Below are 59,838 nucleotides of genomic sequence, written 5' to 3'. Positions count from 1 at the left end.
GGATTCTACTTGAAGGCATAAATCACGAGCCTTTGATCTGTGAAGATAACGAACTCCCTGACTTCGAGCATGTTCTTGAATTTTTTAATAGATGAATAAATTGAAAACAGTTCTCGGTCGTAAGCGGACCATTTGTTTTCACTTTTGGACAACTTTATAGAGAAAAATGACGAGCTGTGTAATGCCATAAGTAAAACAAAAAATGGGAAGACTCATGGGAATGACTTGGTATTGAATGAATTCTTGTGGCATCTTACACGGAAACCAAGGGAGGTCTTGTTGAAAATGTTTAATGATATTTTTCATAGTTGCGATGTTCCCAAGGAATGGATTAGAAGTGATTGTATGCCCTATATACAGGGTGTTCTGTTAATGGACCGACAAACTCCGAGGGTTGTTAGTAGACATCAAGAGGAACAAAAATCGCAATGGAACATTGGTGTCGCAAACCACGTTGAGAGGGTGAAAATCGCGAAAAACGCATGCAGGTTTTGCCGTCACGCTTGAACGACAAAAAGTACAATAATAACTACAAAAAAATTCATTTGGTTAATAATAAATCAAGAGTTGTTGGAAGTGGCGGCCGCTGACGTCATTTCACAGTCTACAACGACGTAAAAACGATTCCGAGACGCGCTCGAAGGTACAAGGTATGCTTTTGATGTCTGCCGCAGCGACGACAATCCGCGCAAGTTGACGGGTGCGTATATTGCGCGGTCTCCCTGCATCACGCAGTGCTGGGTGGAAGGTCCCCGTCTCCCGTAGTAGTCGATCGATCGTGGCGAAGGTAGTATGGTGCGGAAAATGCCTCATCGGATATTGATGTTGCTACATCCGGTGTGCTAAGCGCCCATTGCCGTCTGCTCGACCGTAAATCACATGCATATCAGCGTCTTCGATGTTCGTGTAGTCAGCCGCATCCCGATAGTCATTGAAAGAGACAACTAACTGCTACACGTGCTTACTACCGCAATAGCACTAATTTACGTCATCCGCGGTGCGTTATCCTACCCCAGCGCATGCGTTTCGCGACACCAAATATGGTGAGTGAGCCCACGAACGCATTCAGCGATCAACTGACATCCACCTTCCGTCTCCTCTGGACTCAAAGCCTGCATGCGTTTTTGGCGATTTTCACCCTCTCAACGTGGTTTGCGACACCATGTTTCACTGCAATTTTAGTTCCTCTTGATGCCTACTAACAACCTTCTGAGTTTTTCGGTCCATTCACAGAACACCCTGTATAAGAAGGGTGATCCCACAACACAAGGGAATTTTCGCTCGCAATTATTTTGCTCAAAAATTATTTCTTTCATTAATTTTGAGTTTTCTCACAATTTGTTCCGGAATTATGTTTTTTTATTTATTCTAGAAAATTATTTCTTTCATTTATTTCCGAATTATTTCTTTCATTTATTTCCGAATTATTTCTTTCATTTATTTCCGAATTATTTCTTTCATTTATTTCCGAATTATTTCTTTCATTTATTTCCGAATTATTTCTTTCATCAATTCTGACATTATTTCTTTCAAATACAAATACAAGACCACAACAGGCAAAATGCCAAATGAAGTGGCAGAGAAAAAGATGCCCTTTCTCAGAATTTCTCTTGAATTAATCGTTTTTCAATGTTTTCAACCACGACAAAAAAGCTCCGCATGTAAAATGTGGCCCGCGGGCAGACCCATGTCCTATGTAGAAATATCACGAAAAAATCTTCGTTACCCGAAAAAATTCGTAATCTGAGGCAGAACCTTTTCCTCATAAGTTCGGGCTCTGAGAAGATATGAACTTTTGAGGAGGGGGTCCCTTATACAGAGCCGTAACCAGATTATTTTTACCACCCGGTGCAAACATGATTCAGCCGCCCAGGGCAAACATTATTGAAATTTAAAAAAAAACAACTTTAAAATTCGATAATATTGTAACGGTGTTCTTTGTTCCCACCTAAAACTGCCGCCCCCCTAAATTTTGCCGCCCGGAGCAGTTGCCCCCTTCTAGTTCCGGCCCTGCCTTATATATAGTCTTCTTTGCAGAAGCAGAGGCGTACGCAAGCTAAAGGGCATACGCGCCGTAAAATACAAAAGGCAATATTAGGGCCCTGAAAATTTTGCGAGTGTGTTTATTTATTTATTTATACACACATATCTTAACAGGCAAGCATTGCTCAATAATAGAGATGGTCAAGAGAAGAGAAATACAATAAAATACGAATTACATAAACAAACGGAATGACAAACATTGAATAATCACATATCACAACTTTTGAGAAATTCTCTTACACTTGAATTAAACACACCGGATCCTGTTTCACAGGGCATTGATTATACATTACACATCTTAAAAAATAAGGGACCATCACAAAATACTTGTTCGAGGTTTAGGCAGGCGAAAAGTTCACCACAATACGCATCCAGGTCGTAATTCACGCATTAAAATTAAATTTCGCAACCTCCGAGGTGCGGAGTTTTTTTTCACCATGTTATAAATGGTAACAGACCCCCTTAAAGGGATTTAATGCTTTTAACATCGTGAAACAGTGTGCTCTAATAGGAATATCATTAAAAATAGTATTTAACCTATTGATTTATTTTAAATGTTTCACACATGTTCTTGATTGTATGTTCTACCCTATGCTTGTATTAAGTTTCACATATCTCTGATACTTAATTTTTTTGTGAATTTTCGAAAAAAAAAAAAATTCATTAAAACATAGGATAAAAAATGCCACACGACATCAATTTAATTCGAATAAAAATTGATAATCAATGGTTAAATATAGGCGGAGATAAACTTGAAAGTCGGGGTGGGAGGGCATGATGATGATGATGATGATGGTGTCGATTCATATATACGCAAATACTTAAAAACAGGAGGCTTTAACCTTTGACACTGGAGGGAGGGGGGGCCATGATAATTTTTAGTGTCATTTCTATCAGAGCACGGTGTTTCACTATGTGTTAAGGCAGAGGCCTTCAACCTTTTTCTAGTCGCGAGCACTGCCTGTACCCATCATCAAAAAGAAGACCACCTTTACGGCATGTTTGATATACTAATGCATGAAATCAGGATAATTTCAATCCTTGAATGCAATTTGTACAAGGTGTTTAATTGGAACGGTGCTCGCGAGCACCAAATCGGACACGAGCACTCTGAGTGCTTCGAGCAACGGGATACCTGGTTTAAGGTATCGCAAGTCCCCTTACATAAAGAAGAAAAAAAAAAAACGATCCGCCCGGACAGGGGCTCGAACCCTGGACCGTTAGGTTAAAAGCCTAACGCTCTACCGACTGAGCTATCCGGGCTCGAGAAAAGTTGTCTAAATATAATATATAAACATTTGTAATAACACAGTAAGTTGGATTTTTTATTCATTTATTTCCCAAGAAATTTGTCAAATCAATTAGAATTCCAAAAAAAAAAAACAATTCTAAGGTAAATATATAAATACTGAATGTGTCTTCATTGTTAAGGAAACAACAAACTGGTTTTCAAGTCCGGTTACGGTTGACCAAAATTTGAAGCCAAAACGGGACATTTCAACCACGGATAACTGGCGTTAATTGATAAATTCAGGATTGAAAAAATTTCGTAATGAGCTTCCTTAGTGTACTTAACAAAGTGAGCATTTTTAAAAACAATGATCAAGCCAAATACTATGAAAAAAATTATTTTTTTTTCACTGGGAATTACAGGACTTATGGTCATAGTGAGTCCAGTATGTATTTATGTTTTGAATTTATGAACGTAATGGGTCATGGTCGTCTGTATTTAACCTAAATAAGTGTCGTCTGAAAAATCGCTGAAGTTCAAGCCCAGTAGGTATAGAGGACACTAATCATTCAAGTTAAGTCAAGCTGAAGTTCAAGGCAGGCGGAAAGGACGTTAATTTGTATCAATTTTTTTGCATTAGTCTTTCTATAGAGTCTGGGGCTGTTTACGGGTTGCTTCATTAAGGCAGACGGAAAGGACGTCAATTAATGCTGTTTTTTCCGCATTAGTCGGTGACTTTTTAAGCTTTTATTCATCCGTCGTCCTGGCTGAGTCAAGTGTTATTTAGATTAGTGTTGTGATAATGTCCATGGCTTTGGAGCCGGAAAACAGCGGCGATCCGGCTAGTAAGAAGAGAAAAAGAAAAACCATCGATTTAGAGCAAAAGCTGGCCATCGTGAGGCATCATCAAGCCGGACAAATGGTGTCCTCTTTGGCACGGACATTCAACCTGTCAAAATCCACGGTGAGCACCATCGTGAAAGACAGTGCCCGCATTATGGATGCCGTCAAGGGTACAACACCGTTGAAAGCGACTGTGATAACTCAAAAAAGGAAAGGGCCTATACAAGAAATGGAGAAGCTGCTCTCGATTTGGATGGAGGATCACATTCGTAAACGAATTCCCTTGAGTCTGTCGGTGATCCAGGCCAAAGCACGCAGTCTCTTCGAGGATCTGAGAAAAAAAGAGGGCGAGAACTATGAACAGAACTTCACCGCCAGCAACGGCTGGTTCAATCGGTTCAAAAAGCGGGTGCGCTTCCATAATGTCGAAATAAGTGGGGAGGTTTCCTGTGCTGACAAGGTGGATGCAGAGAAGTTTCGGGAGGAACTGGAGGAGCTGATAGTCCAAGAGAATTTCTTGCCACAGCAAATATTTAACGTCGATGAGACGAGTCTATTGTGGAGGAAATTGCCGGATCGTACCAACCTTCGTATCAAAACCGGAAGCATGCATGGGTCGAAAGAAGATAAAGTAACGCTATTGTTGGGAGGAAACGCTGTGGGCCATAAACTGAAACCTTTTCTTGTTTGTCATAGTGATAACCAAAGTACTTTTGAGAATGTCAATAAGGCGAGTCTACCAGTGCATTTTCGGTTGAATAGCAGATCGTTGGTGACCTATACTATATTTGAGGACTGGTTTATTAGCTGTTTTATCCCGGAAGTGGAGACATATTGTTCATTAGAGGGCATTCCCTTTAATATTTTGTTAATCCTGGATGATGCTCCCAGCCATCTGCACTATTTGAACAATCTCCATCCAAGTGTTGGAGTCGTTTTCATGCCTCCCAATACCACGTCCCTCATACAGCCGATGGAACAAGGAGCAATCACGTATTTCAAGGCACGTTACATTCAAAAAGTCTTTGAAATGGCTATAGTGGCGACAGGAAATGATAAACAAACCTTGAGAGAATTTCAGGAAGGATACAGTTTAATGCACGCCATTTGTAACATAGGTGCAGGATGGGAAGAAGTAAGCAAGCAGTGTGTGAAATGTGTCTGGAAGAAACTACTTACAAGGTATGTGAACGATTTCCGAGGATTTGAAGAAGAGAAAGAATTAGAAGACATTTGTGAAGAACTCGTCTTCATGGCCAAAGATTTAAATTTAGAAGCTGAGAATGAAGATATAGTTCAACTTATCGAAGCCGGTGAAGAAGAATTAACAAATGAAGACTTGATAGAACTCGAAGCTGCTAAAGTAGCTGAAGAGGAAAAACTAAAAGAAGAGAACCAGGGAGTTCCTCCAGTTTCGAAACAACCGAGAACTTTTTCCACAAAAAAATTAGCTCTTGCTTTCAGTAAAATCAATGAAGGCTTGCAGATGATTGAAAGTATGGACGCAAATGTAACGAGATATAAGGGAGTGGAGAAAAAAATCCATGATGCTCTCGCTTGTTACAAGTGACATTTAGCTATTATAACTGGCTATTTCAGCAGGTCATACACGCGTCTTGTGTTATGAAAGCAGGGATTCTTAACTGAGGGTCTTTGGCAGGGCTGAAGAAATCTATTTGCCTAAAGCATGCAAAACTGTTTACTGGACATGTATGTTTGCCAACTCCATGCCTGACACTAAAGTGCATAAAATAAGTTAATTCACAATACTTTTGTAAAGGTGTCTGTTGGCTTCAGTTTATTTACACAAAAGATTAAGAATCCCTGTTACGAAGCAATTTGTGCCAAAAACAGAAAATCTCCTGTACCACAGTTTAAGACAAGTAACTGTTGAAATTTATGGTGAATAAATTGATAGTGAGGTCGTGGATCTTTATCCTATTGAAGGTGCCACACAAAAGTAAAGGGTGAGACGTTCGTATTATAAATGTTATACAGTTATGTAGAGCGTTTAGTAGTGGAAATATTTGATCAAATATCTCTGTGCTTGTTGTAAAATCTGCAGGAATGTTCGGAATAAACAAAAAATAGGCACCTGTAAAGGAGCCTGGAAATTGTCCTCCATTTTTAAACAAAAAAACTGGTTTGCCACTCTATGCAAGGTTGTCTCAGAAGCATCACAGGATATATAATGATATATCTTCTGTACTACAATATTTTTTCGTCTTGCTTACAAATGCCTATAGTCTAATGCTGAACTGCTGTCTCTCATATATCACGATAATTCATCTACAGTATTTTTTTATTCTTGGTCCACAGAGTATTGTTATATCAAGATTTTACTGTAGAACAGTGAATTGTTTTCTTATTTGAGCCCCTTAAATCTCTCCAAGGATCCTCAAAGAGTTTGTGAACACCTGGTCAATGCTTTGCACTGGGAAAGCATTACCCATTTGTGCCCCACCTCCAGGCAGATTAATATTCTTGGGACCTACCAACATCCCATTTCAGATTCCTTTTCAAAACAGGACTATATCTCGTTATCGTGGAGCCTCCATATGCACTCAAGATCCCTGTTCCATTCATGTTAACATATCTTGAGTGGGGGTTACCTTTTTGTTCTTCCATTCAGGATTTTGAAACCCTAATTTAGAGATTTTGTGTTTGTTGTGTATTATGTAATATTGATACATTTTCTCATATATCCTCAATATATTCATATTGTTAAAGTTGTTAAGCCTGGGTGGCGAATCTTAAAGCCTAACTTCCTCTAAGAGTGTCTCATTTCCCACTACCTATTTGACGACTTTTTTGAGATTTCTTTCGAAATCGATGGTTTTGTTCATTTTGGAGACAGCGATTGCCATGTTTTCACGTATTTCGGTATTTGAGTTTCAGTATATATATATATCTCCGTGCAAAATATATTATTCCATCAGTTGGATATTAATGGAAGTGGAAATACACTGCAGCTTTTGCTGCCATCTATACAGTAATTTAAGAACTATTATGGTGGTTAATAAACAGAAATATGACTTGTGCTGCTATCTATCATTAAGAAAGCAAACAAAAAAAATCTTAATTAGTACTTTTTTCTCAACTATAGATGGCAGCAAAATTTGTTATATGGGATATTTTTTGCTGGTCAAAGCCTGAATTTTTACATATCTACAAACATGGCGACCCCATTGCTTTGACATCAAACGTCCTTTACACCAGCGAGGGCCCTTAAGATGAATAAAACGCAATGGCATCGGAGCCGGGGTGCTTGAGCCCCACGGTAATTGTGACGTGTTGCGGCATCCCCAGAAAAGATTCATAAAGAAAAATTTTGTATGTTCCCAAAACCCACGGATATATTCCGATACCCTCAGTGGCGGATTACCGCACAGGCGCATGAGGCGCGCGCCTGGGGCCTCGGCAGAGCGGGGGGGCCTCAAAATAGTTGTGTGCTTCTTCCTACATATGAATTTACATGCGCATCAACAAATCTCTTGAACTAAGTACAGTATCTGCTCTCCCTATTTTTTTTTTAACCGCAATTTTTTTTTTTTATGTATACTGTACGTATAAGAGTTATGGAAGAAAAACGGGAACTGAAAGAAAAGAACAATTTACAAGACGCAGCTCTCAAGGGCCAGTTCTTCCCCGACAAAGAAAGAAGAGACATTGTAAAGCGATCATTCAGGGAGGGTCATTTTCAAACAGTATTTCCCTAAGGGCACAAGCAGGAGGAGGGGTGAGAACAGCAGGTCCTAATGTCTGTCCGAAATGCAAATTGGAGTGAAGGCATAAACAGATGTCTCATTCCACAGTATTAAATGCTTTTATGGGCGCCGATAATATGACAGCTTTGGTGTAAGCTTTTGTATACAGTATAATGGATGGCAAGATCGGCAAGCGGCGACATCGACAGGAAGAGACACTCGTACTAATTAAAATGAATGTAGTAGAGCTCTTATTGTGATTTTGTCTCCCACTTGTTTGAATGAAATACTATAAGCTGGTTCAAACAACATATACATTTGCAATCTATGACTGGAACCATAAGACCATATGACAAAAAAAAAGTGGGGTTTGAAATGAATGCTGAATGACATGCATTCTGAATCACGTGATTTTTCTGTTTCTCTTTTAACACTCCCTCCCCGGCTGAAAAAAATCAAGGGGGTTTCTTTTCCTTCTTTCTAAAAAAAAAAACTACATTTTTGAATTGGTCAAGGAGGCTTGGGTAGACAACATCTTTGTGTCAGACCGAAAAGTGTTTATTGTTAATGTAATTGTAATGTGTGTTATTGTAATGAAAAAAAATTTCATGCCGATCCTCAAGATTTCCTTTAGGATTTAGATTGCAGAATCTCCAAAAATAACGGTAAGCAAAACTAAAAATATATAAATTATCTGATAAATTTTTATTTGAGCATTTCAATTCAACTACAGTAGTCTCTCGAGAATTCGGGCGTGCTCTAATCCAGCACGTCCAGTAGTCCAGGATATTTAGGTGGTGTGGTGTCACTTTTCTCCTGATGCCCTAACCCCTTAACACGTTCTAATATTTCTTAATTGCTGATCAAGTCCTGACTATGTCTTTGCACGAAATTTCATATATTATTTCAATGGGTTTCTTCAAAGTATATCCAGCAATTTCGGTAAAATCTGGCACACCGTGGTCTAATACGTACCGGATTAGCGAGAGTCTACTGCAGTGGTCTTCAACCTTTGAGGCATAGCAGGCCATATTGAAACATTTTATAAAGTACGCGGGCCACAATGTTATACTGTGGCATTTTTCGTTATTAAACGAAACGGGGGGGGGGGCATAATATAGAAGATTTTTATTCACTCTGAATACAAATAATACAAAGGCAAAGGCCACAACAGGCAGAGTGCCCAACGAGGTGGCTGAAAGAAATAATAATAATAATTCATATAATAATAGTAAAAATAAAATAGAATAAACAAATAAAAAATAATAATTTAAAAAAAAAAATTTTTAAATAATTTCTTTCATTGACAATAATTTTAATTCATTATGAAATAATTTCTTTCATTAAATTTTATTCATTCTGAAATAATTTCTTTCATTAAATTTTATTCATTCTGAAATAATTTCTTTCATTAAATTTTATTCATTCTGAAATAATTTCTTTCATTAAATTTTATTCATTCTGACCTAATTTCTTTCATTAAATTTTATTCATTCTGACCTAATTTCTTTCATTAAATTTTATTCATTCTGACCTAATTTCTTCCATTAAAAATATAATTCTTATATTTACTCTGATATAATTTCTTCCCTCTATTGAAGAAATGTTTTTCTATTAAATATTATCAGTATCTTTATATCAAATCAAATATATTATATTTGAGATATTATCAAATCTTTATTAATCAGTAATATTAAATTACTAAAACTATGACGGATCTCCATTTTTGCCGTGTGGCTGAAGGCACCAGGACGGACATTTTAGATTACTAAAAATATGATGCAGAATTTTACTGCGATTTTTTTTTTTTTTAATGGGAGTGTGATTATTTTTCATCTAGTACCAGAGAATATCATTATATTTCCTTATCTTATTTTTGTGTTTATGGTTTTGGTGATGCAAAAATAAAAAAAAGTTATGATTTTCATAATATTGTTCATTTTAGTGAACCACCTCGTTCTTATTAGGGCCAAAAGGGTGCAGTGGTGGATAAACGCAAATTTGTGGGTGGGGGCGGTGGTTGTGACCATGTGTTCAATTTTTCAGGACGGTTCTGATTTTTTTTGGAAAAAATTCTGAATTTTCCCCCTTTTTTAAGCAAATTTATTTTCTTGGTTTGTTATTCAGTCGAAAACGTAGAAAAAATATTTTTTTTCCATTTAATTTTTCTGCTCTCGGGGGGGGGGGGGGGGGTGACAGCCCGTACCTTTAATCCGCCCCTGATAGGGGGGCCTCCAGATTAGGTTGTGCCTGGGGCCTCCCAAAATCATGATCCGCCACTGGATACCCTTGCATATGAATGACCAAACGAACCACAGTGGCTACGACGACGTAATTTATGGCATGGGTCTGGATTGATTCAGAAGTCAAAATTTCTTATATAAAGATCAAGACGAGAAAAAGTTTCAAACACTTTCGACGCCCCTGATAAAACGTGCTACCCGGTGGGGAATCGAATGACAGGAGACCAAGGTTCAATTTCCCTCCGGGTAGCACTTATTTTATTCGTCCTAAAGCCGGGGTTTCTGTGCCGCTTGCAACGTGAATCGTCCAGCGCAACACGCCTCACGACAGCGCTTTACGTCAGGCGTGATTGGCCGACTGCTTCTGGAGAGGAGTCAAATGCGTCTCTCGTGCGCTTCGCCGATCTTCTCTATATGTTTTCTCTCCCTTCTCTTCAAACTATAGTATGCAGACGACAGCTGAAGCCAGGGCCATATAGTACAATATAGGCGCCCTTGATCTGATGCGCCCCGCTAAAAAGCCGGGTTTTCCTAGGAGCAGGTTTTTGCAGCGTGAAAACGCTGATTGGTCAAAAACCTTGAATTTCAGGTTTTTAAGCAATCAGCGTTTTCACGCAGCACACGGCGCAGAAATTCTACTCCTAGGAATAAGTTTGTTGCGCAGCGTGAACCGAATTAGACTATTTCGCTCCGACAGAAACGAGTTACATAATCACGCTACGCGTTTATGTTTTCTTAGCGAGGCGCATCAGATCAGGGCGGCTATATAAAGTGTATGGCTTTGGCATCAGTTACTCTGTCGTCTGTATGCTCCGGTTTGAAGGGAAATAAAACACACAAGAGTGAAGAGAATATCGGCAAAACCGTGGCGCACGACGCATTTGACTTCTCCCGAAGGAGTCAGCCAATAACGCCCACCGTAAAGCGCTGTCGTGAGCCGTATTGCGCTCTGTAGGAAAACAGTCGTGCTGGCTTTTCTTACTGGTGAGGGGACGGAGTGTCACGCTGGGCGAATCACCTTGCGCGCGGCACAGGAAATCTGCTCCTAGGAAAACCCGGCTTAAGAAAGCACAGACGCTTAAGCCGGGTTTTCCTAGGAGTAGAATTTCAGCGTCGTGTGCAGCGTGAAAACTCTGATTGGTTAAAAACTTGAAATTTAGGTTTGTTTGGCCAATCAAGAGTTTGCACGCGCTGTAGAAACCTGCTTCTAGGAAAACCTGGCTTTAGCGCGATTATGTAACACGTTGATGCCGACGTAAAATTATACTGTTCGGTTCACGCGGCGCAAAACATTTATATACGCGGGAGAAAAATGTCAATGGCAACCCGCATGTTGATTTGGAGACGGGCCCTGAAGGAATGTTCCTGACGTTATTGTGATAAAAGGCTACCATCTCGATACAACAAACTCTTTCCCGAAAAATCAAGTAAAAAATTTAAATATATTACTCATAAATATGGTCGGTGTTGACGTGGGTAAATTCTTCCATGTAAGGCTTTGATTTACTGTATAGAATTTCATAGTGAAAAAAAAAAAACTCCCAGATGGGTTTACGGCAATCTAGTTTTCTCTCAATGTTAAATTTTTTCCTCAAAAATATCAGATGGTTGCAGTTGCAAGCACCTTAAATTTATACTCCAGAACAGAGTGAAAATAAATTGGTACAGGGCCTCAAATTTAAACAGCCTATATTTTCAAGGGTGACTAAATCTCAATTCCTATCATTGGTGGGGGTGGTTCACATCCTTTCTTTGCTTGAGAAGATTTTCAAAGGATTCTTAAAATTAAGTAAAAGAAAACTACTTTCTGAATTATTGAAAGCAATTTCAGAATGAATACAAATTTTGAATTTTAGTGGCCACATAATTCTTACAATTATAAATACAGCAATGACTTGGTATAGTGGCCCACACACTTCACGGGAAGTCTGAATCTGGCCCACAATGAGTAAAAGCTTATAGAATCCTGGCATCTGCCATACTCAAACTAAAGCAAGATAACATTGTGACTAGTTTTGACATGAATACACCTTATAAATCAGCATTATTTACAGAGCCTGGGTGTCTCGCGGTTTCTCCAGCATTATTTTCAAGTGTCACAAAAATAATTTAGACTTTGAATCTAAAGTTATGGACACGTATGAAGACTGATATCTTGTTGGAAAGATTAATTTAAAAAAAAGTTTCTAGTGTGATTGAGTTTGATCTTAGCACAATGTCGTATCATAAATATGAAATAAGAAACTTCTTGGGTCACATGAAAAATTGGTTCAGCGTGCCCCCTCCCAGTGCGTTTTCACCTAATGCGAGGTGTCATTGGATTACAGAGGCAAGTTTTACAAGAACGCAATGGAACAGAAGCCATTTACAAAAAAAGGAAAGTCTAAAAATTGTGAAATTTTTTCCTTATAACAAGAGATGTGAATTGTATTTGAAACATCAAAAACTGAGAATAGAGCGAGTTGTTTATGATAAAATCTTGTAGCCGTGTCACGACACAGCCTACCAGAATTTTTAATAAGTTCAATTTCATAAAAAATAAACCAAAACAACGAATGTTGCGCCAATCGAGTATCTACATTAAATACAATTATTTATTTTGAAGAATGTACATATTACAAGGAGAAAAAAATGCATCAAGTGTTAGCCTTACAATTGTCATTCAGAAACATTTCCCGGAAACTTCTAAAACGTTTCCTCCCTTTATAACAAAGCATATAAAGTAAATAATGTGGAATGTCAAAGATTGAACAATAGAGTTCTGGAAGAAAATATGGAAGATCTGTTAATATTTTCATGGTACCCAAAACCTAAGTTAATCAAGGCTAATAATACTTAAGAAAAAAAATAAAAAATTGTTGCAACGAGATCTCAAGCCGATACAGACTCTGCGTGTGGCAAAAGGCAGAGATTCGGAGATGGCAGATTCTCGTGGTCCTCCTTGAAATTTGCGTGGCGCAGCTCAGCATCAAAGATCTTCACAAGTTGTGACCAAGTTGGCAGTTTCTGGAGATATGGTCTAAGGATTAGAAAAAGAAAAATTTTAAAACAATATGCATACAACATAAAAATATACCACCACTAACAGCTTCTAGTAACAAGAATTTTATTGTGGCGGTAACAAAACATTTGAAAAAAAACTCAATTGAAGGGTGCGAGGGGAAAAGAACTGTCCTTAAAACAAAATTTTAGAAATCTGGTACCGTTTCGTGCACATGTCACCAGATTTGTGATGGACTGTTTTTTCCATTTGCGCACGGTGACTAAGATAATTGCTCCCCTATGCCGTATCGTTCTTTTATTACAGTGGGGTGAAAGCATTTTTGCCTCTGGTGTTTTACTTAGTCGAAAGAGATGTTACTGAACTATAGAAAACCGCAAAAACATTAATTTCGATTTTTTTTCTGGACTGAAAGCATTTCTTCCTACCCACCCTTCAATTGATAACAATGGAATTGATTGGAAACACAGTGAAACTTCAGTTTATGAGCATAATTCATTCTGTGAATGAACTTGCAATTTGAAACACTCGTTCGTATATGGAAACAGTTCTTCCCATAGGAAATAATGGAAACTCAAATGTGATTTGTTCTTCGACTGTTTCTCTCATGTCAGTCATGATTCTTTTTAAAGATGGCAAAAAGTTTATTATTTTATATCGAAGACTAGTAATTATAGAATGGTATAAAATGGGCAGGGGGATTCACTTAGAAATTCCTGCTTGCATTAATACACCAGAGGATGAGCCAGTCTAAAGGCACGTATACATCATCGAGCAGAACATGTAAGGTGAGACCCACTGGAGTGGCTCTAAATTTGTTCTTGGGTATACAAACTTCCTTTGTATTTCCTTCGTGTTCGTAGGAAAAAATGACTCCCTGATGGTTCGAACAACTAAAAAAAGGATTAGTTCGTCATTGATAACACTGTACAAATTACCAAATAACAAATTGGAAATATTTATATTACACGATTTGCTTGCTAATGTATGCGCGCCTCTATTTAGTCTTGTGCTATGAATACCAATTCTGAGGTCAGTGACACCCTAACAAATAGGTCCAAATCAAACAAGAAAAGCCATTACACTATCGAAGGGTTCCAAGTATATACAATACATATTTTCCCATTTAAACTTCCATTAAATGAATCAAAAGGGGACTTGAAAAATGCTTGAACCGGACCCCCCCCCCCTAACTAAATACAATGTATTAAATACCATAACGTCACTAAAAGCAATTTGTAGCAAGAATTTTGTAACATGTTATATATACGCTTTTGTGATCAGCTGTATGCCTCTAGGGGCAGGACAGCAATATATATGATTGATTGATTGATATGCTTTTGTGACAGCAATGGATAATTTAGAATCAATCAGATTTAATTGCTTCAAATGTTTATATGAGATATTGTGTTGACTTACATGACATGAGAGGGTAGAATACACTTTATCATAGGCTTCTGGAATCCATTGAAAGTGGACGCTGCAGCAACCGTGTAGGCTCCCATGTTCTCAAAAACCAGCCATTCACCAACATTCATTGATGGAAGGTAACATGTTTCCATAATGCGATCCAAACTGTCACAGGTTGGGCCCCACAAGCTGCTTCTCAGCACTGGGCGATTCTCCAAGTTCTGAAATAGATGAATTTACAACATTAACAGCCAATACACACCAATAATCGCTTATGCACATTTTGAACATTTCCAGACAGAACTTCTAATGAGTAACTACATGCATCATAAACCATTACGAGTACAAGTCTAGATTATGTTTTGTATGTTGGAAGTATTGCCACCAATCTTTTGCATTGATGAATCAGCAAAGTTTTCACGTAGCTATTAAACATTAACAAAAAAATGTTTTCTTACATTATAAACTTGATTAATCAAGCCACGAGGCCAAACCAAGGTCAACTGGACTGAATTTTACCGTGAAGCCTTACTTCAAATATTACATAAACAGTATTCTGACCATTTTTGAGAACTCTCACAATTAGCAAAATTAAGCTAGGCCAAAGCTTCCTAGACTGGTGCTTGTCTTTTATCCAGGAGATTTCACTGCCCCCCCCCCCCACAGAGCTCTTGTTCTATAAAAGAAAATATTCTTGTAAAAAAAAAAATTGAAGAAAAAATGCCTTTATATAAATTGTTTAAACAAATATCTGTTAATTTAAAATATTTGTGAACTTCTCTGGAAGGTTTGCCCTACCACTCAAGAGCTTTGATTCACCAGTGTGGTCCTCAAAGAAAAAAACTTGAACACAGCCGTTCCCTCAAATTTAATCAGTCCCTTCAAGGTTGTCACCCACAACATGTAACCTTCATTGTCCCAGTATAGCACCAATCTTGCTATATCACATCAGTAAAACTTGACAGCATCATGGGAGGGGGCGCTACCTGATCTTATGTTCCAGAAAGATAAGACCTTCTAGTTTACATACTTTTGGAAATCGCCGATCTCATTTCCCCAATTTCATATTTCCATACCCTATCGCTTATGTAATTACAATCCGAACCCCCCCCCCAATCAAAAGTTAGCAAATGCAAGGCCCCCCCCCATCCATGGGTGCTTAAGTAATACTTGAATGTCCCCCCCTCCCAGGAAAGTGGTAGTAATGTGCATAAAAACCTCAACTGATAGGAAAAATTAACAAGGCCAAACTTTGAAGTATGTCATAATTACATGTCACGGGCCCATCAACGACGACAGCCTAAACTTTCTATAGACATAAATGAAGGCAAGAAATTTGTGATATAAGTGGTTGTGTAAAGACCATGCCACCCGTAGAAAAAATATTTATGGGACAAAAGCTTTGCCAGAAAAAACAACTTCTCATCCATTGGAAGAAGCATGTTCCTCCAGAGCTATCTACAAACCACTGAAAACAAGAGCATGGTCTCTATAAACGGAAGTGACACCAAACCAATTCTTCCCAGCTATATAATTGAGATTTTTATTATATTATATAGTAAAAGCAAAAAATAATTACCACAAGAGGCAGTGGCTGAACTTCAGCATGATCAAAGATGAGGCAGTTGAATGAGCCATAAACACCATCGTTAACATAATACATGCAGCACGCCTCTCCACCTGGATGAAATTTTAAAAAACATTTAGATTTCTCAAGTGCAAAACATAGACCATATTACGAAGCAAACTTCAACTTAGAAACAAGCCTACAAATCAAATCTGGGACCCTTAACAATTTCATTCAATAAAACTGACGAAAATTATTAAGCACAAGGCTGAGGAAATTACAAATAAACACATGATAGATTGAAAAGACATTAATCAATTAGGATTAAACTGTGATTAAAGGTAAAATGTATTTTGAATAGATCAAAACTTTTCATATTCTTTTAAGATACTTTCTCTAATTTGGTTTTTTAAAGTTTTATACCTGAAAACTAGTCAAAACTCTATTTGACAAAATGGGTACAGCTAACTGTTAAACCAAGGAATATCATATCGTGTTGAGATTATATATTTGTATTATCAGGAACTTCTAAAAAATTCTTCAAATCTGAGCTCATTACATTAGGCGGCTTTAATAAGAAATATAAATTTTAGGTGTAGACTGTATCAAATAATTTAATTTATCCTTGTCATTTTTCATTTATGATTTTATAAAATTCATGAAATATGCAGATATTTGAACAAAAGTTAATGCATCACATCTTCCATATATTTCAATCATTAGTACCCATTTTGTTATTTTCCATTTGGTGATGTAATTGCAGTATTGTTTCAACTTGGGACCAAAAGTTTATCTTTAAAAGATAAGACACCTGCACAGAAAAGGAATATAGTAAGACCTTAATTATCCGAGTTACTTTTCATAATTAAAAAAAAATTAGATTTAGTAAAATTGAGCCAAGTGACTAGCGTAGTGACAAACTTGCCACAGAATGCTGCAGCGTGCAAAAGAGCTCCATGGGTTGTGAAAGTCACACTTAAAAAGGGAGGTATTGCCCTTCAAGAAAGGTGCTGGAATGACCGAGGAGGGGGTAGAAACTAGATTTTATGGGTTGGCTTAGCCAGGGGTGATGAGAATTTAGTTTTTCCAAGTGGGTCGATTAAAAAATTAATTCAGAACACTCTTGACTAGACGAACATCCAAAGCTTACAGCTCCTGGGCACCCTGGTGTCCCCAAAATGCTTGCCTGATCATCATATAATCGGGGTCTACTGCACTAAGAAGATGATTGAGACATTTTATTCATGTTTCATAGGCTTTGGTCCTGGCTCAGCCAGGATAACACTTTTCATAAGGGAAATTTCAACCCAAAAATTACACTATCAAGAATTTCAAAAACGGATAAGGGGAAAAAAATACTAACCATCTTCCAAAACTTCTCGTTTTGCTATGATATTAGTGCATAGAGTGAAAGCAGACGCCACAAAGTATCGACCAGGTTCAGCAATGATACGAACTCCCATCTCTGGCGGGAACAGGTCCTCCAAAGTTTCATTCACTACGTTAGAAATCTAAAAAATAACAAATACACGTTAAATTACACATATAAGTTACACATTAAAAAAAAGATGTTTCAGTGTCATTTAATAAAACACTAATAATCAATGAAGAAGTTCTGAAATTAAATATTGAGTCATAATTACTTCATCAAATGAGATGTAGGGTCCTTTTGTACCGGGGAAACCACCACCAATATCCAGAAGTTCCATGTGGTAACCGACCTCTGCTGCAATGTCAAATGCTTGTCTCGCTGCAACGATGGCCTTGTTGAAAGCATTGGCATCCTGACAACCACTTCCGACGTGAAAGCTACAAGTTAAAATCACGAGTTAAACACTATCACGAAGCAACAAGAGTGAATATAAAAAAGTCGTACTCAAATGCCATATGCATAGGTGCCGATTCCCAGACTGGAAAAATCTAGTTTGTCAGGCAGCCAAAAATTTTGTTGCAGAAGAAAATATGTCAAAAATAAAAGGGGAAATTTTTCTGATTGACCATGTGACCAGTTTTCTTAGGACATTCCCATAAAACAGACTATTTTAAAAAGTGAAAAATAAAAACTGTACTGCTTCTTCCCGTATTTTCAACGAAGTCTATTTGAGTTTTTATTCACTGAAATCTAGCCGATTATTATGACTATGAATATTCATCTCGCACATTTGTCACGTTGAATACTTTCCTTTTTTTTGTGAAATTCATTTTCATCCACAATGGTACTTCACTTCTCGTCATTGACAATATGATATTAATTGGAAACTACTCAATTTTGATATCATATTTGACAATTTTCCATACTTTCATTGAGAATAGATGATCACTGAGATTGCAAGGACTAAGAGATTTTGCTTGATTTTTAATTTCTGTGCAACAAAATTTGAGGATTTTTTTCAAAAAAATCAGAAGAATCTGGTTTATGATCAAAAGATTTTGAAAAGGCTAAAAAATCGAAGGGCTCACAGGTAAATCGTAAACCTTGGCACTTAAGCATATGCCTATAATTCATTTGTCTTACCTGACACCCACTACATCGAGATTAAGATCTTTAGCAGTTTCAAGAAGGCCGGGCACATCTTCCATATCACAACCAAACTTCAATCCCAAGCGGCAAAGTGAGCTACTGTCGTCAACTCGGATACGAATCACCAACCTTAAAATACAAGATGGAATAATTCAATATTACAATGGCAATTCCACACAATTTTTACGAAAGCTGAAAAAGAACTGAAATCATCGATTCCCTGACTCTCATGTTAAGATGGTCCTGGTTAAACAGAATTATATCTTTTACAATAGTCTAACACACCACACGGCATAGATCCCGATTCTCAGGCTTGAAAAATCTACAATGCATCATATGATGAAATATTTCACACCGAAGAAAACATGTCATGCAAATAAAATGGGAAACTAGGGATTTTTTTAGATTGCACTGGATAAAGCCATGGCCACACTAGTGTCAAAGCTGGCCCATTATGTTCCATAGGCAAGTAGCATGGCCACTCCACCATTGGAAATGATAGTCAAATGCTAGAGGCTGGAAGGTATTGAAAGGCTGGTTGAGTACCTTCCACCTTACAAGCCAGTTCAAAAGTGCCACCTTCCTTCTCGATCTTCCAATCTATCTGGCCACACATTGGTCAAATAATGCCAACATTATAGTCACAACATGAAGAGTGTTCTGGAAAAACCGGCTCTGTTCTTGTTAAATATTTGAAATGGAAAACATTGGGCCAGTGTGTAGCCAGCCTATGCTGCTGCTGCTTTGCATCAGGGAAAGGTAAATATTTGAGAATGACTATTAGGCCAGCCTTGACACGAGTGTGGGTCTGCCTTAGCCATATGACCCATTTTCCCAGATTTTTTACTGTTCTAATTCCATTAAAGTGATAATTGGCAACTTTGCTTACTTTCCGCATCATATTTGGTGACAATTAGATTGTCTGTACTCGAAATCCTAATTTCTCATACTTTCCTGAGAAAATGTGGTCAGAGCCTGGAATTACAAGGGCTCAAAGATCATTTTCCTTCAGGAATTTTTCATTCTACCAAAGCATAATTTGGGGATTTTAAAGGATTTTTCTATGTAAACACGAAAAATCAGAAGAATGTGATTTCCAATCGGAAGATTTTAACCAGGCTGAAAAATTGGAAGTTAACATGAATGACATGGTGATACCCACTGATGTAACTTAAGCAAACTGGGAATAAGTTTAAAGCTCATAGACATAAGATCGACAAAAAACTCTTCAAACTTACTTAGCCTCAGGATAGATAGCTTTCACCTTGTGCAGCTCCATGGCATTATCGAAAGTCATAAGATCCACACCAGTAGAAGCTGCGTGTTTGATAAACGACTTGGTCTTGCACGGATTGGCGTAAATTATGCGTGATGGTTCAACTCCCATGTCAAGTACGCTGTCTATCTCGACCTTAGTAAAATAAACAAAATAAGGCATTTTATCACATTTCAGGTCTACCGTACAAGCAAAGAAATATTAACATCTGATCCTGAATACACTTATCAGATATAAAAAATGAGGGAAAAAACGAATTATAAAATTTATAATCAATAAAATAATCGCTTTAATGAGCAGAATATAACATTCAGTAGCTCATGATAAATAGAATATAACAGGATTTCAGTACCTGGTAAGATTGAATCAAGCCAAAGCAAAATGGCAGAAATGACTTAAATATAAAAACAATTTTTGGCCAAAACAGTGTACTAGCAACCAGAGATAAATCTTTTGTCTCTCCTCACAATATATATTACATTCTATTTTTTGGAGTCTTCCAAAGTGCAGAGTCTGTAAATTCTCTTCAACAATGCACAGCAAATTATGAAGACCTGCAAGTTTTTTTAAGAATGATGCTCCTTCGAGACCACTTTCAAAAACACTGTGCAAAATTTGTAAATTACAAGGTCCAATGTAAATAAGTCAAGATGAATCAGATGGTTTTTACTACATTTTCCATCCTTTTTTAAAGGGTTTTTTTTTTTTACACTTTACTGTTCAGTGCCAGTGTAATTGTTTATGACACAAATGAAGCAATTTCATTTCTAGCCCTTTACTGAGCATTGTAAATATTGTTTATGCCTCTGCATGCCATAAAACTACAAAAGAAAATTGAATGCTATTGGATAGCATCGGAATCACCAAACCTAGATGTACCACCAATGTATCCAATTGCTTTGTTATGCAAACTGTTGTTTCAACTATACACAAAATGTGCACCATAATTTTGAATGATAAATGTTACTGTCTAAGACCACATGAAGTAGTAAACGGAAAATTATATTTTTCATTCACACAAAAGTTTTTAATGAATTCTCTATGTCTAATCCTCAAATTAAATAAATGAAAAATTAATAAACCAAATGATACACATACCCCCCCCCCCCCAATAACCTAAAAACAATGCAATTACAATTTCTGCTTTGGCAGAATCATTAATCTATATATGTAATATTTGGCAATACATCAATGATTTCTCTTTTCAATTAAAATCAATTACATGAAAAGTAGGACAAAACCAAGAAAGGAGGACATTTTACCAAAAGTAGGACAAGTGGGAACCCTTAAGTGGATAAAGGCTCCTCAAATATGAGGGAAAAATCACAAAAAGTGTGTTGCGAAAGGGTGGGGGTATACCCTGCATCCGTCTATGATTCTAATCTCCCATATTTTTACTCGATAAAATATTTCCATCCTAAGGACAAAATTCTGAGAAACATTCAATGTAGTTATAATAGTTTGACTATGAACAGTAAATAGAAAAAAGCCTTTCGACCCAGACAGTTATGACTATCAGGTGTTTCTCCAGCCGAAATTTTGACTCCATCCAGACCCTTAATGAAATACAAAATAAAAGCATAAATTTGAAATTTCATTTTCCTGCAGAATTAATTGGATTGTTTCGCTTCCCACAAAGTCAGTTACTTTTCAGAAAAACGGAAATCTATAAAAAAGGGTTTAGACAGACTAGCTATGTTATTTAGATAAACATGTGCTGTATTTGAGAAAAAGCCCTATGTATATACTACTCACCTTGCTTGCACAATCAAAACCTGTGCCAAGACCAGCCAAAAGACTGAGGATAGCGGGACAGTCGTTGCATTTCACAGCTGAAATTACAAACATAATAAACATTAATAAAATATATACAGGTTATAATAAAAAAAAATAGAAAGATTTTAACCGAGAATATCTGTGACCAGTTCAGGAAATACATTCCTCCAATCACAAGATGAGACTTGACTAAGACATTTAACACGTCTGACAATTCTATTTTTTTATTCTAAGAGAACAAGCCACATGCGTAAAAGCCTGGTCACTTACGAGCTACTCTTGATACACAATCATTTTACCTAAAAGAAATGAATAAAATAACCCGAAGTGAAATGCCATGACGTATCCTCGTCTCATTTCATGGTTGGAGGACTTTTATATTAGGACATTTATTCTTTCTAAATGCCATTTTGTTTGTGTACTAAATTTAAAAGACCCTACAAATACATCTAACTTTTAAACCATACTTGGTTGCGCTAGAACAGTAACCCGAAATATTATTTCTTTGTCAAGCACAAGCAAACTGTCTACTCTCATTTGAGCAGTATAAATAATATACAGTATGATTATGTAGACGGAAACGCACAGCACAATTTGCATATCATTAATACAGCTGGGAGTCAAAATTTTAAACTTGTTAATCAAAAATTTTTTAATTAGATTAAATTAAAAGAAGTGACCCACAGGTCACTTCGGGGTGTGAGAGTTGATACTACTCGAATACTGAAACAGCTGTTCACAATGGAGACAATCAATTTTTGTCGCATCTTTCCAAACTGATTTTGAAACTGAAATGACCGGTTTTCATTAAATCAACTTGTATTTCTCCCCCTCCCCCCCCCACAACTTGCTGAAAAACTTGATAATGTTGATTTAAATATATTTTAAATGTGATCACTTATCCAGAAGTCGTCAAAGCAAACTCCTAAGACTTTTATCAAATTTCAAATAGATGAATCAAATTGATTAACTAAACTAAAAATTTTAATTATGATTGATCGATTAACCAACCTAATTAATCAAACAGGCCCTAATCACTAATAATGACTATAAATAATACATTAGTCAAAGACTCGACAAATTGCAAAAAAATAAATAAAAAGTCATTCAGCACATGCACACAAGGATAACGTAAGAAAGTGACTTACCATAATAAGGTTGGACCCTGGGCATTTTCAACTTCCACATTTTATACTTGTAGATCACATCAGCAAGATCAACGATGAAGAAAGGCTCTTCCTGATCCTGAAAATGCAAATGAATAAATTTTGAGTGTCGTGCAATAACATTTACAGGTATACCAATACGGAGGAAGATATCCAATAAATGGACCAAAATAATACAAAAAATAATTATTATTGTTACAGAAATTTTAAAAATTCAGTGAAACATGTCGAATCAATCATTGAAAATTTGTTAAAAACTGACTACAAAAACTACATGAATAGGTAAAGCTTGACCATGGTGGCACCAATAGGGGTGGGGGTCTGTACAGCTGTATTTGTGAAGGGACCCAAATTTCAAATTAATGAAACAAATTTGAAATTTCATTTCTGTCATACAAAATTAATTATTAAAAATAATTTTGTTTTATTAAAAATGGATTGTTTCGCTTTCCACAAAACCCATGACTGTGAAAATAAGTTAATTTTCACAAAAAAGTCTAGACAGACCCCTGATTAAATTACCGCAACTGAAATAATACTGAGGGAACCATTGGCGTGTGCAAAGAAAGCAGCGTAACTTATAAGTTACTAATATTCTTACGAAACAAGTAACAATACAAAACGTAATAAAATTTAATAAATCAAAACCACTGATGAATATAAAAATAAAGATTGCCCAATAAAGAGTTTAAAAATGTTAATTTTGACGAAATGAAAATGCACCATTCACATAAAATAGTATTTCATGTTTACGTGGTTCAACTTCATGGGTTAACTTGAAACAGATTTATTCTGCATCAAAAACAGATGCAATATCGAAATTTTTTCCTCATATGTATAGCAGCAAACTAAAATAATCACAAATACTAAGTGAGCAAAAAAACTTGATTACTCACCGAACATTTCGCAATGTCGTTGACCACATTGGAAACGGTCTTGTCAGCAACAACTTCCACAGAAATGTTTCCCACAAAGGACTTCATGTTTTATATAAGCAACGTAAGGTTCTAGTTCTTTACCGAATACAGGAGAAACTATAATAAAAGATCAATCAGAAGCTTCCAGGAAATGCTCCTAGCAATAGTGACTAACACTTGGCAGATTTATTAGACTAGTCAGCTGGTGTCCCAAGGCGGGCCTCCCTCGCACTCGTAGGTTAGCAAGAAGATTGAGTCAAATGCAACGGTTCTATCGTCGAAGGCAAGCCCTCCCTGCGTAAAAAACAAAACAGTGAAATTAACCTCATGACTAACACATTTAATTCTACACACAAACAAAATTGAAACACAAACTAACACCATAAGTTATATGAATGGGTTAAAGTTACATTGGTGTAAATGTCATATTTTCAACAATTTTGAATAGGTCCAGAAATGCAATTGAGAAGTGCTAAGAAAAACGAACCACGTCACAACTTCAACAGTTCGCCTCTAAATTGTGAAATCCAAAATTTTTAACGTGGAAACCTATGACAATTTTAGTAGAACCTTATTCTCAAAATAAGGATTATTGACTTGCACCACTGCAACTTTAACCCATCAATATATTTGTAGAAATCCTTTTCTTCCTATCCAGATTCATTCCCCATCGCCCGCTTCGAGAAATACTACTCAATATCCCCAACGCAGAATGTATAGCTGACTGGAAATGTTTTGCGGTAAAAATCCCCATACATGTAATGGTGTTTTTTTTTTTAAATTCTTCCAAATTGTTCTGCAGCAGCGCTAATTCTTCTGCGACATACGTCACAGATTTTGGCACATTCTACTTTGGGGCTCTATACATTGTTCCTTCTAACTTTGGTCCGAATGCAAACAAAAGCACGTGTGGAATACTCAAGATGGTTGGTTGAAGAACATTTCATTTCTCCTACGGTACAACACTGTCAATGTTTGCCCCTTGTATCATAAAATACCCCATAATTTTTATTATTTTTTATTTATTTGGTATCAAAGTTATTTGAAAGATGAAATTTTTTTTCTTTAAAAGATCGGTCAAAAAATTCTTGCTGTTATGTCTTTAGGGTGGTGTTGACAGAGAGGATACGTCTTCCTCACTCAAAGCATTACTTCCCTCTTTTAACAGAAGTATCATGGGTTTTTATATTATTCCTATTCAGATTTAATATACGCTTGTATCGGCTTCTTCAAGAATTCTTGCTAAAAAAGGGAGCTTTCTTTATGGTTTGATGACAAATGAAATGCGTCTGTCTATCTTGTATGGCATTTACATACAGTGGACGGGGAGGAAGATCACTTATCCTGTTGAATACACACATTTCTGTTTAAGCAGCATGTTGGTAGGCAGTGATATTGGTTTCGTGGAAAGAAGAGTCCAGAAAGTCTGAAGATTATCATGAAGCCACGAAAGTAAAGTTTTGAAAGCATACCGCTCATTCTTCATGCAGTTAGCCTCATTGCAACAGAATATAGATCCACTATGGAGTGGTCCCACTAACGATCCCAGTCCAAGAGCCCTGCTGCTGGATGTTGTGGCCATGGGTCGCAACGTACAGATAAAAAAACCGAAATTGTCTCTGCAGAAACAGGATATCAACAACAGGTTGAAGTAAAGAAACAAAGTACTGGACAGCTCCCTCATAAAATTGGAATTGCGACAGCCCGTGAAAAATTACAAAATATTTAAATAAACACGCCAAGAAAAATAAACAGCAACTTAATGGTAAGCTATTCATAATTTGTTTTATGTTATAATTGGAAACATTCAGCCCAGGAAAATCAAACGGTGTAAATTAGCTCAAAAACTAAATTGTAGAATCTTAAGAAAAAAAAAAATTAATAATCAGTATCTGCCGTAAATTAAGATCTTGCAAGCTTTTGTAACAACCATGGACCCCACATCGTGCAGCAAGGCCCCCCCAAGCTAGGATCTTTTGCAGTCCCTCAGATCAACCTTTCAAGGGCCATTCTACAGTAAACTTGTAATGTGGAAAAAATAAAAAAAAATCCAAGAATTGTCCCAGGCCCCTGGCTGAAGCCCTGTCATCCTAACTCTTAAGGAGCTTGCCACGATAATGACAGAATACCTAATTGAATGGTTTTTTAAAGATATGTACCTCTTCCTATTTTAGTGTTATCAATTGTCTTTATTTCAACAAAATTTAAAAAACTGAAAAATTTATTTTTTTTATCTCAGAGATTCTTTTTTATAACAAATTTACAATCTCACCTTTGAGGAAAACACTCAAGTATTCCTTAACACCTAATAAAGGGGCGGGTAAAATCACAAACAATAGAGATAAAGGATGAAGAGATTGATATCAAAAAATTGGTACAGTAGTTTGTTTACATTAGGACCCAAGATATCGGAAAGGGACTTTAGATGGATTCAATCATCAGCAGCTTCTTTGACATTGTCTCCCAGTTGAAAAAAAGTCTCTCGGCAGAGAACAGGCAGACCCACAACACGATACTGACATACCATGAAAATTCCCACATTTCCATCTTTACTTCAGAAAATGGAAGACAGATAGCAGCACGAACACGAAACAAGTGCTGCTGTTTTGATTCTTATAAGCAATGGGAAATGCATTTATTATATACAGTGAAACCCGTCAGTTTGAGCACCTGTGTATCCCGGATTCCTCTTTAATTTTGAAGGCTTTGAATGGAACCGCCAAAATCTTATAACCAATATTGTATCTATATCTTTGACGCTTCTCCAACAGATTTTAATGGAACTGTAGGTGTTCAACTTACAGGTTTTACTGAATTAGGAACTGCAGGCTGCATAAGAGCTAGGCTCGATAGACTGCTTAACCACATATACCCAGATCTTGTAAATATTCCTCTGGGGAATTTCTAGTGAATTTGCATAAGCTAGAATGAGTGTTCCGAGTGTATGTGCGGCCTCAATGTACATATGTTAACTATGCTTGTTTTGTGTTCGCAAAAAATTACTTCACAGAAGTGCCATAAAAAAAAAGAAAAACTTATTAAATCAATGCCATCGTACTTGTTTTGACTGGCGCGCACACACTGGCCTCTTCCACATATATAATTACCATTAATTATCATACACCTACACATTTCAAAGTAGGTTATTTAATTGCTCCAAGGACTGTATAACATTCTCAAAAAGGCCTGATTTGCCAGCTTTTTAGTCACGAATAAGAAATGCCCCAGCTGGCAAGTTTGAAAGAAACAGCAAATTTGAGAAATGAATATGAAGAAAACAAAACGAGAGAAAGGCAGTTTTTTTAATCAACAAGGGAAAAGGTTTGTGAGTGACAAATATTATCTCTATTGTAAGACAATGAATGACCAGAAGTGTCCAAGCACATGCGTGACCAGAACAGTGTCCAAGCACATGCAAGTGACCCAAAGAGCATGCGACTTGGTTGAGTGATCAAAAGAGTGGCTCAGATGGTTTGCAAGCATATAAATGATCAAAACTGTGTGCAGGCATGTGAATGATGAAAAAATCGCGTACCCGAAAGTGGCCAGGTCAGTAAGAAATGAAAAGAACGACTAAAAAATTGTGCAAGCATATGAGTGACCAAAAGAGTGACTTAGAAACAGAGCTACATTCGCAAGGTGAGGCTAAGCTGACTATAGCCTCGAGCGGGGCCCCTAGGATGGGATCTTTGACAGGCCCCAGACAAACCAACAACTAAATCTACAAATCCTTGTCCGGTGTGAAAAAACAAAAATTATGAGAGTATTCCTAGGCTGGAGCCCTGTCAGCCTCTCCCTTGTGGGAGCCATGGCCTCGAGCATCAAATTTAAGAAATGAATGATCAAGAAAATTAGCCCAGGGCAAAGACCATAGGCGAAGATAGACTTGAAAGTCTGGGGGGGCATGATGATGCCAATTCATATATACATCAGTCGACTCCACCTTTGACGTTGGGGAGGAAGGGGGCAGATACCCCCACGCCTCCCCATATCTCCACCCTTGGCAAAGACTGCAGTGAAAACATTCATCTGCCTCCACAGTCAAATATTAGCTAATAAACTTTTATTTTAAAACACAATATCTTGGAAATGTCAAGAGAAGCGTAACACAAAGAATAATCACATTTTGAATTAATTATAAATGACACCATCCTAATGGCCTTGTAATTTCAATTGCACAACAATATCATTCCTGATCCCCCCTTTTAAAAGAAAAATATGTATTAAAAAAAACAACCCTTGAAAATACAGTGAAACCTCGATATAACGATAAATCCCCCTCTACAACAATATTTAAAGTCTTGTTTGGATGTTAAACTGCTGCCTCTCGATATAGTATAACAATTCCTTCATAGCGATATTTTTATTCTCTTGTGGTCCACAGGGTATCGTTATAACGAGGTTTCACTGTACAATGATGAAACACGCTCTTATCAATTCAACCTGTGACTTTATCAGCTGGAGTCACGTTGCTCACCATACTGTGTCAACGTGATCTTTTACATTTGATGATGAGAGAGAGAGAGAAAATGGCTCATTGGTTTTTTTCACTCACCTGATGAGAAACTTCCCACCCGGTGATGGCTGAATTTATTAATCGCGGAATTGTGAAAGGTTTAGGTAACAACACTAAAATCAAAAATACGATCCAGGGCGAAAATTTTAACTGATTGCTCGTTGCTCGGGGACGACGTAGGGACAAACACCATCCAATCGCTGGGACGAGGATCGAAGAAAGAAACGCCGACGCTCGCGCACCACAGATAAATATAAAATGTGACGGAAGCACCACCGTTGCCAACAATAATGAAACGGAACAAAATAAATAACTCTACGGACTTTGCTACCGCGCTCCTGTGATTGGCTGTCGAGAACTATTGCGATTGAACCAACGAATCAACAGAAACCTTGAACCTTGGTGTGCGATATCTTTCTCTTCCCCCCCTTTCTTCACGAATCCCAGGAAAAGACGGTGGTTGGAGGGGGAAGGGGAAGCTGAATCTTTCATTTTATTGCGAGTTATGCATTTTACCTCCTAGATACATCTGTATCTCTAGGACGTAGTTTCCCATACTGTTATTAAATCGCCCCCTTCATCAGAAAGTTTTTCTCTCATCGCCCCCTCCAACTATGGGTAGGCGCAAAAAAGGGGGGGGGCCGTGCCCCCCAGCGTCAAAGGTGGTGTCGACTGATCTAATGTATATACGAATTGACATCATCATCATCGTGCCTCCCAGCAATAATGACCACGCCCTCCCCCCCAGACTTCCAAGTCTATCGCCTACGTCTCCAACTCAATTGAACTCATAAAATGCTGAGTTAAATCCGTAGCTCCTATATCCCCCCCCCTCCCGAACCATTTCATCCATAGACGGAATTGACTTGAAAGTCTGGGGGGTAGGAGCATGGTCATTGTTGCTGGGGGCACGATGTATATCCCGGAAGGGACAGATCCTGGGTCGTGTCTGGTTTGACGGGGGGCACGATGGAGGATGTCAATTCATATTAGATCAGTCGACTCCACCTCTGACGCTGGGGGGGGGGGGGGCATCCCCCCGTAACTCCGCCCATCGGGGAGAGGGAGGCGATATTGCCTACTTTGGGAAACACTGTAACATACCTCCACCACACTGTAACAGGGCCGCAACTGATTCTTCGTCAGCCGGGGGTGCCATTGGTGCCTTCCCCGAAATGTTGAAACAGAGGTTGAAGGGTGAAATTTGCGCCCCCTCTGGTTCTGTGCTCGATGTACCAGACCCACCTGCTCCCAAGGCCGCAACTAGATGCTTGGTCAGCCCATCTCTAGGAGCTTTGAATCTCTAGGAGGTAATGGTCAGCCCGTGGGCGGAAGTACGGGGGGGGCGCGCGTGGGGGGCTTGAAGTTTGTTTTTGTGTAATGCTTGTTATGTGCAGTGGCGCCATTTGCCACAGTTTTTTTAACTATGAGTGAAGTGTAATGATTGAATAATTGTATCGCTGTAGGCTTGTTGCTGTCTGTGACGAGCATGGGCGGAGATATGAGGGAGGGGTAGGGGGGGGCATTGCTCCCCAGAGTCTAAGGTGGAGTCGACTGATCTAATGTATATATGCATATACGAATTGACATCATCATCATCATCTCGCCCCCCCCCCAGAATTCCAAGTCTATCTCCGCCTATAGGTCAGCCGGGGCAAGCACGCATTTTGGAGCGCCCTTGTAATGTTTAAAAGTGAAATTAGCACCCTCTGGTGCGGTATCCGGGGCACCAGACCTACCTGCTTAATCCGATTGTATCAATTTCCATTGATAGGGCTCTAGCCTTGGGTGATCGTTAACTGTGTGGTGGATTACACTCAGGTGATCTGCAAATATGCCACGGCTTACTTAAACGAGCTGTCAATGAGCTACGGGCAGCTTGTGTGATTTTCGACTACTATTTAACCGTACATGCACCTCGTACACATTCCTTTACGAAGTTTCTAACGAATTGATGCATGTCGAAATGTGCATGTAGATCTACATGTTGTGAACCTAACGTGAATTTTGTTTCTGTGTAATGCTTGTTATGTGTAGTGCCGCCATCTGCGATAAATTTGTCCAGCTATGAGTGAAGTGTAATAATTGAATAAGTTTACCGTTATAGGCCTATTGCTATCGGTGGTGAGACTTTTTAACGGGGAGATCGGCTTTCTCATTTGCGCCTTGAAGTTGGGAGCCACAGAAAACAAGTGATCTGTAAATACGACGAGGATTCTCTTTACCCTTTTCGCGGCATAGCAAATATCCCTGACCCCCCCCCCCGAATTTTAAAAAAAAGATCAACCCCCCCCCTCCCCCCGAAGAAAGTTCTTCCGATTTTCTGCAGGCGTAAAGTAAGGGTATAAGAAAAATCGCTCTATTTAAAAAGTAATACTGTGGCTTGTCAATGCTAAAATGTTCATTTTAGGCCGAGCAGCGAGCCGCTTATATAAGGAGACGAGATATTTCGTGAATGCCGCTTAAAAAGAAACTGCACATTCTCCTATAGCACTTATCTGGGAATGTGCAGTTTATATAGTTCATTTTTACAAAATTGGGTCTGGGATCGCGGGCCACATTTGGGCTGCCCCTTGACCGCAAACAAAGGGTTAAGTACTTATGGTTTATTGTTTCTCTGCTCACTATCATAATAAATACCCAAACACAAAAAATCCAAAAGAAAACCACCCAATAAAATCATCATAGAAAACGTATCATATCAAGTCGCAGTGCAAAGTTCAGTTGTCATTTTTTTTATGGTAAAATACGTCAAAATTAATCATAAAAATTATGATAAATATATTGATCCCACGCGTCAAAAAAAAGAAAACCCTCCTCTCATCAAAACGCGCTCAATACAGCACACGTATCTCAACGGCAAGAGCTTGTCTTCGCTTTCTTTTCTTGGAGATATTTTTCAGACTCATTTTCATTACTTTCAATGATGAAATGATGTCAACTCGAGTCAACTAACCTGCTTCTTTGCTGGTGATAGTAGTAGTAGTAGTAATAGAGCTGGTATCCGAAAGAGGTATTCGAGAACACGAAGACCTTGAACTGTTTCCCTCTCAGACGCATTTCACTTCTCTATTCATTTCTATTTAATTTTTAATCTTTTTTACTGTTCCTGAATGGAATTTTAAAACGAGAAAAAAAATTCTTGAGATCAAACAGGAAATTCTTTCAACTCAGGGTCGTACGAGATTTCTCTTTTTTTCATATCTCCTTTTCTCTATTCATTTTTTAATATTATTGACTTTGAAATGATTAACATGAGTATATGAAAAATTGGCTTCGACACCAGTATTGTGATATGAAACCGATTTGTAGTCTTTAAATACACAAGTTAACCTTCAGTCTCAATGATGAATTTTTGAATCGAATATGCATACAACTTTAATTGTTTTTCGTTTTTCTTTCCACCCTTGTATCTCCAGAACACACGCCTAATATATTATCATACTCATTACCAGTGAAATTTTATTGTTGAAATTTGAGTTATCTTGGCCTTGAAATATCGCCAATATTCATGAAAAATGATCAATTCTGATACGGACTACACGGACAACGCTTTCCTTTTTCCTACCTGTTTGAAGGTATCGAAAAGAAGTGATAATAAATTCCGGGAGCTTTTAATTTTTCATTTATTAATTTGTTTCTGACGTCATTAGAATCGGGAAGTGTGGGAGGGGGAAGGGGGAATATCCCATCTGTCCTTGATAACCGTTTTTTTCTTTTGCTGGTAATAGTGTGGCCAGCCACCGCCCACTTAAACAAGACAGGTACCACAGATGTGTGAGGTAATCCGTAACTAACTAAGAAGCTCTGATACAAAAAAGAAATAACTGTTCTCAATACATGTATAATATTGCATTTTATTACTATATTTTTTCCCCCTTCTTCTTTGAAGTATAATAATCAATAGGGTTTTCCAACTCGTGGCTGAATGGAATTTCATGGAGTTTTCATTCGTAAAATAAAAATTCGTTTTTAAAATAAAGAAAAAACATTTTGTTTGTATCAAAATTAAAATTAGCTCTCAAACAATTGTGATCATATGACCCGTATTTCCTGGACATTCCCGTATTTTCCCGTAATTTTAGTGAGGAAAGTCAGGCCGTCCTGACTTTTTCATAAAAAACGGCTCGTTTTTCACTGTATTTTCAACATGAATTTTCATTTTCTACTGAAACTCAGGGAATAAAATTATTTTCTAAAAACTTTGTAAATAAAATTATGATTATATTATATTATTTGACTATCCATTTCATATTTTTTTTTTATGTCAAACTGCTTTTTCCGATATTAAAATTCCCACCTGCATTTGCATAACTGCAATTTTTTTTTTTTTTTTTTGCAGTAATGCTTCATTTCCAGCTATAGGTGATTTTTCGGATATTCTAGCAATGATTATCATTTTTGTTTACTTTTGACATGATTCGTGAGTAGTAACTGGCGATTTTTTTCCTGCAAGTTTCCGTATTTGGTATCCTAAGTTTTTCACAGTTTTCCCGTGGAAATATGATCAGCGCCCACTCCCTCTTAAAATAATTTTTCCCATCCAGTTCGATTATCAGTAGTCTGACCAGATTTTAATAAGACTATACAGGGACATTCATTTGATTTTCTACAAATATCGTTGATTTTTGCCAAATATTGCCTATGCAAGGAAACGACATGAAGCCAGGACGCTGCTGCTACCGGACTTGCCATAAATTCTCTTTTAGCCATATTTTTTTTAATTCCAAAGCCAGAGAAACCTATGTGAGTTCAGCAGTGCGATCGAATTGTATAACATGACATTAACATCGTATAACATGACATTAACATCGTATAACATGACATTAACATTGCATAACATGACATTAACATCGTATAACATGGCATGTTATGCTAAAAAATCGAGATACACCGGTCGAAAATCGGCCGGGACATACAGAGGCGGATTTATGAATTCGCCGCCCTCGGGCCACAAAAATTTTGCCGTCCTTCTCCCATTCTAGTCTAATTTTCTTGACCACTTATTCCTCAAATTCGCCACCCTCAGGTAAGCCCGACTTTGCTTTAGGACATTCATATGCTTGCACACTCTCTAGGTTACTCTTTTGGCGCTCATTGAGGTAGTCCCTCGCTTTCTAAGTCACTCCCATGCTCAAACATCAAACACTCTTTTTTTTCTTTTGGTCGCTCTTACCTGTGTGTGTGTGTGTGATGCATACTTCGTTGGTTGCTCTTTTGTTTGTTCACCGACTTGTTCTTTCACTCTCTAGGTCACTTTTGATCATTTCACACATGCTTGAGAACCCTCTAGATCACTCGTTTCGTCACTCACTGCCTAGTCCATCGACAGAAGTGGATTTATGGTTTTAGCGCCTTCGAGAGCCGCAAACTAGCGGGGAGCAGACGGGTCTTGTGCCCCGGGCGCTGGATCCGAGGGGGCGCAAATTTCATTATGAAACCTCTCCTTCAACATTACAAGGGGGTCGTCAAAATGCGCGCTTGCCCCGGGTGACCAAGCATTTAGTTTGTGCCCTGGCGCCTTCTCTATTTTCTTGACCTCTCATTCTTCAGATTTACCACCCTGGAGGGGGGGCTCCACTCCGCCTTCCATCGTAAATTCAATTCTTGGGGGTGGGACACCATGACAGGATAGGAAATACTGACCAAAAAGATCATTATCTCAAGCTCTCCATTACTTAGAGCTGTATTACAAATAGCAATTCATAATCCTCGGTGCACCGTGACAGGTCCTTCATACCGGGACGTCATGTCCCGTTTGAGAGATTGAATTGATAACCTATCACGATGGGAATATCAACGATAACGTTATGATCACGCAGCGTCTTATCATTATAAGGGGATAAACATTTCGCTAATCATTTTACTAATATTTATTTTTGACATACGGAATAGGTCAGTAAATATGACACCATCAAGAATTAAACGTTGTATAATAGAGAGATGTATATGATGTCACTCTCCAGTACTCATAGAAGCTGTAGACAACTGGATATGTACAATGAAGGAGATTACGAAGGAATGATACAGACCTCTGCGGGGGATCGAACACCGTCTCACACGCAATTCAGTCATTGTATCTCCACGTTATATCCAGTTTCCTACACTTTCTATAAATGGTGGAGAGTGACATCATCGCTCTGTACTTCACGAGCGGACAGCACAAGCTTTTGAATAACTGTACATACGTAATATCACCGTTAAAATCGCTCTTAACACTACGGTATATCTGTGTTTCGCAATCTTTTTTAGCCCATGCCCCCCTTTGAACAATATTTTCTTCTCGTGAGTCCCCCCCCCCCCCCTCTCTTATCCAGGACCCCTACCCCTTAGCCAAGAGCGAGACCTTTTCTACTTATTGAATTGCATCTTAACAAATCTAAATCAAAAATTTTACGAATAAGTTCAATTTCTGGAACTCTGGGCCAAGCACAGATCCAGAAAGTTGGTGATCCTCCTTCCCGATATCCGAGTAATATGGGGAAAAATAGGTCTGTGGTGAAATACGGGACGAACCTACACAATAAATTGAACCTCCAACCTGGGCCCACGCCTACCCTGGGTTAGCGTTCAGTGAGTTCCTTCTTGTGGGGGGGGGGGGATATTATGTGCAAGGCCATATCCCAACGTGATTGGTTCTCGGACAAACTGATGTTCTGGGGGGGGGGAGCATACTTAGCTGGAAGTAACAACTTACATATTTACGTTCGAAAATCATAGTACCGGATCTCATTGCGTAGGCGCTGATATGAGGCCCGGGCATCCCTATGCCCATATGAGCACCATGGGAAAAGGTAGCCCTGGTTCCATGAACAGCTCTGCTGCCTTGTTAAAGTAGTCGAATGCCCCCCCCCCCATCCGCCCCACCACTATACTTCACTTGAAAGCTTTATTTCTTCACATCTCTCTATCTGGCCTCCTACACCGCTTGTCGTGGCTCCCCTTTCATTTGATTTTCACCCGTAGCTACCTCCCAGGACCAGAAGCGCGGGGGTGGGGGGGGGGCATATGGCTCCAGGTTGAGAACCACTGCGCTATATTATTTATTTTTCCATCTGCAATACGGAAACAAATTATTTCTCGATGATTCATAATTATATCCGATTATAAATTCTCCTAGAGGAGAAAATATTAATCCCTCTTTCATCGACCTTGCAGTTGGTGCAAGTCGCAATCAGCCCAACACCCTAATTCCACAATCTCCAACTACAAGTAAGCTTTATGCCAAAAAAAAAATTAGCAAGGAACGCTCGCACAATTAAAATTGTTATTATACCTAGCGGTAAAATTATAAATTTGTGTTATACCGCGGGAGAGATTCAGTGGCACGGATCGTTACACACCATTACCTCTTTCTTCAAACTAGGCATTTGATCATACTTAACGAGTACATGATGAAAAATGAGAGAAAATTGAATCCTCAGTTAAAGAAATTGAGAAACACATTTTGTCTTTTTTTTTCTCTCTTCGTCTCCATTAATAAGAGATATACTATGTATCCTAACCTTGGCGGTTAACCGTATCACCGGCGAGGAATTCACCACCAAATCAATCCAAGGTTACGCTGCTGATTGAGATTTTGTCTTTGGCGAGTCATTAAGCCAATGTCATCTTGAATAAGGCAGCCATGAGACTGACTATAAGGTTCCCCTCCCCCCCCCCCACCTCTTTCTAAATGGACCATTATCATGGGAGATGTTTGATGTTGAAATCTCCTACTGGATATTGAAGCGTTGACTACAAAATATTTTGAAAGAGATCCCGACTCTCTATAAGGGCCACACAATAATACGCAATCCTCAATACCAATTCACAATATCTTCTTTCAATAACAAGCTGGGGGGGGGGGGGTGAGAAAAAAAATCCAGCCCAATCACTAAAATCCTCAATCAAGATATGATACTAAACCAGTCGTTCTCGAACTTTTGTCAAGCGCGGCTCCCTTGTCCAATTCAAGATTAACTGCTGCTGTTCCCAAGAATAGTTTAATTACTAAACTTCGGTACATACAGTGGAAACTCCCATAACGGACACTTGTTTTTTTTTTAATTTCGTCAACGGACTTCCACCCATTAACGGGCACTTCCCTTTAACGGACAAAATTTCCAGATCACTTAAGTGTGACTCCGGCCAATTTACAGATCACTCAAGTGACCTGCGACATATTTACAGATCATTAGTGATTCGTCACATAGCTCCAAAACACTTGAGCGTTTCGTGGTACAGTCCGGTGGTACATCCCTCAAGTGGCTCACGACACATTTTCAGATGACTTAAATGACTCGCGGCACATTTGCATATCATTGAGTGACCATCGAAGCAGTTTCAGACAACTTTAGCTGCCAATGGTACAGTTCTACATCACTCAAGTGGCCCACGGCATTCTCAGATCACTGAAGCGACCCGCGGAATATTTATAGATCACTTTAGTGTCCCGCGACACGTTTTCATACCGATGAAGTGGCTTGCACTCTCGTAAAAGGTGTTGAGCACCATTGGTTTATTTTTCCTTATAAAAAAGAACCAGTTCAAAAATAAACACACAAATCAATATTTCCAGCTCACCACGTCATCCTCGAAAAAGGTTGTGACGCCGCCTTGGAGCCGTGACGCACACTTTGAGAAACGCTGCCATCATCCATCATCTATACACTATGTACGAGCAGAATCGCGGCTGGAAACGAAAATTTACTTCTTACTTATTTTAAGGGGCGACGTTCCCGTTCCCTTATAGTTTTGAACGGGAAAAAGAGCAAACTCAGTGTCCTTCCTGATCCAGCGCCCAGGGCAGCAGACATCCATCCCTTCTATTCGCGACTCGTATACGACCCGTACATACAGGGTGGCCATAAAAGAACATTGCCGATACACGAGCCCCAGCTGCCGCAAAAAATCAACGAATGCGAGTGCAATTCGAGTTATTGATGTTTTAAAGTATACTTTCGAGAAGGAATAGGGGAGAAACAACCCCCTATCTCTCACGGCTACGGTCACAGCAACAAAGTTTCGAAAAATTCAAATGGCAACACTCTCATGACATGACATGACACTTTTTTTTACGTCCTTTATACCTACAAGGGCTTTAGGACCGCTTTAAAACAAAAATTTACACTACGTAATATACATGTAAATATGTGAGTACATATACGTAATGTGAATACATGAATGCAAAATTTACATTAAAGATAGTAGAATTTGCGCAAATCTTACATGATAGGGATGGGGGAAAATCACGCTTGGAAATTCTAACCAAAAAAGCAACACTCTCTTTTATGCATTGCAAAGTGATCGGCGCAGTGAAAAACCACGAATGGCGTCGTAGCGGTAAACACAGCACCATAAACGTCGGCGCTAGACGCAGACAATGAAAGAAGATCTCATCAAGGTGCAAGGGGTTGGTGAGCTAACCTCTCGAAGGGGAACTTCCGGCGGTAGTAATGTAATCTGCATTGGTTGTTTCACAGAGTAATAATACTATAGAGTGCGCGCGAGGGGTTACAATGTGAAGCAAAGATCCGGAGTCACGTGACTCCGGTCGAAATTCTGGTCAGGGAATCTCGCTGGCAATGCTTTCCTTATGGCTACTCGTATGACGATCTACACGTGCTGTCTTATTTTTGATTAGAATGGTCACCACGTGTGCAGCTTTCGGATGTTCTGAACGGTTTAGGAAAGGGGGACCAGTGTCCTTTCACAAGGGAATACTTTTTTGCTTATTCCCCTTCTTATAAATTAAAAATTGGAATATTAAATTGACGATGCAATGGATTTCTGACGTAATCTCAGTTTTTAACGACTCCATTTTGGATTTAATTCAATTAAAGTTCCAAGTTTTGGTAAAATTCAAATGTCATGAGTCATTATTAAATGTTTTAATACAATTTTTGGCAATAAATGATTGAAATTGTGAGTTTTATGAAGTTTTAACTGAAATATACGTCTCCGCAAGATTTGGCGAGATTTGGCGAGCTAGTGAGTTCATTCGAGTTTTGCTCAACTTATAAGAAAATATGCTTTTCAGAAGGAGAAATTTATGAAAAATATTCTATTTAAATAGAATGTGAGGGAAACTCCCCCCCCCCTCTAGACAATTGCAGTTTGGCATAAAAATGCATAACAACCTCTAAAAATAATAGTATTTTTACCCCTCTTCACACCTGAGATAAAACTATTACAGAAAAGAAATTTTTTTATTCATTAATTTATGTTTGTTGTATGTGAAATTGCCTCTTCAAACAAGAAAATTAATTATTCAATTGATTTTTTGAGTCAATATCTGTACTAAGACCTGAAGTCATATATTGTGTACCTCAGATGTTATCTTGAAAAAGAATCATTCTAAAAACGATTTAATACCGTAAATTAAGATTAACATATGCATACTTTTGGAGCGAAGAGATTACATATGTCACATATATATATATATATATATATATATATATGTGACATGTGTAAATATTATATTATATATATGAAATATTATATCCTAAAATATTATATATATATATATATATATATATATATACACACTTTAAATTATTACATATATACTCTACATGGAATTTTAATTCTTATAATTTAGAGAAATTGATGATGAGATTCTGTAATTTTCTTGAGTAAAATCTATTTTAATCCTGAAATATTATGTAAGTGTTTACAGTTTTGTGTGATGAGGTTATAAAAGGTTTTTCAGGAATGTTAGAAATGAAACTTTTTCTTATTGTTTGAATATTATTTCATGACTGAATATGGTATGAGTGTGAATGTGTTACATTACATAACATATGATGCATTATAATTAATTATACATTAATTATGAGTATATAGAGTAATTGTAATGTTCTGGAAAGATATATTTTTGTTTTAATAACCCCTAGTATAAATAAATTTTCGAAATTAAAAGCGACAAAGTGAATGAAGAGAATATTTAAAAATATAAATGAATTAGGCTTTACAACATATACGATTTTCTAGCATTTATTTTTACTCCAACATATTATGTATAATGTATCAAATTTACAGTAACATAAACATTATATATTTGTTGTATACAATATTTTGTTTCCTGTGTGTGTATAGATATTTAGAAAGCTATTAAAAACTGTGCCAAAAAAATTTATTTCATGAAATTTATACTGTTTATATTCACTTCCTTCAAATATTATATATTCAATTAAAATTTAAAAACCCATGTGTTAAGAAATTATTAAGAATTATCCCTTAATGGAAAATAAAAAAATTCCGTTTTCCAATATTTGTTTATTTTATAGAATTTATTTTTTCAAATCTGATACTCCCTAAATATTTCACATAAAAATGAGTGAAATTCATTGAAAAAATGAAGGAAAGTTTTCATCAACTTGATCGAATTGAGTCAAATTTCGTTACAGCAACATCCTAGCTTCTGCGAAAACGCGCCAAATGTAATAGCGCAGAACCTGTTCTTTCCCCGACAATACTGCTCATCTTTTCTTCACGTTCGACAAGTTTTATGAATAGCGTGCGCGGTCTATTTATATCTTAAGTCTATGGGTTGTTTCCCCATGTTTCTGTGCCTGCATCTAGCACCTACGTTTGTAATGCAACACAGGTACCGTTTCACACTGCGCCGATCACTTTGCAATGCATGAAAAATAGTTTCTTTTGTGTCTTTAAAATTAATTTTTCTGACATTTTGTTGCCGCGACCGTAACCGCGAGATAGGTATGCTTTTGTTTCTCTACTCTTGCTCGAGCGCATGCTCTGAAACACCTATATGTCGAGATTTTTTTTTCGTATTCGGTGATTTTGTGCTTCCGCTAGGGGCTCGTTCATCGGCAAAGTTATTTTATGACCACCCCGTATAGTGTATCATAATTATACAAGACCTTGGAGAATGACGTAATCATTGGACTCTTTGAGGAGGTATTCCCAGCAGCAGAAGCATCATCATCATTATTAGGCAGCGCGATTTCCGTTCGGCTGCGATTATTAATACTCGAAGCATCTCATTTACTTCCATTAAATAACCTGTAATACAGACACGAACCTTGAGATTTCAAATATTATGACAAATATGCTAGCGTTGAATCATTGATATTAATTTATGTACTACACAAAGGCCAATTTATCTCCAAAGTGAAAAGACACCAACGAACGACCTTGCGCTCTGTAGCTTGAGTTAAAAGCACGAAGAGATGACATTTTTTTCCTCATATCATCCTCATATATATATATTATACATAATAAATAGCCTTCCAATTTTTAGATAAGGACCATCGATTAATAAACACATGCATTTTCTTCGATAACACTCTGTGTTTAATGTCGCCGCTTCGTACAAAGTAATGTTGACCGTGAATTGTATACAAATACAAACAATAAACAACGCTTTCAAACTAAAGGTTGCTACTGTTTCTCTTACGCGTATACGTATTTATTATCTCTATTATATGTAATTATATAGTAAATACATTTAAAAGGCCGTATCGGTTTGATTCGCCTTTTCTATATCATTATTTTTTGTCACCAAATACGTAATAGTTTGGAATAAATAATACGTAATAAATACGGATAAGATTCTAATAAATTATTTTGACTTCAGACATTGGTATAATTTGTTAATCTAAATTTCCCAATTTCCTGTGATACAATCTTTTTTTTAATATTTTCAAGATGGTGTTTTCTTTTGTATCGTTTGAATGGAATGGAAATCGTTCGAGAAATAGTTTAATTAAATGAGCTTTTAAGAAGAAGATTAATGCATTAATTACAATGAAGTCAATCAATTACCTTTCAGCGCGCTTTGCATTTTCTACGAGCTTCCCGAATCTGCACGCAATTCTTCTGAGCTGCAAAACTCTGCCAGAGTGTTTTTTGTGAGCTTCGAAATCTGTGCCTTACTCCTCTGACCATTAGAATATGCACGCATCTCCTCCGAGTATCCACAATTTATGTCTCATTCCCCTGAATATTAGAACCTACATGAATAATTCCCTCTGAGCTTCCATAATCTGCGCCTTGTGTTCCTCTGAACGTTAAAATCTTCGCCTCTTTCCTCTGAAGATAAGAATCTGCACGCATTCCCTCTGAGCTTCCAAAATCTACATGCGCATATCCCTATGTTCCTATTATATCCTATGGGTGTATCCTATGTTGCGTTATCCGATATTATGCGTTCTAAAATCTGCAAGTTCCTTATCTGGTCTGGCGGAAAATAGACAAAGCCTCTGTCTTGTAAAATATGCACGCATCTTCTTGATCTTCAGAATTCTCTGCACGTCTAGTTTGATCTTCTAAAATCTGCATGCATCTCCCTACGCCCTATTTCTTATCAAGATAGAAGGGTGCTTAAAAAACTTATTAGTATTAATTTTCAAACTTTTCTCAAGCTTTATTTTACCGGGTTTAAACGCAGTTCAAAGTTTGATAACCAATGATTCGTGAAATTATATTATTGAAGTACACATGCACTATACTATTTGTATTCATTAAAGTAGTAGTGCAGCTCATTTAATGCTAGAGTTTTCACAATATTTTTATGTAGCGACTTCACCGAGTTCCTAAAATCTACGCAAGCCTTTCTCGTGCCCTACATCCATCAAGGCAGTGCTTTGAAAACAGCTTATACTGAGTTGTTTTAAAAGTTCTAAAGCTCTCGCGTCTTCCCTAAGGAATTTTGGTATCTATCCAAGATAATGTTTGCTCGCGGTTTCGCATCTCGTGATGGGAAGTGGAAAAATGGATCATAAATTTCATTTAATAATTGAAACATAAACTAAACATGAAAGTAAATTTAAAAGAAACCTTTAAAGATACAATTCATTTTCTCAATTATTTAAAAAACTGAGCAATGAAATTCATTTCCTTAATTGTTTCCAAACTAAGCAATAAAAATTCATTTCTTTAATTGTTTCCAAAATGAGCTATAAAATTCATTTTCTCAATCATTTTGCCCAATAGACATCTAACTGCGATTCCGAATTCTATTTCACTTAATCACAATGGAAAATTTAGTAGCTATTTTACATTAAAGTTATACGGAGTTTTTGTACAAATTTTTTTTTTGACAATTTGCCATTCTCCTCGAACGCAATAATAAAAACGTTTAAAATATTCTACATTAAAAGATTTAAGTTTCCAAATTAGATTCTCATAATTTCCAAAATGAAATTTTCACAGAAAAAAAATTGAAAATGCATATAAATTGAATACATAATTACCTTCCGGAAACCAAAACGGTAAATCTCCTTGGACTCAATTTTCAGGAACTAATAATAAAATTTCCGAACAATATTGAACGTCGTAAAAATTAAGATGAAGGAATCTTTTCTTTATATAACCTTCAAAAAATGACTGGCAGTAAAATTTAAAAAGAACACAATCGGAAAAAGCAACTCAAAATTTAAAGTTTAAAAAAAAAAAAGCAGTTAAATTTCAGAGGCTCCAAAGTTGCTTTATGCCTCAGAGCCAATCATCTACTACATTTGTGGTTCTGTTTTGTGAGTTGGTGTGACGGTCCGACTGCCTTTTTATACGATCGCGTAACGACGTATTATAACGACGCGTATTATACGCGACCACTTTTTTATTTATTTTATTTTTAATTTGCAGCATATATCAGGGCCGTACGTACGTACTAAATGTAAGTATTGAAAAAGGAAAAAGAACTGCCCTTCACCGCTTCACATGAATGGCCTGACAAGGTTATCACCTCTCCTTCCTCTCTTTTTTGGTGGGTTTCTTAGTGTTGTTGTTGTCGCTGGCTGATTTCTTGATTTACACAATGATATTTACCGATTTTTACCGAGAAATTATCAATAATATAAATAAATTATCCGTACATTAATATCTACGTAGGATATTGAACGGGATAAATGAACTCTCACGCTTCATTTATTTTCTGGAAGACTAAAACGATATGATTTAACAAGAAAAATTTCGTTTCAGTAAATGAAGGTTAATTTTACACGTACGATGAAATTTGAAATTGAAACTCATTAGCGTAATATTACGGAGCAGGGTTTTAAAAAATTTTTGTTGTAGAAGCTCTACTTAGTTGCTGAAAATTTTCACGCGTCTCTCATAAGCCTCGGAAATTATATTCAACATGGGCCTGTGTACATGCCACAATATTTCCAAGGTAGTGCTTAAAAAAAAGAGCGTAATATATTGAGTAGTTTCGAGAATTTGGAAGTTCTCGTGCCTCTCGAGGGAGGTGCGCTTCAGAGTGTGAAAACCATTGTTATAGATTGTTATTTAGGTTTTTTTCACGTGCCATGAATTCCTAGGTTTCTGTTTGTTTTTTTTTTTTTTTAATTTTAGGTGTTACAGTGACAGTCATTTGTTACGCACGCGAAGACGCGGATATCCAATTGATAAAAATTATTTTCTGGAATAAAATAATAATAAATAAAAGATAATTGCAAACGTAAATTCATCAACTCATTTATATCTATCATATCCGATTAAAAGAACAATTGCGTGATACCGACTACATGCCAATATCAAGTTGACAAAGGCCATTTTCTCACACTCATGACAGCCACGACTAACCTCGCTCTCATGATCATACGCTCACGATAACATGACAATATCAATTAAGTCAACAAGGCTCATATCAACAACCCCAGGCTCAGTACAATACTTCCGACAAAGTCCCGACGACAGTCTGGGAGGTACTGGTTTAAAGACAAGGCGCCAATACACGTTTGCTTCAAGAACGGCGTTATATGAGCGCTAACACATGACATAAGTACGGTACAAAGGAAAAAAACCTAATACAAAAAAAACCGTATTTCATCTCCTCTCTCTTTATTGCTTATCTTTATAAGATAAATCACAAAAATGTATATATTTTTTATGTTATATTACACTTATAAGTGTTCTTAAATCTTTGAAAAATGACATAGTTAAAATGTTTTTTGAGTCATTGTAATTTTTTTTTTCAACAATATTCACACTTGATTTAAGGTAGAATGCAAACGAGTCACAGAAACCAAACTTGGTGACAGTGTGTAACAGAAGGTGATACATTTTCAATTCCACTGTTTCACACGTTTCGACTTAATGTCCTTCCGATGTGCTGTTGAATTGTGAAACGCTTTGAAGAATTTTTTTTTTAGTTTCGATATACAGCATGGGCGGAGATACGCCCTTTCCCCATCGTCAAAGGTGAAGCCGATTGATATAATGTATTTGCGTATATATGAATTGACATCATCATAGCCCCCAGACTTTCAAGTCTATGTCCGTTTAAGATATACAGTAGACCCTCGTTAATCAGAATCAGGTGCATATAAGACCAGGGTATGCTGGATTACCGAAATTTGATCATTTTTGTCGCACCACGGCCATTTTGACCGGGACTTACAATTTCTTGCCGATTCCGAACGGCAGCCTTTTTTTAATACTCATCGAGAGATTGGTGCGCTAATCCCTCGATGTGGGGCTTCCTGAGGTAGCAATCTTTTCTGTGGTCATGTCGCCGTTTCGATTGTACCCCTGCGTCAGGAAAGTTTCTGACACAGATGAACAGCGTATCGAACTCACGACACCTCTAAACATCCTTTGGTACTTCAGGCGAGTATCTTATCGACCTGCGCTGCCGCACCCGATTACCGAAATCACCACTACTAAACCAGACATGCACCTCGTCCATGTTCCTCTGCAGAACCTCTAACGATTCGGTGCATGTTGGAATGTGTATGTGTGTATGTATAGTGAGCCTTCCGTTTGTTTCTGTGTTATGCTTGTTATGTGCAGTGCTGCCATCTGCAATAAATTTGTTAAACTATGAGTTTTCCCTCAACTCATAGTGCGTGAAGTGTAATGAATGAATAATTATACCGTTGTAAGCCTGTTGTCTCTACGGCGAGACTTTTTAAGAGGGAGAGATCCGCTCGCATTTGCGCCTCGAAGTTGGGAACCGCAGAAAACCAACTTCAGTCGATCACCACTGCGGCGACGGTGGGGTTTGAACCCGGATCCTTGGGATGCGAGTCCGTCACTATGACCACTCGATCACCACAGTGGCCTCCGAAATCACCGGATTACTGGAAGTTGATTGAAAGCCAAATTATTTTTCGGAGAGCCGTATGAAAGCTCAATTACTTCTCGGAGGAAAGTGTGAAAGCTGAATCACGTTCAAGTTTGGCACAGCGTGACCTTACAGGTCCTTGTTGCAGTAAAAGCCAAAATCCTATTTCCTATTTTTTTCTAAGGCAATTCCTTAACACTTCTTCTGTGGATTGGCAAAAAATCTCGAAACGGACGCCCAAGACGCAACTTAACACTTGGCCAGCCGGAGAAGCGTGAATTTTGGCACTCCCTTAAAATTTTGAAGAAGTTAAAGGATAAAAATTGCGCTCCCTCTTGTCCAGCGTTCGGGCCACCAGATCCGCCTTTCCTCCCCCCCCCTTAGTTGCAGCCCTGGGGTCGCTCTTTATGCACCCCTTTCCGAAAATAACCTGGAATCATGGACCTCTTCCTAACCAGAACATAGCCGGTTGCTGTGTCTCAACGAAGAGATATAAGCAGGGGAGTTACAGACCTGGGCCATACTGGAAAAGAAAACCATGAACCGAATAACAATAAATTTGTATTTATATTTTGAATGACCCCAATAACCTCCTTTCCCCTCCCCCCACCCTTTGGCTTAGGTGGAGGTTGATAACTCAGACTGCGAATGAAATGACTTCCACAACCTGCGTAGCTTCGCGGATATGCCCATAGGGTAAATGAGAGATAAAGAGTGCGGTCACTTTTTCTTTTTACTGTTGGGCCGAAAAACCCCACGAAACCAACATATTAAGAAGAGATCTGACATTTAGAAATTGAAGATTCACACTGAAATGGTTAGGAAAATTCTTAGCTAACTACCCGATCAGGCAGCGATTGGTTTCTAAGAAAACTTTTTCAATGAACGACCCACCACATCATCATGATCGAATACAAGATGAGGTTGATGTTTTCGTTTTAAGGGTAATCCAATACAGGAAAATCCCTCACTTGATTATTACTCACGTCATAAAACATGCGGAGGAATTCCCGACCATCATTTTATTTGAAATCGTATATTTACTATAACATTTATGATCGGAAGTTTCATGCTTCCCACCGCCGCCATGTTTTTTTTTTTCCTCCTTCGTTGTGTAAAAAAGATACATCATTCTGATTAATGCATATTACTTCCTTTCTTTTTCCTACTTGATTTTTACTTGTGTCGATTACACCTAATCAGGTTCTTTGAAAAAAAAGAGAGTCTTATCCGGAAACCTTGTGGTGATCGGCTACACCAGTATCAAGGACAACGATTAAATCCCGAAACAGCGTAGAAAAAAAAAAAAAAAAATATATATAAAATCACCTACAAGCGTATGTTTATAGGATAAGTAATTATCAGACTTCTGTACATGTATACACAACGCAACTCGTACATATATTTTCTCACATTACCTTCTCTGTTTATGCATAAAATTACAGAGCGCGGTTATTTTATTAGGGTGGGGCCTTAGATAACCTTATATCCGTAGAAAATACTAATAAAAAAAAAATGCATCCAGTATTTTGATACGTTAATAATACTCATGAGAGTTGTATTAGAAGCATTAGGCAGACATTTAAAACCTTGGCGGGAATTTTTTATTATTTTGGTGATTTTTTTCTTTTTTTCCGCGCAATTATCACTGGGCATGATTCATTTCCAGTGAGTTTTCTTCAAAAGAGAGAAAAGTGTTCATTATTATATTTCGCAAACTTATTTAATCACACTCTGGCCAACTGAATTTAAGGTTTTTTTATTGTGGAAAGTGGAAGTTCTTATTATAGTTAGACACAGAGCAAAAGTCTCCGACGAAAATGTTGAGATCAGAGAGCGAGTAGTGCTTCTCAACATGTGATACTGGGTTCCGGGTTATTCTGGGGGGAGGGGGGAGGCCACAGGTGAAAATTAAGTTAAAGGTGGAGCCATGGCAGGTGTCTGGGGGGGGGGGCACCAAGAGAGCTGTGGTGTTTATATCACTGTGGAAAAAATTTAGATGTTAAGGAATATAAACCTTTTAAGTAAAATATGGTGGTTCCCCCTACTTCCAGAACTGCTGATAGAACCAGTTCCATATTAAAGTCATTCTTCCGCTTTTTCGAGGCTTAGTTCGTCCTGGACTGGAGTATGCTGTAAGGTTTTGGAGACCATACCTACAGAGGGACATAGACTTGGTTGAAGGGGTGCAGAGAAGAGCTACGCGTGTCCTTATTGGCACACAGGGCTTGAGTTATGATGAGAGACTTCATTTTTTGAATATGTTTACATTGGATGAACGCAGGTGTCGAGGAGACATGATCGAAGTGTTCAAAATTTTCAATGGGATGGATAGGATGGACCATGAACTTTTAGTACACCGCCAATCGACTGCTTTTACAAGGGGACACCAGTATCGATTGGTGAGGGACAATGCAAGGTTATGGTGTCGCAGGGAATTTTTCTCCAATAGGGTTGTTAATAAATGGAATAGCTTACCCCCGGAGGTAGTAAATTGTAACACAGTTGACACGTTTAAAATGAAATACGATAAACATGTTAGGGTAAATCGAGAAGCTATCCATTCTTAGAATAAGACAACCATAAGTATTCTTTATGGGCATTGTATAATATTTTGTCACGTGTATATATTGTTTATAATTTGTGTTAATTGCATTTTTAATTGGGTTGCTGTGTTTTGGAAATATATAACATCCATATTTTTATGGGCATCTTTTTCTCAGCCACCTCGTTGGGCATTTTGCCTGTTGTGGCGTTGTATTTGTATTTGCATAAAGTCCCATCCAGGGAAGTCCCCTACAGGTTTCCAAATCATTCAAGTGGCCCGTGATATGTTTCGAAATCATTAAAATGGTCCGCACCTTATAAAAGGTTGAGCACCCCTGATGTCTAGTATTAATCTTTTTATTTTATTCATACATTATTTTCCACCCAAAAATAATATTTCCTGGAACTACCACGAAGATATGATCCGAAGATGGCCATGGGCAGAGAAAGGTTGAGAAAAACACTGAGTTATAGACATTGTTTCCCATTTCTTTGTAGTGTTGAAGAACGATTTTCACTGTACTGTCATGTCGTCTCTGAAGCTCTCAGACCAATTAATATATAAAGGGTGTGAAGTTAAGTCCTTAGACACCCTTTATTTTTTAAACCGCTGGTTGTAGAAGCACACTTTTAATTAGAAAAAGTATCCAAATAACATGTCCATCTCGGATGTGTCATTTATTTCACTAGGGGCTATATATGTATCAAGATGCAGAATTTAATTTCTTATACAGTCCCCCCTGTCCTCTAACTTCCAGTTAGAAAGTTGTTGCTCCGTCTCTTCTGATGCCAAAAAAAGAAGAAAAAATCCACGTATCTAAGTAATTGACGAAGATATTGGAATTCGAAAAACAGCGTTAAATGCGGAAAAACCGTTTCACCCGCATTCAACGTTGTTTTATTTCCAAAGTTCCTCCGTTTTCGTCGCAGCGAATATTGCACTTAGAAAAGTGGAATTTTTTTGTTGGCATCAGAAAAGACAGGGCAACATCTATCTAATTGGAAATTAGAGGACGGGGGAACCTATAAAAAAATTAAACTTTATATCTCGATACATATAAGGACCCTAGTGAAATAATTGATATATCTGAGACGGACATGCTATTTGGATACTTTTTCTAATTGAAAGTGTGCTTCTATAACCAATAGTTCAAAAGATAAAGGGTGTCTAAGGACTTAACTTCACACCCTGTATATATCAAGTCTGAGTAAAATTGAGATCGGGGAAAATACAGGATTTCGCAGTGAAATACAATACATTTCATGAAAGAAACGTTAAACATGTCGATTGCACAGAAAACTATAGTTGAATAACTATAAAGTTGAATAACTATAATTATTATCCGGGCTGGCTAAGAGGTGCGTACGACTAATGTCAAGACACGCAGCAAAATTTCAGAATGGCTCACAAATATTAATGAGTGGAAAAAGATTAAGGGACTAGTTTTTAATCACATATTTTTACACTGGCCGTTACCCGCGGCTTCGCTCGCGCGTATTTGGTGATCTGAAATTACTCGGTGATGATTCCCTCATATAACATCTGAACTCCTCATGATTCCCTTGGGGGATTGATTTTTCAGAAATCCGGTTTAAGCGGGTATCTACATTATGAAATATGAGAGATACTGACTACATTTCATATTTATGGCTTCAGTATTTCGGCTCAGTGATGATTGCTCTATATAACCTTTGAACCACCCCACCCCCAGGGGTTTGAATTTTGAAAAATCCCTTCTCACAGTGAGTCTCTACATTACAATACAAAAACACTGGCCAAATTTCATATTTATAGCTTCAGCGGTTTCGGCTCGGCGTGATTTGTCCGTATGATCTCCCTTATTGGACCCCCCCCCCTTATGGGCACCCTAAGGGGACGAACTTCGAAAAACCTCTTCTTAGTTTCTCCGTCATGAAATAAAACTTCTGATAAATTTCATGAATAGCTTCAACGGTTTCGGCTCGGCGTGATTTCTCTGTTTACCTTTGGACCCCCCTCCCATGACACCCTTATAGGTTGAATTTTGGAAAACCCCTTCTTAGTTGGTCTTTCCGTCATGAAACTAAACTTCTGGCTCAATTTCATGAATTTCAGTGGTTTCGGCTCGGCGTGATTTCTATATATGATACCTTTGAACCCCATTATAATCCCCTTAGAGGTCGAATTCCGAAAACCCCCTTCTTAGTTGCCTTTAAGTCATGAAATAAAATTTCTGACCGAATTTCATGAATTTCAGTGGTTTCAGCTCGGCGCCATTTCGCTATGTTACCTTTGAACCCATTATGACCCCGCCCCCCTAGGGGTTGAATTTCGAAAAAGAAAAACCTTCTTAGTATATACGTCATGAAATAAAACTATTTACCAAATTTCATATTTATAGCTTCAGCGGTTTCAGCTCGGCGATGATGAATCAGTCAGTCAAGACTCAGGTCAGGACATGTTATTTAATATATATATAGATTGTTTTTGTAGGGTGGATCCTAGCGCCCCCCCCCCCCACACACACACACATACATGTACAAATCAGTGCTTAGACTGTCTCTGATTGCAATCATAACGTTTTGCAAATCAGCTCTATCAAATAACGAATCAATCTTCATTGAAAACACAAACAGACCAAAAATACGGGACTGGATCGTCCAGTCCTAGGACATATGGTCACTGTTTAGGCATGAATTGAATTGATTCACCTACGATGTTCTTATCTATTAGCTTTTGTTGTATTACTGAACGGAAACTAAACATGTTATGGATATCGAATGGAAAAATAAAAGTAAATTTCTTAAGAAAAAAATGGACAAGACGGAAATGTTGGCTCTCGAAGTTGTTGGTAACAGGTTATTTTTCGAAACAAGACGAGAACATAAAGAGAGACTGAGAATGACGTCAAAGACAACTAGATATGCATTTCAAAGTGATAAGGAGATGCGTTTTAAAAATGTGAAGAAAATGTAGCCGTACGAGATCTAGATCGTAAACACCAAAAACGAACGATACGTTCCTTCCCTTTTGATACACAAAGGACATAAAAATCCTAGGTCAAGGGTTACCAAAATTACACTACTCTACAAGGTTTTCCTGAAATGGAAAAATTTAGCTGTTCTTAATTAATTTTTCGGTACTGATTCCAAACCTGACTTTAGAAAATGGCCATCACGTCTAGTTTTGTTTTTGTTTTTTTGTCATATGGCATTTAATTTTGAATAACTTTTAAAATTTACATATTTAGGCTATACGTGTGAAACGATATATACAAGTAATATTTATATATTTTTTGCAATCTAAAACTTGGGGAATGGCAACACTGATTTTATCTCTAATTGCAACCGGTTTATCAATTTTTTTTAATTGAAAGAGAAACACAAGCTTCATGTTTATGCATAACCTTTTAGTCGAAAAATGGAGCTAAGTCGATGTCGCAGATGCATTTAATGTTCCTAATAAGTTTTGAGAGATATTTTGCTGCCACCACTTCACATTAAATTGGGGGGGGGGATCAGAGGCGTACGCGAAGGAGGGGCGGGCATAAGGGGTTTCGTCCTTCCCAAGACGATCGAAAAATAAAAACATTTTGTTAATAGTTTTAGGAAAAATAAAATATCGAAAGACTAAAAACGAATGGCTAATAAAATACATTTATCAGCTATTTTAATAAATTTCTGTTAATTTGAATGTTTTTGATGGTTAATAACTAATAATTTATATCTGGAAGAAAATTCTTGTGAGCCCTCCTTAACTTTTCGTGACCCCTCATAAGTCGATCTTGCATATGTCCCCTGGGGTCGATGGAAAATATTATGAAGTCTATGGACAAATATGGCCAAGGTTTTTCATACCTAAAAAAAATTTTTTTTCCAAAATTAAAAGTGGAAGCATTTTCAAGTCCACAAGTGATTTTGTTTTCACATAGAACTCGCTGCATGACAATAATTTACATCTACAACAATGAAGGGATTTTTAGGGAATCACACAAGGAAGATGGGGCCCTTCAATGATGGATGATCACTGTTGGGTTTTGCAGAAAGAAGAAAACAGGATACACATAAGAGAAAAAAAGAAAGAGAATTATTTTCATAAAATACTGGAAAAATTAGTATATGCATGTGCACTCTTATGTATGCGTATGAATTTTTTTTTTTTTGCTATTTTCATGTATAACGATGTGCGGATATATGATAAAATAACTATCATAATAAATGTATTATAGTTTGTTATTAAGAAATATGCTAATTATTTCCATTTTCAAGATGTGTAACTTTTTCATAGTATAGAGGTATTTCAACAAATTACCATCATTCATACAGAGATAACTGTACGTGTTGGAGATGTTTTTTTACATTCATATTTAAATTCAGCACGCCGAAGCTAGTGTAAAAAAACTTATTTCACTCATATTAGGAAAAAAAAGTTAAAAATATTACGGAGCTGGTTTCTTTTCTGCATATTTAGTCATGTTGTTCATGACGTTTTATTACGAAATTTTCTAACGTGAACGGGAGGGATTCAAGATATTTGAACATCTGTATTTCTCACGCTCACCACGATTCAACATAAATGGGCTTAATTTGGGTTCTGTTTTTCGCATTCATTCTGAATACGAGAACTTTCCTGATGAAGAACATACCAAGTATTTGAACACTTACATTGATACCATTCATAAATTATGTCCACGATTACTTGGATTTCGAAAATGTATAAACCGTATAATGTTCGGGGCTCATACAATCCCCTCGTCCTTAACGAGAATCTAGTCCTTAAACCCTTTTTTCAGAATAAATGCAGTAGTATTTGCCTTAATGTATGGGCACACATAGTGCACGCTGGTTTCCGATTCAGTGAGTCGGTGCCGTTACGGATTAGTTAAAAAGACTTGAAAATCAAGTTTTAATCTATCAACAACGGCACCGACTCGCAGAATCGGAAACAAATGTGCATGTTAATATCCTAAGAGTGGATAGGTAGTACAACACCCCCCCCCCCCCAGTTGGTCATCACCTAACTACTTATGAGACTTGGGTCTGTCGTCCTCTGGAAGCTACTACGAACAAAACGTGCATGCGCAAGATTAATAGCGGTCTCGAGCATACACGCGATTTGTTTTCACTCGTGGTAGCTTCCAGTGGACGATTTGCCTTATTGACGGAATTAAAAAATCGAACGTATATCAATCATAATAATGCATATTTACAAAAAATGAAATCGCAACACCAAACGTTTGTTTGGGTAGAAAAACGAAAATTCAGTTGTGCTTGTGATCTTGGGAAGATGTCGTCTAAATGGGTAACAATTTTCAAAACAAGTGTGGCTGTGGCCCTAGTAGCGTCGCGTCAAACATGCATATGGCTTTCTCAACTGGGATTCTACAATAGAAAGTAGTTAATGAATAGGAGCGGCGAAAATGGCCCTAAAATTATTCAAAATACTGTGGAGGGGGGAAACAAAAATCAATGAAGGCTGGTTATACTACCTCAGACACTTGTCGTGGATAGCATAAACGCTATACTCATAGACCGCGAGCTAAATCTGGTCTTCGAAGTCGTTTGTTGCAGCCCGTGACCTTAAGTTGGCCGTGTTAATATTGTTCAATGTTTTTTTTTGTTTTTTTTTTCCGTGATGGTGATTAAACAGTGGTTATCCTACATTTTGATCTTTTATTCCAACTGCCACTTTAGATGCCGATTGTCCTGTGGCTACGTAAGGCCCCGTGGTAATCTGTGATCCTAGTTCCCGTATTAAAATCTTTCATTATGCTATAGAATGTAAGAAATAAAATAAAAACCATGAAACATTTAATGTAATTTGAGATATGCTCCCGTAGCCGATTACGAAACCACTCAAGTGGTCTCACGAACGACCACCGAATTACTTAAGCTAGGGATTTTTAACTTTATTGTGTTAAACGAACCTTTTGCGCCAATGAGAGGAAGGCCAGGGATCCCCCTTGGCCAATTAAGCTAGGTCCACACACATGTCTAGCCTAGCCCGTTATTGCCAAACATTTGCTTTGAATGTTCGCGTCCCCCTGTTGGAGTGAATCACCAGCGGCATAGTCTGGCTACACACTGGCTCAGCCAGGCCCAATGCTCCCTGCTTATATATTTGCTCCTAGAATACTCTCCAAGGAAATACGTAGCACTCCATCGTGTGTAGTGATTGTTGGCGTTCTTCGACTAATGTGGAGCCACATAAATTGGAAGATTGGGTGGGGAGGAAGGAAGAATCCAAGATGTACTTGGATTGGAGGCTGGAAGGTCTAGGTCGTTCTCTTCGACCAGCCTTCCAATATCTTCTAGCCTCCAATATTTGGTTTTCTGTGGTTCCCAACTTCGACGCGCAAATGCGGGCTGATCTCCCGTTAAAAAGTCTCACCACAGAGAGCAACAGGCATACAGCGATACAATTATTCAATCATTACACTTCACTCAAGTTAGAAAAACTGATGGCAAATGGCGGCGCTACATATAACAAGCATTACACAAAAACACACTTCACGTCAGGTTCACAACACGTACACGCACATTTCAGCATGCACCAATTCGTTAGAAATTCCGCAGAGGAATGCGTACGAGTTGCATGTGTGGTTTAGTAGTGATAGTAGGTTCTAACATTTTTGACGATTGCTTCTACTGGTGGGACGGCAGCACTACTCACCCATCTTGAGACGTATTGGGTCGGGCTGGACGTGAGTGTAAGCGTAGCAAAAGAAGAAGGTCAAAGACCCCCCCCCCCCCTACAAAATAATACTCAGCACATAATGATGTAAAAGCAATAAGTTAATTGTTTTCTCATCCATGCTCAAGGACCCCTCTAGGGTGTTTCCTTTTAAGTGATTCTTTTACAAGGTAGAATATCTACTAAACTGTTCTGAGGAGCCGCAGATGAACCATAAATTGGACAACGGTGCCAGGGAAGCCGTATGTGAAAAAGTTTGAGAACAACGGGTCCTAGAAGTTCGCGTACTTCTGGTTAGGAACCACTGACATAAGCAGAGATCTACAGCATAGTTACCCAAACATTTTTGAGAAATTGTTTGGATAATTTTGTTCACTCATCATCCCGCTCTATTTTTGTTTCTCAAAGCACCCCCCCCCTCCCCGAGCGATCCTATATCATATTCATAACTGTAATCCCCCACCCCCACCCCAGTACATTCTATCGACCCACAGGGAGCGATATTTTCCACTTTGGGAAACACTACTCCACAGAGGTATCCAAATCATTTAAGTAGCCTGTGACGTTTCTAAATCACTCAAGTTGCCCACAATTTGCAAAAGTAAAAGCGGGGAGGGTTTGAGCCAACACATCCTATAGCTGCAGCTGGCGATCTATAGCTCTAGTTATAGATGGCGTTAGGTCACTACCCCCTGGTGCACAGAGTATATTCATATTTTTTTATTGATTCCCTTATTACTTTCCAACATCGCTCAGCTTCGCATACGAAAAGAAGAAAAATAAATAAATGAATATAAAATAAAATAAAAAATTCCCACACAACATCCCCCTTTATATTCGCGTAAATATCAAAAATTCACACCACACAAACCCAGGGCAATATATATATCGCGGTAATAAAAACCCCGTACTGACTTCAACACTCTCTCGTAACCTTCCACCAACATACATAATAATATAACCTTGAAGATCTATTTCCTTATCTGAAACAACAAATACCCTTTTTTTCACATTTTACGTTTTATACTGTATTTTGTTTTTTTTTTTAGGACACTTTAAAAGCATAAAACTTACAGAATTAGTCCTTGGCATTCACTTTTGCATCAGAACAGGGTGATAAAGACACACTGACACATAACATTAAAGTAACAAAACAATAAATAAAATAAATATATCACAAACAAATTAAAGAGATCAAGGGAGCCTTGGTTTAAGGTGTATGATAGAAATTCACATCTTTTTTTTGTATTAGAAATTTTTAATGAGCAACTAGTTTTTAAAGAATTCGGCTGACCAATGGGAGCGAACGTATTTAAAGTGGTTTCCCTTATTTAGCCAGTAGGTACAAAATTCAGAGATAGATTTCTCAATTGTGGGAAATTGTTTCATGTGATTCGGGACTTCGCACCGGTTTCATCAACAGTTTACTCGTATTTTATGTCTGCGTAAGAGAGCTGGGTGTCGGGAGGTGTGCGTCTGTGTGACCTATAAGATTTTTCTTCTCATTTATTTCTCTCTCTGTCTTATCAATAACATGATTTTTTTTTTTAGAGTATAAAGAAAACTGTATCAAGGAAAAGGGAAGTCGAAGAGATGCGCTAGAGAGAGAGAGAGAGAGGGAAGAGACGAGGCAAAATTCGAATGTGTGTGTGTGAGAATTCATCCACTACCTCTCCAAGAGCAAAGTTGAAGTTGATGAACTACGGAATTGTTTCCTCCCCACTTCACATGAAATCAATCGACTTATGAGCCCTGGATGCTGATGATGATTTTATTATTAGACGTTGCAATTTGCCCTTTTTTTTTGTGCGGTGAAATAAAATTTCGTTTGACGTCATGTTGAATGCAATCGACGATGTTGACAGCATCTCGTCCCTCTCTCGAAATTCAATTGTTCTGCAAAAAAAAAAAAAAAGTGATAACGATGGAGAAAGAAACGAAAGTTATTATTATTAAAGTAGTATTGGATTTCAAGTGCACACAGTTGTAGGGTAACGTGACATATGAGGCTTTTCGAATAGACGTCATAATCATCATCAGCATCACTCTGAGGAACAAACACTAGATGATACCCATAGGAATCAGTGTTAAAATTGCAGATTTTAGCGTAGGAATGTGGAAATTTAGTGGGGGTTTTCTACCACATAAATGATTTTAAAAACTGAATTGAATTTTTGGTTTTCAAAATATTGAGTTCGCTTGGAGATATGAAGCCCAGAAAATTAAATATAAAATAATGAGCCAGACCCACTTTTGAGGTGGATATCCATGCAATAACATTGATATTTCAACTTTTTATTTATATCTTCTCAGCACGGTAATGCGAATTAATGTCTCCGTATTGTCTTATATTATCCAATTGCATCAAACCATATAATTTAAGATGTTTTGAAATTAATCGTCGGCCCATATAAATTACATTGAAGAAATTCCGCAGCATTAATCAAGCATTTCTTGAAGCAAAAACAGGCAGTTCGATAACTTTAAGTTAAAAAAATTCGAAATATCTAGCTCCCATAAAAAATAAAAACGATTCATTTTTTTCTATGTGTTTCTTTAATTTAGATTTCTTTCTTTCATGAGTCGCACAGGAAGTCGCCATATTGGTTACCTTGTATGTCCCTCAAGAAAGAGAGAAATATCACGTGATCGAAAAAAGCCTCATTGGTTGTCTCATCAGTTCGTTGACACTTTGAAGATATCTAAAGTCGGATCCACGCCAACTGAACTCTACAGAATTCCTCAGCGAAAAAAAAGACCGGTTTTGAGGTGTGACTAGCACAACGCGGGCGATTTAAATGGTTGCTTTTGCGTAGCCACACCACAAAAAAGACCGGTTTTTGCGCTGCGGAATTGTGCAGAGTTCTGCTTGGTGTGGAACTGGCTTAAACATACATACTCAACCTACGGCCCGCAGGCTAAATGTCACCCCTCGGAATCATTTGATGTGGCCCGTGATCTCAAAACTATTTTTTTTTGTAAAATGAACCGTGATCATTTGAGTGATCCGTGGCATATTTAAAGATCACTTAACCCATTGACACTTTGGTCCCCCCCCCCGAACGTAATTTCTGGCTACGGGCCTGAAAATGACTGTTGGTTTCATAACGGTGTGTAGCCTGAAAATGAGCCCTGCTATTTAAGACTTCATTGATTTTGGAAATTGGGCAAGAGCAAAAGATATTTGTGGACAAAAGTAATTCTGTGCCTCTGTAATCTAGTGGTCTAGGGCGTTCACCCGGAAAGTGAAAGGACGTGGGTTCGATTCCCCGCAGGGGCAGTTGAATTTTCTCTCTTTCCGAAATATATCTTCGCAGCAGCCAGTTGTTAAAACCTTCGTATGGTAGCGGAGAGTGACGTCATCCTTGGAAAAAGGTAGAGCATCCAGATTTCAGCCACTGCATCAAGAAAACAGATCAATCGATTGCATTACTGATGAAAATTCAAGATCCTAATCATATATATATTGTCACAATTGCGATTTTATTTTTAGACGTAATAGATCCCGACGTGACGACGGGCGCGCACAGGACGCTCAAGACGAAGATTATCAAGTCATCTATTCTTCGATTTCTATTGACGATTAAGATTTTATATACATCTGTCCGTTGACGGTGATTACGATTTATTTGTTCGTCCGTTGACGCAAAAAAAAAAAAAAATATTGGCTGGATTTTCCAATCGCGTCCTACCTTCGGGAACGCTCTGATGTCGGTATCGGATGGGGAGCGGGTCGCGTCTGGTAATAAAAGTTAAAAAAAAAAAAAGCCTTAAAAATTAACACACAATATGTGGTATGATACCATATATTGTTTATTTTCCATGCTGCGTGGTCAAACCAGGACATCCTTAAAAAAAATAAACTCAGAAGGCATTATAGTGTCGAATTGTGTGACGCAATGGATAAGATTGGTCCTTGTATAGTTTAGTTCAGTGTTCTCTTCAACCTTTTCTCATTATACACATATACCGCTGAAATGAAGTGAAAATATTCGCGAACCGGCGTATATAAATGTGAGAAATAATTTTTTTGGGAACTGTTGGGGAAAAAAAATTGGAGTAAAATTTCTCTGACTTGTTGTATTTGATATTTTAACACTTTGCTGTTATATATAAAATACGAGAAACCGCTGTAAGCTAAAGTGCCCTGCTGCCGCCTATTGAATAAAATCGAAACTATCTGTTATATTTCTCTAAATTAAAGTGGTTCTTGGTTTTAAACCGATGTGCAGCATAAAAATTTATAACATATACTGTGAACTGTAATTTTTTTTTCATATTCTGCATACCGGTATTTATGTACCAAAATACCGGTTATTATGTTGTTTGATGTTCAAAAAATAAAATCTAGCGGCAAACTTAAAAATATATTAACCGGTGTTTTGGCACATAAAATTTACACCGGTATGCCGCATATAAACAAATAATATACAGTATTATAACACATTTTGTTAATTTTGACGCTGCATACCAGTTTGTAACTTTACTTCAACTTTTAACTTGGTAGTTGATAGAAGGGCCCCACATTTTTTGTGAGGTTATTTTTTTTATATATTTTTGTGCTGAGGGAAAAAATGCGACAAATATTTTCTACAATTTTTATAATCAATCGCACAATTTTTGTGCCTTTCGGACACTTTTTATGCTGGACATATAATAATATATTATAATTCTTTTGGACAAAATGTATTTTTACGTTTTCCATGTTAACTAAGAAATCCTTTCTCTTGTTAGGATCCATCAGGATGTACTAGTTAGCAGGAAGTGAGGTTTTTCGTTTCCTAAATCGGCCCAATTGCAGTATATGATTACATTTTGAGCCTAGTTGCAGTATACACTGTGTATGAGAGCCCACGACCGCACCGGGCTGCTAAATATTAGGACAGCGAAAATAGATCAAAATACATTTACTACACAAATATATTGCCCGACATGCCCGGGACATGTAAAAATTTCTTTTTATCCGCATGACCGCGGGCACATAAAAAAAAGTCACGAAAGGATTCACTACACGTACACGCACATTCACGCATGTACCGATTCGTTGGGGGTTCCGCGCGGGGGAGGGGGGTGCATATGTGGTGTAGCAGTAGTAGGTAGGGCCTCCAAAAAATGGCTCGGGGATCCATGATGTTCTTAAGTCAGCCACCTCGATGAGCAATTTGCCCGTTGTGGCGTGGTATTTGTATTTGTAATTAAAACACTTTAGAATTTTCATCATCATTGGTAGTGATGAAGTGTTTCTGCATCATCCCTTCCTTGTGACATTTGAAATAAGGGCTTTAACAGACTAATTTTTTGTTACTGAAATTTAACCGATTTCAAAAAACTTAATTTTTCACTGATTTAAAAAAAAAAAGAGAGAAAAGACATATTCGCGCGAA

At 37.7% G+C, this 59,838-nt stretch overlaps 1 protein-coding gene and 1 non-coding gene across 4 annotated transcripts; both read right to left on the bottom strand.

The window, feature by feature from the left end:
- Positions 1–3,233: 3,233 nt before the first annotated feature.
- Positions 3,234–3,306, bottom strand: TRNAK-UUU (transfer RNA lysine (anticodon UUU)). Its single transcript has one exon. It is a non-coding gene; the product is annotated as a tRNA-Lys (tRNA).
- Positions 3,307–12,643: 9,337 nt separating this feature from the next.
- On the bottom strand, positions 12,644–55,800 carry LOC149068922 (ornithine decarboxylase-like). 3 transcript variants are annotated; one of them, XM_089251090.1, is made up of 11 exons: positions 55,529–55,800; positions 23,681–23,995; positions 22,767–22,863; positions 21,598–21,674; positions 19,805–19,977; positions 18,561–18,695; positions 17,689–17,854; positions 17,409–17,556; positions 16,058–16,158; positions 14,488–14,699; positions 12,644–13,086 (listed from the first exon to the last, which is right to left on the bottom strand). In XM_089251090.1, the coding sequence occupies exons 2-11, from the start codon at positions 23,765–23,767 to the stop codon at positions 12,939–12,941; spliced, it is 1,344 nt and encodes a 447-aa protein (XP_089107216.1). In that variant the 5' UTR covers positions 23,768–23,995; positions 55,529–55,800; the 3' UTR covers positions 12,644–12,938. The 3 variants fall into 3 exon arrangements, with proteins under 3 accessions (XP_089107216.1, XP_089107215.1, XP_089107214.1); XM_089251089.1 differs by lacking the exon at positions 55,529–55,800 and adding an exon at positions 42,419–42,704; XM_089251088.1 differs by lacking the exon at positions 55,529–55,800 and adding an exon at positions 28,257–28,500.
- Between the last annotated feature and the right edge of the window lie 4,038 nt (positions 55,801–59,838).

Source organism: Pholcus phalangioides, unplaced genomic scaffold (assembly GCF_987345545.1).
Source record: "Pholcus phalangioides strain wild (caught in Gottingen) unplaced genomic scaffold, Ppha-v1.0 ptg000024l_1, whole genome shotgun sequence".
Taxonomy (NCBI): domain Eukaryota; kingdom Metazoa; phylum Arthropoda; class Arachnida; order Araneae; family Pholcidae; genus Pholcus; species Pholcus phalangioides.
Note: the sequence above shows the minus strand (reverse complement) of the source record. Positions and strands in the feature narration are given on the sequence as shown.

Coding starts and splice junctions, on each gene's coding strand:
- LOC149068922 (XM_089251090.1), bottom strand. CDS start 23,767: ATGAAGTCCTTTGTGGGAAACATTTCTGTGGAAGTTGTTGCTGACAAG. Junction 21,675..22,766: donor CAGGGTCCAACCTTATTATG/GTAAGTCACTTT, acceptor TTGTAATTTCAG/CTGTGAAATGCAACGACTGT. Junction 18,696..19,804: donor GCTATCTATCCTGAGGCTAA/GTAAGTTTGAAG, acceptor TTGTATTTTAAG/GTTGGTGATTCGTATCCGAG.